Below are 72,089 nucleotides of genomic sequence, written 5' to 3'. Positions count from 1 at the left end.
CCCTAGGATAGCCAAGAGAGTTAGGACCAGAAGGGAGAAAAAGGCAGTGGAGCTGAAGTCCCCCTCCAAGGAAGTCGGTGAAACAAATCCTCACAAGCAACCAGAGTCAGAAAGTGCACAAAAGAGGAAAAGCTATGGACCTACGAAAGCTTGGAGCAAAGAGGTGCCTAAGAAGTTGAAGACCAAAGCGGTGGTGGTTGAGTCTGAATCTGATGCCCCATGTGATGTCACAACATCCATGTCCAGGAAGAAGCCCTCTTCCAGTAGGTTGGCAACCAGTGTCCCAGAAGTTCCCATTGACAATGTGTCCTTCCACTTTGCCTCCAGTGTTAACAGGTGGAAGTATGTATACCACAAGAGGCTGGCATTGGAAAGAGAACTGGCACAGAATGCATTGGACTGTAAAGAGATTGTGGATCTCATCAAAGAGGCAGGGTTGATAAGAACTGTGTCTCAACTTCCTAAGTGCTATGAGACCTTAGTGAAGGAGTTTATTGTGAATCTGTCAGAGGAGTGTGTTGATGGGAGATCCAAGGAATTTCGAAAGGTCTATGTGCGTGGAAAATGTGTGACCTTTTCCCCCTCTGTGATAAATCAGTATCTGGGAAGAGCGGATGAAGAGCAACCTGAGCTTGAAGTGACTGACAATACAGTCTGTCAAGTCATCACAGCCAAGCAAGTCCGAATATGGCCTCTCAAAGGGAAGCTAGTAGCCAGCCAACTAAGTGTTAAGTATGCAATGCTACACAAAGTTGGAGCAGCCAACTGGGTCCCCACTAACCACAAGTCAACTGTGTCTGTGGCATTAGGGAAGTTCATCTATGCAGTGGGAACCAAGGCAAGGGTGAACTATGGTGCTTACATATTTGATCAGACAATGAAGCATGCTGGGAGCTTTAGTGTGAAGGGACCCATTGCCTTTCCATCTCTCATATGTGGAATTGTGCTGAATCAATTTCCACACATCCTGACAGATAATGACTTCGTGAAAAGAAGAGAGAGTCCATTGGCCTTCAGCTACAAACTGTTCCTGGGCAAGCATGTCCCTGACATTGTCTTGACATCGGGAGAGACTTCCAAAGCTGGCAACCAACCAGACAAAGCTGATGTTATTACAGTTCTCAAAGAGACCTGCAAAGAGCTGGGAGCTAGAAAGCATGCACTGGAACAGCTCATCTTGCAGCTGGAGTCTACTGCTGAGGACACGGATGGAGCTGAAGGGCAAATGGCTGAGGAGGAGGAAGAGGCCAGCTCTGAAGAGCAGGATGATGAGGAGGCTGATGATGAGGCTGAGGATTAATCACTTCTTTTGTGTTTTTCTGTCATGTGTGTAATTCAAATTACTATTTGTGGATCTGTAAATTAAAGTGTTGCTTTGGCAACATTTTTGACAAAAAGGGGGAGTGACAAGTGATACCCCAGGACAACAGAAGTTTACATTGTTAAACTTTATTAAAACAGGTTCCCATTCATGACAGATTGAAGTTTTCCCTCCCTACTACAGTTGCTGTGTGATGAAGTGTGTATTTAGCTTCTGTGTGTATGCTGTTGTATGCCTCTGTGTGTATGCTGATATGTGTGTGAAGTTTTTATTTAACTTCCCCCCCCCCCCCCTGCAGCTGATGTTGAAGTTTAGGTGCAACTTCTAATATGTGTGTGCTGCTATGCGAAGTTTTTATTTAACTTCCATGTGTGTGAGTGTGCTGCCACTCTGAGTGTATTAGCTAGTAGTATTCCGCTGCCATGAACTCTGTTATGGGGATCAAAGTGTTTTAGCCAAAAATTTGCCAAAGGGGGAGTTTGTAGGTGTTTAATTGGCTGCATTATATGGTAAAACACTAATGTCTTGACTGATGTCATGACATGTATATGTGACTACATTGTAGTTACTGCAGGACTAGCTAACACAGGATTATTGAATGCTGTGACATTCATACCTGTCAACAGATACTAAGGAACAGAAGTTCTATTAGAACTTAGTATTCATTTGCAGTCTGGTTATCAAGGAAGAACTAGACCTGGCATAAGGCCTACTGACTGAATGTCAAACTGGATGTTGTGACATTCATCATTGACAGCAGCTACTGAAGATTAGGCAGAGTGGTGTTCTGCTATACTTCAGCATAAAACTTAGTTTGTTCTTCAAGAGAATAACAGAACTAACTTAAGGCCAAATGTATAAATGTTAAGTTGGACACTTTGACATTTATTAATGTAAGCTGTTACTGTAGTATGGTCATTTTGATCATGTACAGGTCAGCAAATTGTACAGTCTGTTTTCTGGAAAAACAGACTCAGCATATGGACCTTGATGTCAAGCTGAATGTCGTGACATTCGTGCCTGACAGCATATGCTAAATTGTAGGTTGTTCAGTTTTCTGTTTCAGCTTTTTCTCAGGCTATTCTTTAGGGATTCAACAGCTGAGAGAAAATCCAGGAAATCAACAACCAAGCTACATTCAATGAACCTAACAAATAGCCTATTTGTTAGCAACCTAAATGTTGAATTTGAGGGAACTTGTGTGACCTAAAATTCAGGAAAATACAGGTGCAAAAGCCCAGGTGCTGCAATATAAAAAGGAAGGCATTCCTTCATTCAGTTTCGGGGATTTTGAAGCGTGAAGAGTCAGTGTGTCCATCATACTTCACTGCTGTATTTTGTGAGTCTTGTATTAGACGTATCTTGTAAGCCAAGCCATTATCAAGTAGATGATTGCTTTGGCATAGGGTGTTCATTGAGTTGTAAGTGTTGTGTCACTCAAAGCTTTTAAGCGTGAGTGCTGTGTATCTTGATTTAAGCTGTGAAGCATAATCAAGAGTTGTTTTTGAAGTGTGACTTCAAAGTGTCTTTAATATCACTGAGGTGATTGAGGGGGAGTGAGTAGGAACTCTGATCTTAGGTTAAGATTGAAATTGCATTGGGTAGGGATTAAGTGATAAGTTGTAAACGGGTGAGTTTAGCTTTGAATTGATACTACTAATAGTGGATTTCCTCCCTGGCTTGGTAGCCCCCAGATGTAGGTCATGTTGGACTGAACTGGGTGAACAATTACTTGTGTTATTTACTGCACTTACTGTTAAGTTCTGCATAATCCCTGTCTGTGCAGAATTGGATGTCATAACAACCAGTGTGACATCCAAAGTCTGATAACTAGAATTTCAGATTTGATTAACAACCAAAGTTGAATCTCCATAGACGTCTAAGTACTTGATTCTGAGATCGATGGTCTCTTCAAGCCCCATAATGCAAGCTTCATACTAGGCCATATTGTTTATACACTTGAAATTCAACCTAGCTATAAACAGAAAATGCATGCCTTGAGGAGTAATAATCACTGCCCCAATGCCATTACCATACTGATTAGCAGCTCCATGAAACACCATGCCCCAACGAAAACCAGGTTTTGGCCCTTCTTCAAGCGATGGTTCATCACAATCTTTCATTTTCAAGTATAAGATATCTTCATCTAGAAAATCATACTGCACTGACTGGTAATCTTCAATCGGTTGGTGAGCCAAATCGTCAGCCAAGACACTACCTTTGAGCGCTTTCTAAGATCGGTATTCAATATCATACTCTGATAACAACCAAACCAACCCAGTTAAAGCAGGCTTCTCAAAAATATATTTGATTGGATCCATTTTGGATATCAACCAAGTGGTATGATTTAACATATATTGACGCAGACGCTTAGCAGCCCAAGCCAATGCGCAACAAGTCTTCTCAAGAATAGAATACCGAGTCTCACAATCGGTGAACTTCTTACTAAGGTAGTAAATTTCAAATTCTTTCTTTCCAGTCTCATCTTGTTGACCAAGAACACAACCCATACTTTCTTCAAGCATAGTCAAATACATGATTAACGGTCGTCCTTCAACAGGCGGAGACAAAATCGAAGGTTCAAGCAGATTCTCTTTGATACTGTCAAAAGCTTTCTGGCAATCTTTGGTCCAATCACAAGACTGATCTTTCCGAAGAAGCTTGAATATAGGCACACATGTGGCAGTCATGTGTGAAATGAATCTCGAGATATAATTCAAGCGGCCGAGAAAACCTTTGAGTTGCTTCTCAGTTTTGGGCGCAGGCATCTCTTGTATTGCTTTTACCTTGGCGGGATCAACTTTAATACCCTTCTCGCTGACAATAAAGCCTAACAACTTACCAGAACGAACACCAAACATACACTTATTGGGATTCAAGCGGAGTTTATACTTCCTCAAATGCTGGAATAACTTCAACAAATGCTCGACATGTTCCTCTTCATCAATATATTTAGCAATCATATCATTAACGTAGACTTCGATCTCTTTATGCATCATATCATGAAAAAGAGTAGTCATTGCTCTCTGGTAAGTTGCACCAGCATTCTTCAAACCGAAAGGCATCACTCTATAACAGAATGTTCCCCAGGGTGTAATGAATGTGGTCTTCTCCATATCCTCGGGTGCCATCTTGATCTGATTATATCCGTAAAATCCTTCCATAAACGAAAAGACTTTGAATTTAGTTGTATTGTCTACCAACATATCAATGTGTGGTAGAGGAAAATCATCTTTCAGACTGGATTTATTCAAATCTCTATAATCAACACACATACGGACTTTTCCATCCTTCTTCGAAACAGACACAATATTGACCACCCATTGCGGATACTCAACAGTAACAAGGAAACAGACATCAATCTTCTTTTGCACTTCTTCTTTGATCTTCACTGCCATATCAGGATAAGTTCTCCTCAGTTTCTGCTTGACTGGCGGGCATTCTGGCTTCAATGGCAATCTATGCTCCACAATCTCAGAATCTAAACCAGGCATGTCTTGATAGGACCAGGCAAACACATTTGAATACTCTCGGAAAAGATCAATCAACCCTTTCACTTCTGGACACAGTCGAGACCCAATCTTGACTTCCTTCACATGATCTTCGGAACCCAAGTTGACTAACTCAATTTACTTTTCGAACGGCTGAATGGCTTTTTCCTTGTGCTCAAGTAGACGAGACAATTCATCATACACTTCTTCATCCCTTCCCTCCTCAGCCTCAAACACGGGGAATTCAAAATTTGGCGAAGGAGTAAGATCATTGTATTCAATGGGTTTAGAAACCAACTTAGATCGATGCACAATAATGGGAACATCAACAGCAGTCCAATTGTTGCAAGCTTTTCCATGCATCATAAAATTAGTGGAGTCTTCATCTTAATGACCCTCGATTACAGTGGCTAAGTGTTGTTCATTGCCATGAATGAACCCTCCGCTATGGAAACTGGGTTGCACATCTTCAGCTCTAACCACAAATGAACCTCGTTGGAAACCCAAACCAGCTCTGCTCTTGTTATTGGCGACCTCTACCATCCGGCCCCACTGATCAGAACTACCATGTTGACATAAGGGTTACCATGAGCAGGTACTGGATTAGCTTTGACATTAGGCACACGATCCTCAAAGGACACCATCCCACTCTTTACCAGCTTTTGGACTTCATACTTCAGAGGGTAGCAATTCTCGATATCATGGCCAGGAGCCACTTGGTGAAAGGCACATTGAAGCTTTGGCTTGTACCAGCATGGAAGTGGTTCAGGAATCTGTGGAGGATTTCTTGGTTGCAAAAGGTTCTTGAGAACCAATGATGGATACAGTTCAGCATAAGACATAGGAATCGGGTCGAAAGAGACCTTCTTCCTCTCAAAGTTTTATGGTTGTTGATGACTGTTGGTATTGTTGTTGTTGTAGGTGTTTGTTCTTTGCGGTGGTTGTTGTTGACATTGTTGTAGAATTGGTGTTAATTGATTGTTAGAAAATACCGGAATAACAGATGATACTTAATGATGGTGTTGACGGGGTTGTGGATTCCTTATTGCATGAGGCCTCCTCTGCCTCCCAACAGATACTGCATTGGTCTCGTTCTCTTTCTTTCTGGAAAATCCACTACCATACTTCTTGCTAGACGAAACCTCCTCTTTAGACAACTGTCCCTCTCGGACACCTTCTTCTAACCTCATCCTCATGTTTACCATTTCAGTAAAATCACTAGGGGCACTGGCAATCATGCGTTCATAGTAAAATGAGCTCAGGGTCTTGAGAAAAATCTTAGTTATCTCCTTTTCTTCCAAAGGAGGGTTGATCTGAGCGGCAAGTTCTCTCCATCGCTGAGCATATTCTTTAAACGTTTCCTTATCCTTCTTAGACAATGATCTTAACTGATCTCTATTCGGCTCCATATCCACATTATACTTGTAATGCTTTACAAATGCTTCACCCAAATCATTGAACGTGCAGACACTCGCACTATCCAAACCCATGTACCACCTCAGAGTGGCACCAATCAGGTTGTCTTGAAAATAATGAATCAATAACTGATCATTATCAGTTTGCGTCGACATATTTCTAGCATACATGACGAGATGATTGAGTGGACAAGTATTCCCCTTATACTTTTCAAAGTCTGGGACTTAGAACTTTATCTGGATTTTCATATTAGGAACCAAGCAAAGTTCAGCAGCACTCTTACCGAACAAATTTTTTCCCCTCAAGGTCTTTAACTCCTTTCGCAGCTCGAGGAATTGGTCTTTCATTTCGTCCATCTTTTCATAAACAGCAGGGCCTTCAGACGGCTCGGAATGATAGATGGTGTACTTAACAGGAGGCAGAGTGTGAACAATCGGTGGTGGCACAGACATGATCGGGCTAGATGTCGGCATGGAAGCGAAAGTAGGTGCAAAACCTTCAGGCATGAAATTGGGCGGCATTCCCCATGGGAATCTGGCAGGTGCGAATTGAGCAGCAGTAACAGGAATGGTAGAGGTAGCAACCTCTGGAATGACTTCCCTCTGTGGAGGAGGAGTTGCAGGCGTTGGAGACGATTGATTCTGAGCAGCTAACACTGACTCCATCATGGCAGTCATATGGGCAATCTCGTCCTTCAAGTCTCTGTTCTCTTGCTCTATATGTTCCATAATTCTTGAGTGATTGGCGCGGGTATTATATCGATAAGTCATCTTGGCTGAAGCACAGAAGAAATACCAATAAGACATCTGGCGAAAGAGAAGCCTGTATGCAAATGATGCATGAAATACAATGTTTTGATTGTTTTTATGTTCAAGGAACTTACTGTTTCATTTGCAAATATATAATAATAACAATTGCACAATTTGATTGACCATAAAATCTCTTTTATTTATATAATTGGAAGGATTACACTGAGTACAATTTCAGAGATCAAAATACACAATACAAGAGAAAAGGATACTAGTCATCCTAAGGATCCCTAACAACAATATTAGAAGATCTGGCTGCAGGCGCGTACTTCCTTCGGATGCGTCGAATCTCGGACTCAAAAGAAGTCTTCATCTGCGTCTTCTCGAGGACAAGCTGATAAACAATCTTCTTCCAAGCAAGGAAAGGATGAGGCATACTAGAGGAAGATGAAACCTCTGGTTCTCTATGTCTCTTCACTACTCGGTCTTCAATAAGCTCAATAAGTGCATCTTTGTCCTTAGACTCAAACTGCAACTCCTCATGCTTTCTGCTCAAAGCATGGAAACGCTCTTCCCACATATCCTTCTCTTGCTTCATCTTGGCGAGTGCAACTTCCGACTCCTCTACATCTTGGTTAGGGAGATTTAATGGCTCAACCACAACCATAGACATAGGTCTCTCACAAGCATAAGGCATCTTCAATTTTAAAGCTCTCTTCTTCACCCAAATAGTGTAAGCTTCCAAAGCTACACAGTTGCACGGACCAAGCTCGGATATTCCTTTCCTATGCACATTATGCCAAGCATGCACCATCTTCTGCTTCAAATGTTGGAGATCTTTACCCTCTTGATAGAAAAGACCTTCTAACAAAGTGTTATTAGGTTTGTCTCTCAAGGGGAACCCAAGTTGACGACGGGCCAAAGCAGGGTTATAGTCGATTCCTCCTTGTGTACCAATGAGAGGCACATTAGAGAATTCACAACAACTATCAATAATCTCCAAATTGCTTAAAGACGGATCATACCAAACTATATCATCATTAGTGGGAGACATAAGTCTCTGAGACCACCTTAGACATTGTTTGTTCTCCACAAAAGTAGGCGTTTGAGGCAAGTGCGAAATAAACCACTTGTACAGAAGAGGAACACAACAGACAATAGTTTCACCACCCTTAGAATTCCTTAGATGCAAATAAAAGTACATATCACCCAACAAAGTAGGCACAGGATTCCCAATCAAGAAGATTCTGATGGCATTAACATCAACAAAACCATCAATGTTAGGGAACAAAGTTAAACCATAGATGAGAAACACAAAGATGGATTCAAAAGCATCAACACTACCGGCTTGAGCAAAGGCAGTAGTTTCCTTGATGAGGAACTCAGAAGTCAATCCAAACAATCCTCCTTTTTTCACCCAATGAGCCTCTATATCAGACTTCTTCAGATGAAGAGCTTCAGCTATAATATGAGATCTGGGAATCTCTTCCAATCCACTAAAAGGCACTTTGCTAGAAACATGTATTCCTAAGATATGGGCATACTCCTCCAACGTAGGCACAAGCTGATAATCCGGAAAAGTGAAGCAACGGTAGAGAGGATCATAAAACTGAACCAACACACTCAAGAGTCCTTCAACCACATCAGTAGACAAGTAGATAGAAGCTTCCCATGACGTTGCTTGAAGTCCAAGGGATCTAATACAAAAGATGATAGCTTCCTTAACTCTTTCAAGTCCGGACATTTGAAAATGTACTTCTTAGTGTTCCTTCGTCCATAATCCATGGTCTGAAAATATTTTCAAATCAGACCTCAGTTCCTTGAAATTTTTTTCTGGTGTGATGAATGTTATGATGCGCGTGAATGCATGAATGAAACAATCACAAATAAGGGATCACACATAAGGAAAACAAACAAAGGTCAAGGGATGAATCAAGTCATTGTCAAGATCAATCATCCATTTTGGTGGATTATGGCTTTCACCTTATCAACACCCAAGTTCCATTGATATTGACAAGACTTGATCGGATCAACCAAGAATCAAGGGTTTGTTGTGAGTCATGAGCATGGAGTTTGGGTAAGAACCATCCCAAAGGAGTGAACTAAGGATAAAAACCTGTAGATCATGTTCTAAAAAGTTCCCAGAGTCTTAATTCCATCTATCGGATATTATAGGTTAGGATGACTAACTCATCAACCCATAATATTCTCAAGAGAAACTCGTCTAAGTGTAGTATCGCGTAACAACTGTTATCAATTCTACACTTGAACAGTCTCCGCACTACATCCTAAATAGGCCGAGAGAGATTAAATGTTCTACGATCCTCAGCTTCTCAGACCCCAAATCAGAGATAGTAATGCCTAACCACAAATAACTTGTGGGATATTCACAACTCCAAAAGGGTCTCCACTGAGTAGATGGGTCTCAAGTCAACTTGTTAAGGACTACTCCACACAAGTCGAAAATTACTATACCATCCTCATATCTTAATTGCACTCAAGTTTGAGTTAGAACTTATCTCACCACTCAGAGATCACCAAGCACAACAAGCAGATTATATCATACAAACAAATATACATACATCAAATATACAAATATATACACATAAAAAGTAGGCTAAACCCACTGGAGACTACTCCCCAGCAGAGTCGCCACTTAATTTCTGTAGCGGTAAATTCATGACCATCAAGCTATGGATAAGCTAGACGTCAATAAAAATCAGAGTCTCCACCGCGCTTTTATTATTTCCAAGGGAAAAGGGAAAAGTACGAATAAAACCCAAAAGATAAGAAGATTTCAAATCAAAACTAATAAAATGCTAGAGATTATAGGTAAGGGGGTTGGTTACACAGAGGGAAGGTGTTACGCACCCAAAGTGTCCTAGGTACTCCTAGGGAGGCCTTTTGTGTGCATATGTATTTTTGTACAAAAGATGTTTGCAATAAACAGAGTGGAGGTATGAGAAAAGAATTCATTAATTATATTTTTGTGTTTGACAAGACCTTTGTACTTGTGCCTACGTACCAACATAAAATGAGGGATCAAAACCTCGTAGTTTATGGTAACAATTTCAAAGTGAGTGCATTGCTTTTAACAAAAATTTAAACTTGACAAAGGCACAAGAGGCCTAAAAATGGTTTGAATGAGTGTTAGTTCTTTTTGGATTTTGAAATTTTAAGTCAAGTATAGTTAAGTTCATTTACAAGTTTAATTAAGAAAAGAGTTTAAAAATGCAATGGCATAAGGCCAAAGTTTCTAAATTGCAATAGATCTAAGTTTAGAAAAACACAAACAAAGAAGATTTTAAAAGGGGGGAGAGATTTGAAATTAAAGAAGTGGGGAGGAGAAGAGACTAATCCTAAGCAAAAATTTAAAACTTAAGAGTTGAAAAGATCTGACCAATAGGCTGCAATCCAATAGACAAGAATGTCATATAGAAACCCAAATTTCCCCTGGACTTTAGAATCAAGCAAAATCAATACACAAATAGTAAGATGAGGATCAAGGAATCAAATAAAGATAGCCACATCCAAGCTTAGCAACTTCATGATCTTCTTCATAATTTCACATGCATCAGATGAACTCAAAGATAGGCATTAGGCACGGGTTCAAAGTAACAGCTCCAAAAGACCATGTAGGAGATGAACTCAAATGGGATCACAATACTTGCTTCAGATGAAGTTCAAATCACAAGCATTTGGTTCCATGAAAGTTGGCATTGGCCAAGTCCTTTTTCATAGTGAATGTTGCCTAATTCTAAATCCAAAGTCTCATAGCAAACAAATAGTCCACACAAAACGTCTTTTAGGGTTTTTGTTGTTATTATGTTCATTAAGGTCAAAAGACCATAAACACAAACAAGTATATACAAACACAAAATAATCACAAGATATGGCTCAAATGAGCAAAGTGAATATGACATTAAAGTAAATAAGTTAAATGGTATGGATAATGGCAAATGAATAAAAGCTCAAAATTAAAGTGCATAAAAGTAAATGGCTTGAAATTAAATGTTAGTTGTTAGTTGATTAGAAGTTGGTATTGCTCTTGAGTTTGTTTTGTTTAAGTCATTGTTTGGAGAACACTCAACCCACTTGTCACAAGCATGGATCCTTAAACCAAGACATCTTCCAAAGGAAGGAAAAAAGGCCAAGTTTCCACACAATACCATGAAAGAGGGGAGACTTACAATCTCACTTACTAGAATGCTATGCCTTTTTGTGTCACAAATTTAGCGCTATGTTAAGAAATCGTAATTGGATTTATGTAGAAGTCACAACTATTTGAGGCCGGGAAATAGAGATTTTAATGTTAATGCATGTTAGAGACATGGTATTATGAACCATGTTCCTAAAACATACCACACTTAAAAAGAATATGCAAAAGAAGGTGAACCTAATCTCATCCATACTTATGTTGATTTTCCAATCAACTAGCCTTATGATATAGAGATATCATAGGTCTATGAAATGAATGAGAAAAGAATGGGATTGATATGAAGAGGGAGGGGGAAATGTAATCAACACAAATTGGTCAAAGGAGGACTTTTACCAAATTAAAATCATTCATTCATTTTGGGAGATGAAATGTACATTTCATCAATCCCCTAAATCCAATGATTTTAACTCAACAAAGTCAAATCATCCTTGACCAAGGCCCAACAACATAAGTCAAACTCAACAAGTCAATATCAAATGCTCAACATAATTTATTTTGCAATTAAACAATCAAAATCAATTAAATAATGCATTAAATTAAATTATGCTTTGTCAAATTCCTAAAACCTCATCAAAACACCAAAGAAATGACCATGAGATTTATAATAGGTCAAACAAGGTCAAAGGACCTTGGAGAAAAAACTTCATCATTTTTGGAAACTTAAAAGTATTTTTAAACGATTAAAAATATTCAAAAAATCAATTAAATCATGAAAAATATTAATAATGATCCAAAAAATAATTTTAATTCAATAAATGAAAGAGGAGTTTATTTAAATTTTTTTGGTGAAACTCTCATATTTTTTTGGATCAATATTAAAATTAATATGAATTAATGAAAATAAACCAAATAAAAGGAAAATTAAGAAAATAGAAAAAACGTATACCACTTGATCTCCCTCATTAATTGAGGTGGCAGATCAAGTGGTTGCTAGTGCGCTTTCCACCATAGTCACGAGTCAATGCATAACACAAGTGGTAATTAAAACCAACGCACGACATTAGTTCAATTCAAATGGATCATGTGGCTCTGATGACAGTCAACTCACCACCAGAGCCAAAGCTCCGGTTTCCTTCTCCGATGAGCTTCACCGAACTGGTTCAATCACAACCATCACCAAAATGAAAAATAAGGACATGAATTTAAAGTAAAAATGCCACTGAGCTCGAATCTGGACTCAATTTATCCTAACTCCAAGCATATTGAGAGATACAAGGAGTTGAAATTTAAGGTGCACGATCTGAGTTGTTTCGTTTTGACCTCAAAGAAACTCAATCTTGTTGCCTACATTGGTAGGACTTCAGACAACCAAGGATCCAAGCGAATTATGGAGAATTTAGTGAGAATCGAAGAGATGAAAATTTCTGGAAAATACCTTCAATGCAGGTCTGAATTCGATTGATCTTGCTCTTGCTTGTGCTTGATCTTGCTCAGGACACTTGGAGGAGTAGAATTGAATGATCAAAATGTTTAGGATCCTTGGAGATTTGAATCTCAAAACAGTGAGATTCAAACTCAATTTCCTATGGAAATTATCAAGATTATCCTCTGAAGTGAAAGGGTTTGAAGGTTTGGAAGCAAAGCTGGCGCGCAGGGTCTTTATTTTTGAGCATAGAGGGCTCTATTTATAGACAAATGGTTTGATATTTGCACACTTAAAATAGAATCCAAAAATAGCAATGTGTATTTGCATGGGTGCATGTGCATGTACAGGCCCATGAAATCACTTCTTCTGATCCATTATTGAGTAAAAGCAATGCTGAGATCATGTTGGAATGCTAGGCAATGGTGTATGGAAGTTTCAAGTTCAACCTTGCCAAATGATGATCCAATGTTCAAGCCATGCACAGCCAATTCAAATCTTGTCCAAAATGGATGAATTTGGACTTTTTGGAAAGGTTAGATCAAGAGGAACAACTTTCATATTAGACACATTTTGAATTTGATTTTTGCAACTTCGAAATCTTTAATCTCATAACAATTGAGCAAGTTATGACCTTGGGAAGTTGATCTCCAAATTAGGGTTTAGCCAAAATGACCTATAATCTTGCACCATAAAAAATGACTTTCCAAGCAACACTAACTCTAGACCTAAACATGAAAGTTGTTTGGAATGTCATTTATAGTAACTTTTCTCTTGGAATCATTTTCATATGACAAAAATTGTAGGATATAGGGTCTAGGGAACCTCACTTTGATCAGATGAATTCCTCTGGTCAACCACCATCAACCAACTTGCTAACTTGCAATTATCTTGACCTTTGGAATTCATGGGAGATCACATATGCATAATATAATGAAATTTGAAGTATCCCTTGAATTATTTGATCAATTTTTTAAGAAGATTGTTGAAGAAGTTACACAAGATACCCAGATGAACTAGGGTTTCCAAGTCAAACCAATTCCAAACTCTTGATGATTTCCTGATCAAAATAACATGTTAAGCTAATGAGAATTCATATATGATGTCTAGAGCCATAGTAAATCACTTCTTGATTGAGTTCCTTGCAATGAGGGTCTTAAACCCTAGATGTGAGCTTGATGAATCAAAGGTGACCACATGCCCTACCTACAAAAGAGTTAGCGCATACAAAGACATATTTTTGGTATTTTGGTTAGTAAAGATGATAAAATACAAAGTATGATATAATCAAATGGTGCTTGGTGATCTCTCCCAATGCAAACCCAATGCATGCGGGGTAAGGAGGATGCCAAGATGTGATCCCAATGCCAATGCATATGATGAGATAGCATGAGGGATCTTAGAGTCAAAATTGAGATCTTATAATAACAATCTAACCGATTAACACTTATTTCTAATTTATTAGAAGATGAAAATAACCATTTTTAAGTTCCATAAAAGGAATAAATTTGTATATGGCCGTTGCACGTCATTAAGGCATTGCCTAAATTTCTTGGGGCGTAAGTTTGAACTAATATATCGATTAGGCAAAAGACAACTAGCTATTTTAATAACTTCTATGTTATCTGGCACAACTTCAAGACATTTTAAATATTTTATTTGATAAAACAAATTGAAAAATGTTTTATTTGTGTGTGTGCTTTTTGCCATGCGTTTTTACGATAAAGTCCTTTCGCCTTACAATCGTTCACTCATTACTAAAACAGAAGATCACCATATATTGCTTCAAGCCTTTGTTGAATATTATTCTTTATTTTGACACATGCTTGAGTGGATTAATATGGGGCTTTAGTTGTATTCTTTGTTTTCCATCATCAAGTCGTCTAGTTTATCAAACCCTAAAGATATGTTTTCACCTTTATCCATTTTATCGTTTATGCTTGACTTATCGTAATTCTTTAGTTGTCATCACCAAAAGTTGATATCCTTGTTTAAGGCATATCACCTGCAAAACATGGTTCCACACTTAGAACCTTGATCTTCTTTTCACTCTGGTTTTTGACAAGTATTTTGAATCTCTTAAAGATTGCAAATACTTCATCTTTGCGCTTAATCACATGGATCCATAGTTTTTGACTATACTCATCAACAAATTAGACAAAGTATTTATTTCCACCAAACGTATGATCCTCAAACGAAACACATACATTTGAATGCACTACTTCTAATATGCAAGGGGACCTCATTGGCATAGTCGAAAGGAAAGACTTTATGGATTGCTTCCCTAACAAGCAACCTTCATAAAGCTTGTCAATCATGATAAGACTTGGTATACTAGTTGCAATATCTTGAGTAATATGTTAATGTAGTGACATACAATTCAAATAGCCAAACCTCAAGTGCCACAACCAACTATGCTTGTGGTCAAAAATTGTTTGCAGGAATTGTACCTCAGTCGAACAAAGCATGGTCTTAAATGTCATATTCTTTGACTAAGGAGATTTAAATACCAAATTGTTATGAGTGTCGAATAATTCGAAAGATTCATCTTTCCTAACCACAGATAAACCTTTTTCGACCAGTCATCCAACACTTAGCAAATTGCAATCTTTCTTCGTTTCTTCTTTGAATAACTATGTTTCCTACACCTTCTACTTGCAACGAGATACTATTTGAAATCTCGGCCTTGTTCTTTTTTGAATCATCGTTATCTGCTAACCAAACTTTTCAACCAGTCACGTGTTTCAAGCAGCCTGTGTCGAGGAACCAGATTTTAGAGTTGACGTGCTCATCTAAAATTGCAGCCATAAGCATCATGGTTTCAGAATCATCTAAATCTTAAAGTGAAAAGTTTCCTCCTTCGACATTCTTATCCTTTTAAGAACCTTTTATTCCTTTCTTATAACAGAAATTCTTGGCTAAATGACCCCACTTTTCACAGTTGTAACACTGCACACTCTTCTTCTTGAGTTTTACTTTATTACCAGAGGTTCCTTCTCCTCCTTTGGAGGATTCATGAGTCCTATCATAATTATTTTTCTTGTGATAATCTAGCCAAGAACCTTTATTTCTTAGGGACTTATCACCTTTTCCTTTAAATTTGGAACATCCATGTTTCTTCTTGGTCCTGCACTACTTGTATTGAATCTTGAACCCCTCTCAACTATCTTTAACTCACGAGTCTCTAGCGAACCAACCAAATCTTTCAATTTCAAGGTTCCAATATTGTTGGAATCTTGAATGGCCATGATAACATGATCAAAGTGAGAGGTCAAGGTTCTCATTGCCTTCTCAACTATCATCTTATCAGTTAGGATTTCACCATAACCTTTCATGAGATGAACAATATTTTTCCCCTTCGAGACATAACCTGCAATCTTTTCATCTTCTCCCATATGCAGTAACTCATACTACCTTCATAGTGTCTATAACTTGACATCATTAACCTTCTCACCACCTTCGTAATACTTGATAAGAATATCAAATGCCTCATTTGCATATTCATCATGAGAGATTCTATTGAAATTCCCAACATCCACTGCAGATTGAATACAAAACACAACCTTGCTATCTTTTTTTTTGGCATCCTTGTGATTGATCCTCTGAGCATCATTTGCATTGTGAGAAATTTTAGGGACACCATTAGTGACCACTTCAAGGGTTTCTTGGAAACCAAACAAGGATTTCATTTGCTTACTCCATCGGTTCCAATTTTTTTCATCAACAATTGGAAGAAAATTGGGAATACCATTTCCACCATTCATCTTAGCATCAAATACGAATAATAATCCCTAGAAACAGGACCACCAACATGAAAATATTGAATCAATATCAAAAAGAACTAACTGAAGCTCTAGATACTAATTTGTTAGTGCTAAAGCACTTAGGTGAGGAAGAAATGAGAGTGTTAGAGAGAATGTTTAGAATTCACTACTATAAAAACTATATACCATAACCACCAAGTTACCATGGTCCTTTGAAGGACTGTGGTGATATCTCTAAACTCAGGTGTCAATATATTTTTTAATTAAAATTTGTTAACATATTACCACAGTTGGTTAGACCAACCATGGTGATATCTTTAACCTTTCATGGGTTCGAATCTCAATGCCGACAAATTCGTGATTTCTTCAAGATTTTAGTTGCACCTTTTTTTTTTTTTTTAAATAAAAATAAAAGTGATATTACTAGGGTTATTTAACCCATCTACTGTGATATATTTTTCATTTAAAAAAAAATTAAATGCTTAAAAACTAGCGCTTTTTAAAAAAAATCCATTAAGTGAACCATATATCACCACGGTTGCTTTAGATGACGGTGGTGGAATGACTTGCTCATTGAAAAGAAACACAACTATCTAGCTTGTCTCATCATTTTCATTTTTTTCATTTCCATTAGCGAAACCATTTTCTACCCTAACGAAACAACACCATTTTCAATCAATTGCGTCTTCGTCGTTCATTAACAAAACCAAACCCTTTTCAACCAACGACATCTTCATATTCATCGTTCAACCAACTGCATTTTCATCATTCATTAATGAAACCAAACCCTTTTCTACCATCGTCATATTCATCGCTCTTGGGTTAAGTACCACCGAGGAGGAAGACGACACCAAATTCATCTTTCTTTGCTTAACAAGCATCTATGAGGAAGACAAATACATTTATTTATCCTTTTTAGTTATTCATCATGTTTCCAGTATGTAAATGGCTTTCCACATGCATCTACAATAAACTTCAGTTGCCATTGTGTTGAAGTTTATATTTATGTTGTTTATGTTGTTGAATGTTCATGGTTATATGTGGAAATAATAGGGTTATATGAAAGAGTTATTTGTTTATGTAGTTATTGGTATTGTTGTTTATGTAGTTGTTGGTGTTTTCACGCCTTTTCTTGCATTTCCTTCTCCCATTCCATTAGTTTTGCAATAGAAAGGAAAGCCAAATGTATTATATCTATTTCAATTGTTACTTCATTGTTAGATAGTCATCATAACCATAAGCTTTACTGATAGTTTTCTTCTTCTTTCATATGTCTTGATGTTGTGTGTTTTATGTCATGATAAATGGCATCTTCTTCATATAGTAACGACGAAACTTATACAAATGAAACTCATACAAATCATTCTCAATCTTTAGAAGGAAAATAGAAAGAAAAAAAATAAAGAGGTGTCACAATGATGTCTAAATTAACAAAAGTCCACACCTCGGGTATCAAATTTTTGATCGAGTTTAATGTCATATATTCAATATTTGATGTCATTTAGTAATGCTTACATCAAAATAAAACCATTGTTGTTAGTAAAAAAATGTCTTACAATTAATTTGGGGACTAGTTGATGTTATAACAGATGAATCCTTCTCAAGTACAAAGAAGCTCATGGAGGTTTAAGGAGTATTAGAATTAATCAAACAGGCTCATCTAACCATATTGCCTTAGGGAATTATAGTCCCATCAAACATGCTTATCTAACCGCCTTGCCTTAGGGAATTAGAGTCTCCTCAGACAAGGAGTAGCCTAAGGTCTCACCTAAGGAACTCAACCAAAGTATGACCCAAGAGACTTAACTTAAAATTATTGTTCGAGGGTCTCAAACAAAGTTTGACCCGAGAGACTCAACGCTTCACCGGATGGACTTGGAGTCTCATTAAGCAAGCTCATGTAACTGCCTCGCCTAAGGAACTTAGAGTCTCTTTAGACAAGGAATAGCCTAAGAGACTCGACTAAACTAATGCTCGAGAGAACATAACTTAAAAGTCTTTCCTGAAGGTATCGATTGAAGTCTTGGCTGAGCGGCTCAACGTTTCACCTATGGGACTTGGACACGAATCATAAAGGCTTATCCTATAATCTCGCATGAAGAATTTAGAGTACTACCAAACATGTTTATCTAACTATCTCACCTACTGGAATTATAGTCTCCTTAGATAAAGACTAGCCTAAGATCTCACCTAAGGGACTCGACCAAAGCTTGGCCCGAGAGGCTTAACTTAAATTTGCTGCCTGGGGGTCTCGACCAAAGTATGACCCAAAAGACATTAAAAATATTTTCGGAGAGTCTTGACCGAAGTCTCGTCTGAGAGGCTGAAATATTCTCCTGAGGGACTTATTGACCCATCAGACAAGCTCGACGTATTACCCTGCCTACCCATGAGCATTTAAAGCATTTCACCCTTTATCAAGCCTATGTGCTTAAGGGATTGTTTAGTGATATATTTGTAAAGACCTATCAAGGGAGAGGATGTTGTGGTCATCCGTAAGGGGAGACACCTTTTTACCGCCCACAATTGAGGGTGATGTCGCCTTTAACACACCCCTCTCTCCTCATAGTTGGAAACATGGTAAAAGACATGCCTCGATTAGAGGGAATTCATAGTCAATCGACTAAACTGAGTCTCCCAAGTAAGTACGGATTTAACGGTCCACTATTATGACTAAGTGGGCGGTTATCATTCCCGAGATACCTTAAATACAGGCCTATAAGCCTATATAAATACTTCATCCCTAGAACAAGGAAGAAAAATTCATTATGTATACCAAATTCCTAGGGAATACATTACGTTTCTCCTCACGTGTTCTTCCTCTCTCCATAGGGAAAAACACCATCGAATAAGGTTTCTCACCATCGTGAGCAAGCCCTAATCCACATAAAACCACTAAGGTCTATGGTCACCCCTACCAGCATATGGGTTCCACGTATTTTGAATTTTTTTACAAGTACATGTTGTGAGATATTATCTTTATAGGCACGTTAATTATTTAATGCAGGGGGAGCTTAAGAGCTTAAGAACAATATCAAGTTCCAAGTGTTGTATCATTTGTTGTGTGCTTATCAATAAACTCGAAATAAAATTGAACTAGAATACAAATTAAAACTTTCAAATTATCTTCTCAAAACAAATTGAATCAACAATATCTTAAATTTGTCAAACATCAAAAAAAAGGGAGAATGAAATTGCATTGTAGTCGAATCGTTTTATTTTGATGTTATGTCTAAATTTGATATTGTGCATGTGTGTGTGTGCGCATGTGTGTAATTTGATTTATCTCATATTTGTAAGTTGTTTGTAATTCGTTTGAAATTTGATCATTTCAATTATTTGTTTAGATATGTACCATGAGATACCCTTACATTTAATGTATTAGGTTTGGAATCATGATAATGTATTTTTTAGCATTTACAACTTGATGTAAGTCAAAATATTGAGTGTAACTTGAATCACAAGTTAGAATACTTAAATCAAGATTTTTGTGAAGATTAATTTGAATCAGACATGTTATAATTCGAATCAAACTCTCTTTGGAAGTTTATAATTTAGTTCTGCCACCCTAATTCGAATCACGAAAGTGTGTGATTCGAATCACAACATCTCTTGACTCGAATCATAAGGTATTTTATTCGAATAATCGAAATCAAAATGCTATTCATAATGAACTAGGATTTGAATCATGCTTTAATGTGACTCAAATCGCAAACACAAAACATGATTCAAATTAAAATAACAAACTCTTCACTTTACTGCCTTTGATTCAAATCATTCTTTCTTTGATTTAAATCATCACCTCATGATTCGAATCGAATCATCTTGTGTTATTCTTTATTTTTGTGTGTCTAATGTCTAGCACCTATTTAAACCTTTATCTTTGTCTCTTTCAAAAGAGAGAGGGGTTGTAATTAACAATTGATTGATGATGTGAGTCGGTCAATGCAGTTAGATTGATTAATCCAGGATATTCACCAAGAATCAAATATTTTTTATATCAAGAATCTTGAGAGAAACCATGAGAGTTTTCATCTTCACAAACACACTATCTCCTTGATTCAACCTTGTGAAAAACTTCCTAAAATGTTGATGTTGTGAGAATTTGTAGCTGTGTTGTGTGATATACTTTAGATATTATTCATCATCTACACCCTTATACCAAAAACTATTGTTGTGGTGCTCAACTCTAAAGTTTGAGTGTGAGAGGTAGATTCAGGGTACATTAGAGAATCTAATATTTTTTGTGTGAAGTTTATTGTGTGTATCAAGAGAGAGGATTTCTTCTTGTTCAAAGTATTTGATGATTCTTATCATGCAAAAAAAGAGTTTCCCTATACTCCAAGGATGACTTTGGTGGAATTGAGTAAAGGTTGCCACGGAACAAAGTTGAGAGTTGTCCAATCATTCTTAGTTAGCTCAATCGTTCATACAAGTCTTCGTCAGATCCGAGTAAAGGGTGTTGCATAATTGAAGCTTAGAGCAAGATTATTATGTCTAACAAGTTTGTTGGATCGAGATCATTAAAGATCTTGAGTATTAGTAGTTGAGTAATCTGCATCAATAGAAGATAATATCATTTTAGTTATATGTTAACTAAAGCCTTGAGATATTAGTGTTTAGGTCGATGATTATCCGTTGTATCAAAATACATATATCTTTTACTTTAAAATAGTGGAAGACGTTACTATTTTCAATGATTAAAACCATTGAAGGGTGAAGTAGGCATAGCGAAAGACAAATTACCGAACCACTATATATCTGGTGTACATTTTTTTTTCATATCTCTCAATTTCTCCATAATATCATATTTGCTAGATTTTGTTCGTGTCTAGGATGTCATCTAGATTTAGAACTTGTTTTTAGTATTTTATCTTATAAGTTTGGGTTTACGATACATCTAATTCGTTGAACATTCATCACTCACGATTAAGATTGTGTTAACTCTGTTTTGAATTTAATTGCTTGTTAAGACAACTTTTGTTTTACTTCGATTGTTTCCAGTATTGATTGAATCATTTTTATCAGGATGACAATAAAATATATATTTCTCGAATCCATCGGTTGTACTTTTACTTCTACTATCCCCATTTTGCTTTCCCGCTTTAAACTTTAACTTTACAAAAGAAAATATTTTTAAAAATGTTATAAAAAAACCGTTCTATTCAACCTCTCTTTTAAAACTATTTCATTCTCATATTCTCGCTCAACCATCCATCGATAAACATAAATAAGATTTAGCAAGTCACTGATATATGTCAATTCCACTACTCAATAAGTCTACTTAGAACAGGTCAAAGTTCAAACAAACTCCTTCAAGTGAGGCCATTACCAATGATGTATTCTTCACAGTATTTATTGCAAGCCTTACCCTGACCCATAGAAACTTTGCTGTGTCAATGCTGCATGCAGAAAACAGTATATAAATTGACCATTGGATTTTAATGCCCATACTCCTTTAGACAATAATTGAGTCCTTTAAATAGTATAGTGATACGAATCTTGACCTTTATGCTCATTACTCACGGGCCATATTTAGTAGATGTGTGTTTTAATTATGCATACGTTGTTTTTTTTTGTTTGTTAAATTATGGTATATATATAATCAATTGAAGAATCTAATTACATGAAATAATTATGATTTATTTTAGAGGCTAGCATCTATCAACCTATATTGTTTATACACACCGATCATGACTTATCACATTCTACAAATACTTATAAGACTGGCCAGCTTTTTCTGTGCTACAAACCACATCACGTGAACTTAATTATAAACATGAATACAATATTAACCTATTTTAAGTTTATTCTACGAATCCGTCAAAAAGAAAAAACTTTATTCTACGAATGAACTATTTTACTATTTTAAACTTAAGTGTGCTTTTGCCACTTCAAATATATTGATTGTGGAATTTTGACTTTTCAATTTTTTATTTTGAAATTTTAATCACATATGTTCTATTTATAATTCAGCATTTTCCACCAAATTTATTCCATTTACATTGGAGTGACACTCAAATTTTATAATCAATGTGATTTTTTTTAAAAGTTACAGTTAAAAAGCACCATAAATCAACCGTACACAATACACATGCAATAGAAAAGGTTTCAAAATTTGTGTTATTGCATACTCAAGGGTCGCTTGAAAATAATAAAATTGCACTAATTTTTCTTTTATAAATTACTAATACATTAATTTAAAATAAACGATATTTAATATTGAAAGGGTAAAAATAATAATAACAGTCTAAAAGAAAGGAGTAAAACTATTACTACTATTGAAATATTATGTTTAAATATTATTTAATTATTATATTTTAATTATTATTATGGGAGTATGTATATTTATATTAATTATAATAATTACTTATTAAATTAAGAGTTTTAATTGATTAAAATATCAAATAAAATTAAAAAGACTAATTAAATTTATATTTAATACTTCTTCTGTCCAAAATAAGTAGTAACTTTCTAGTAAAAAACATTTGTCCTAAAATAAGAATGTTTTACTTTTTCATTATTAACATTTACTATTTTCAAATTATTAGATTATATTATATATTTATGAGAATGTATAACAATCAATAGTAATTAAGGGTAAAATTATTATATTTATTGATTTATTCATTATTTTTGTTAATTTGTGTAAAAAAATTAAAATATTTTTATTTTGAGATGAAAAGAGTAATTAATAAATTAATTAATTAGTTAGATATGAGTTCAGATAAAATAGAATACTAGGATAACTTTTTTTTTCATTATTATTGTTGTCAATGTCAAAAAAAAAATCTGGAATCTGTCAAAATATTCTTATGATCCTTAATACTTAGAATCTAAAATTGTTTGCATGCATACTCATGTTTGATTCGTCTTCACTTTAAATTACGATTATCTTATATAAATTAATTACTAAATTAATTCTAACAAGTGGTATTATATATATATATATATATATATATATATATATATATATATATATATATATATATTTTGTTAGGATATCTCAATTATTTTTTTTAATAATTTAGTGGATTTGAAATTGCGTCCCTACGTTTTATGCATCAGCACAACTATCAGCAAAGGTGACTTAATGGGATCCCACTTGTTTTTATAGAGGAGTCTTTTAACAAGCTTTAATTAAAAAATTGTTTAATGCACCCTAAGGTGCATCCACTTAATATAAACCTAAGGTTGTCATTAGGGCAACTCTAGATAAATCTCTAGCTCTGGACTGACGTGTCACTTTGATAGTGTAACACCCACATATAATTTAATCTAGAAATATATTATTATATATAGTGTAAACTTGTACCGATACACATAAGTGCCTATCGGCATCATTGTGTATATATATGTCCAAAAAATTAGAATACAACTATGACACATGATATACAAGAGTTCCTAATCAAAAACTAAGATATGTATGATATCTATATATGCACATAATCCACATCGGAAGATCACGATAACAAAAATCTATGAAACACCATCAGACAAGCTTATCCTCGCTTTTAACCTACAAAGAACCGACTTAAAAACAACAATGATAATGGGGTGAGATAATAATCTCAATGAGTTCCCTATCTTATGGGTCCACTTGACTCTAAAGGGATCTCTTATCAATTCTTAGCTTAAGCGTTTCATTTTATTTGACTTGTGTATTACTCACAATGCAACAAGGATTTGCGCAAGAAGCGTTAGGCAACCCCTGTGATAATTAGTCACTAGGAATCCTAAACATCCATTTGACTCTAATAGACTAATCTTTACGGGATCCCACAATCCATGGGTACCATGTAATAAACCCCGTCTCATAAGAGAATGTTATAACGATTACCACCTATTACGACCAATGTACACCATTTATAATGACTAAGGCTTGTGGTTAGATTTACGGGTTAAGCGTGTAATCAACCATTCTTTACGCCCATTATATCCGAATTAATCTAGCCTCGAGTTAGATATTAATCCTATAGTATCCTCACATCATCATGTTTTATCCATACAACACATACGACTTAATTAATTGGCATATTAAATCAAGTTACAACTTTTCAGATACTCTTAATAGTATCAATATATCTTCACGACTCCGAATAAAAGCAAGATACACATATCATTTACAATGCTTATGATAGGAACTTAATATCACAACTAATTACGAACCTGTTCGGTTGGATTTAGTAAATGACCTATCACTACTAATTACGACCCTTCCGATTGGAATTTAGTAGGTGTAGCTAGTACACTCCTAATTACGACCCGCACGATTGGATTTAGTAGATGACCTACCATTACTAATTACGATCCATTCCGATTATAATTTAGTGTGTATAACTAATTATGACTCCATTCGGTTGAACTAATATGTCACTAGGCTTGTACTAATATGTCAAGTATGGCTTCTATTTATCAAATGGTAAGACATTGGACTAGTCTTTCAATGTATCCGACCTCATGTTAATCGTAGCTATGATCCCCATTTTATGGTGAAAACAGAGAAACAAAATAACTTTCTCAAAACAAGGTATTCTCGCTTAGCGAGACTCAGCGAGCCTCAGCGAGCTCTCTCGCCCAACGAGCTTCAAGAGAGCCCCCATCGAGACTAAAGGAATGCCATCATTTCTCCAAAACAAATTCCTCGCCTAGCGAGGATGATAGAAAAACAATGTCATTGAAATTTCTATGCTCGCTTAGCGAGCAATTCTCTCGCCTACCAAGGAACATATGACTCATCCATCCTAGAAACGTAACATGAAAGGGAAAACAAGAAACAAGTCATCATGTATCATCATATTGCAACCAATAACACCAATTACCATGGTTTAACACAACAAGGCATGCAAAACAATTAAGATGAAACATGTATAAACATAATCACACACATATAACAAGTTTTCACACAAAACCTAATTCTGAAATCATGAATTTTCCCCACCCAAAGCTAGGTGTAACTAGGAATCCACCTTAAGAGATGAAGATGATGAAATATTGAAGATGATCCTTGATGAAGCAAGCTTGATCTTCTCTTATCCAAGTTTCCTCTTTTCCTTCTCTCTCTCTCTCTCTCTCTCTCTCTCTCTCTCTCTCTCTCTCTCTCTCTCTCTCTCTCTCTCTCTCTCTCTCTCTCTCTCTCTCTCTCTCTCTCTCTCTCTCTCTCTCTCTCTCATCTTACCAACAAATGAAGAAATGATAAGCATAAGAGAGGGTGAGAGAAAATATCTAGGGAGAGCTTTGTCCCCTAATAAACCAATTTACCATTTCAAAATGTTACTAAAATTTCATTTCTTTTACCAATTAGTAGAGATCACCCAATTTGAGTAAGAAATAGCCTCTTATGATTCACTAATTACTATATTAACCTCAATTTACAACAATTGACAACGAATAGAGCATTTAGGAAGTCAATATGTCTCAACTAGCAAAGAATAAAACACTTAAGAGGATATGAGATATTAAATATAAAAACTCTAGCCACAACCCTAATTCTATTTTTTCTCTTTTTTTTGCATTTATTTTACGAATTTCTAAACTAAAATATAATAATGTAATTTTTAAAAAGTCATTTTCATTAACTTGTATTATTTTAAATAATAAAAATGAATAAAGTGTCTTTATAAAATCTTAACTAGAAAAAATTGTTCATATAAAAAATAATTTACTTATTTATTTATAAAAATGAACAAAGTGTCCTTATAAAATCTTAGATAAAAAATATTCTTATGAAAGGTATTTTATTTATTTATATATATATATAAATGATTTTGTTTACATAAACAAACTCATCATTTTATTAATCAACTGATGTTTAATACAAGGGGGAATCAAATGAAAACTACCACGCCTAGCCCAAGAATTCACCGCTTTTGCTAACAAGTGAGCAATCAAATTCACTTGGCGTTTAATAGAATTTACCTCAAAGTCAGAATGGACTGCTAATAACGGCTTAATACTAGAAATAATCAAACTAAATACAAAGTTACCATTATGGTTTGCGTGGATAGCCTGCACAATCATTTGAGAGGCGCTCTCAAATGTAATAAACTTCATTTGTAATTGAATGGATCTATAATGACCTCTTTTAGTGCCAATGCCTCAACTTCAATAAGAGAATAACAACCTATATCTGAGGCTAATCTCGCCATGATAAACCCTCTATTGCAATCTCTATAGTACCACACTTTGTTCGTTGTGCCCATTTGGATGTTAAACCTAATATCAACATTACACTTGACCCACCATAATTTAGGTAGCTACCACAAGATATGCTCCTGGGTTTGTTGCTCATTATTATTATTAGGTTGGAAGTTTTGACCCATGAACCAATCCTTCCAACTATGGGATGAATGCATCCCTAATTTATTTGCTTCATCCTTATCTTTGTTCCACACCTACACATTTATATTATCCCAGAGCACCCATAACATAACTTCTACTCTACTTGTGACCATCTTATCCTCCATACTACAAATATCCTGAATGATCGTCCTTGCCTCATTGGAGACTTTTAACTGAGGAAGGATGATGTCGCCCAAACCCGTCATATTCCAACATTGTGATGATGATGCATAACCAAAGAATACACGCCACTCATCTTCCACCTTAACTTCACATAACTGACATATTGTAAGACACAAAACATAGCGTTGTCTCTGACGATCTCGAGTAGGAAGTCAACCCCTACAAATTCTCCATTGTAAAAGTTTATCTTCTGGTGGGGATTTTACCCTCCACAAACTGCCCCAGTCTCCATCGACACTTCCTCCTCTCAAGCCACTTTGATTACTCATCCACAACTTGTACACTATTTTTACACTATAGATACCAGAATACTCTTCTTTCCATATCAAACCATTCTCACTAACATCTTAATATAAGAGCACTTTCTTAATTTCCATCACTATTTCATGAGTAAACAATTTCTTTATTTTCTAAATATCCCATTATTTACTATTCATAAGCATAAGATTAGCAACCTCCATATTATACACTTCTTGGCCTTGTGGTGCACTCACCCAAACTCTACCTTCACTTCTCAACCATGGCTTAGACATAACATTAATTTTACTCCCATCCCATATCCTCCATCTACACCCCTAGATAAGAACCTCCCTCACTTTCCATACACTCCTAGATAATAGCATGCCAAAACTAGACCGAAGCCTGTACAACACGATGCATGACTCTCAATGACATGCATTATCTCGACAAGGTTCACCAAAAGGATCCCTATACACATCTCACCATTTATGCATCACATAATTCATCATGTGCAACAATCAATTCATGTTACGTCAATAAAATCAAAAAACAAAAGCAACTCATCAACACCTTAACAACATTATCATAACATCATCGACATAACAACATTATCACACACCGGTATTATAATAATGCAAAGATTCATCAACCAGACATATAAATCAATACATTTATTGACACGGTATGCACATGAATAATATCTAAACATTTCACCAATCACTACCATGTTATATATCTCAGCATTGGCTTTCCAACACTTCAAACGACATGTCATTCAAATATACAGATCAAAAGTTATGGTTAAAATCGTCAAACAATGCAAAACAAACATTTTGGCAATTATGTGTTGACGCATGACTCGTATGAGTCGACGCATAACATGTACAGGTCGGCGCATATACCTCATTTTTAAAGCCTGTAGCATTCTGTTTGATACACTGACTGCATGTATCGACTCATGACCTATATAGGTTAACTCATGACTTATACAGGTCGACGCATGGATTGAACAAGTCGACACATGCATCGAATAGGTGGACACATGACCTTCATAGGTCAACGCATACTGCTATTTTTTGTCTAAAAATCAGTTTTTGATCATCCAAACACTACCTTATATAACAACAACTTATTTTACGAAAATCTATCATGTTAATCTCAATTTATACTGCTATCACACCCTAAACTCATCTATTATTTCATGGATTTATGGATCAACAACACATTACAACAATATCATCATATTCATCATATCTAAATCATCAATTTTCCATCAAATCTAACACGATTAATTTGATTCAAGCGCATCATAACAACAACATATCAATATACATGGTTAAAATTCACAACAGCAACATATCAATACACATGGTTATAATTTATATCATTGCATATAAAGACAATATTATCATCACCAATCAAAAGAATAACAAACCCTATGGAAGATTATGAATATCTCCACTCTACCCTTCCATCATACCCCTTATTATTGACACCATTTCCCATCCTTACCTGATTTCCATCAAAAGCACTTTTCATCCTTAGAGTTCTTCCTCAACCTTAAGCTTTTTCTCTCCATCTTTGTCTCTTTCCTCCAATTTCACGTACTGACAATTCTTCCAAAAACCTAGCTTCTCTTCCAACTTTTAAAATATATAGTAACCTTCTTAGTTTTAGTTAATTATTATTTTTGCCCAATTTAACTTTAGCTTTCGTCCTCTTACCACACACTCTCCTCAAATCCCACAATTGACCCATACTCCTATTTTCTACAATTTCTTATTTTATCAATAATAATAAATAAAATTATAATTATTATGATCATTTTCTAATTTACTCTACCATCTCACACACCCTACTATTTCTACCACACTCCAACAACACATTCAAATCATTTATTTTAAATCACACCAACATCCAATAATTAAATAGAATAAACCGAAATAATTCAATTATATAATTTAATCAAATTTGGGATGTTACATTCGCTGTCCATCAAACAAATTCCATAAACACCTTGAATGAAAAAGGAACATTGGAGTCTCGCATTCCATGGCTCACGTCTCGTTCTCACCGAGCATTCGTCATATACCTAAAAAACATTCAAAGAATTAAATCTATCTTTTTCTCACCCCGTGCAACTAAAAAACCTTTTACAAAAGAACGTTGTTTTGTACATTCTAACACAAATACAAATAAGAACTTAAGCCTCCCCCGCGAGCATACAAGCCAATGTTTAACCGTTATAGTGCGATCTAAACACTTGTTCAATAAAACAAACTATCATACCCCAAAATTTACCTTCCCCTTTTCACCTTTTCAACCAATCTTTGACTTGAGATTCATCTGTACACACTCATATTTCATTCATATGTATCATTCATTCATGTTGACACTTACTAAGTGATCACCATGGATTCAAAGTTTCTGGCTTGCAAATCTAGTGTTTGCTTGTGGATCAAAGTCCAAGAACGTGACATGGCTCTTCATTTGGTCACAATGGGAATGAAACCCCAATTTCTTGATCTTTGAGGCATGAATTCAAGGAGACTTCACCGTGGCATTCCTCTGGGGAGCAAAACACTAATTCTTGATGATGTGTCTATGGGACTTTGTGGATTCTCTTTGGGCCTTATCTTGACTATCTAAACCCTAATTCGGGGGCCCATGCATTGGGAACTTGTTTGTGGAGCATCATGCCTAATTCAGAAACCTTGATTAGAGGATGTGCATCATGAAACCCTAATCATGGAGATTTGATCCTATTGTACCTTGTGGCTTGAATTTTCAACTTGTGTTTTTTTGAAATCCTAATTCATTAGGAGGAGGTGTTTGACCATCTTATCATGCATCATCCAGTTAACCTACATGCCTACATGGTTGAGATTTCATTTGATTCAAGGCTTGAGTCAAGCATCCACATATGCATCCTACTTAACATTTCCTAGGCCATTGACTTAGGTCTCTTGGTGCTTTCAAATGCATAGGTCCATGGTCATTGATTCATGATTCATAATTGCATTAAGGCATTGATCTTTTGGTCTTTTTGTTTGTCATTAATCCATTGTGATTCACAAGGCTTCTAATTCTTGATTCATTCATGCATCTTAATTCATTTCATTCATGTGATTCATATGATCAAAGATGATTGATTCATTAATATATCAAGTTTGGTTCTAAATGAGATTCATTCAAAAAGTCAAATTTGATTGACTCATACATCATGGACATTTCATTCACAATTGGTTATTCATTCATTCATTAAACATGTATAATGTTCATTACAAAAGAAATATCAAAATTTTACATTTTTACAAAAGTTAACTTTTGGTCAATTATTGACTTTTTGGTCAACCAGTTGACCAAAGTCAACCATCACTTTTTTCATCCTAAAATCTAATATTCATCACATCTTCATCAAATGCATCATTCCTAGATCTTCCATGGCCACCATTTCCTCCATTAATCAAGCCTTGCAAAATTTGGTCAAGCCTTTGTTCTTGTGCCTTACATGAGGACTTGTAAACTTAGCCTTTCAAGCTTCATAATCCTGCATATAAACACCAGCCAACCAGCTAACATGATGCATATGAACATTTCATAAATTTCATGACATAGACAAGTATACCACCAAACTATTTAACCTATCCTAATCACACATATATGAACAATAATTGCAATAATCACACATACATTAACTATAATTACCTTGTTTCTGCATTAACATACCAAGCATTGAAACCTTTGCATCAAGGTTTCAAAAAGCAGTCCATCAAAGTCATGAGCTGGACATGAGCAAATAACCATGAATTTCAGCACATTTTAGCAAGCCCTCATTGATCAACAATGCCTTCAGCAGCAAATCCGGGCAACCTCGATCCAAACTCCTGTAACAACTTCACAAATTAATCCACAACCATTTCAGAAAAATAAGCAAGCCAACCCAATATGCAATGGGACAAGTTCATAGGCAGGCATCAACATGATTTGTCATAGCTATACAATTCAGTTAACATTTTCACATCAACAGAAGGTATCATGAATCATGATAATTCACACAACCAACAAGGAAGCAGAGTATTACTGGACCATCTAATAAGAAAATTGATATTTCACATTAATTGAACCAGCACAGCATTACAACTCAGTGGTTCCAAATGTCAATTACAAGGCAACTAATTCATTTCACTCGAGTCTCCAGGTCTGCTTCACTCACTCCACCTGAATTATTCCCTCCAATTAATCCATTTCATCTCACTAAACTTTTCACTCTAACAGAACATTAATTGAATCTAACTGAAACAAATATAATTGACTCTCATTTCAAACTAAAATTGAACTGGTGCTAACAGAATGTGGCATTTTTAACTGACCTTTGCATTTCAAGGAATTTGGTTGTGCATTTAAAGTAAATTTCATATCAGAAATCAGTTCTATAAATTGAGTTCACTCTCATTCATTCAACATGATTTTTCTCTATACTCAAACTCTCAAATTTTTCTTCCTCTCAAATCTCTCGATTCTTCACACTGAAACACTTTCAATCAATCCAAAATCTCAATTTCCATTGCTGAATCTCAAAGCTCGCTTTACTCTACCTATCATCCTGTCCAATGCGTTTTCAGTTACAGAAGAGGATTTAGAAGAAGGAGAAACCAAGGAAAGGAAGTACGAGAAGTTGCAGAAGGATTACCTGACATTTCCGGTACGGTGCTCCGGTGAGTTTATGTTCAATACTCATCGTTTCACTTCAATTAAGTTACCTCCATATAGGAGACTCTCAGAAGAGTTAAAGTCCTAAAATCGAGGGCTCTAAATCTCAATAGGCATCATTTAATTTTTTATTAGAGTTTTTTATTAGAGGATCTAGTGTTCTTCTTTTCGCCGCTTCGATTTGCACGATGGAGGTTAAATTAGGTTTCAGCATGGTGATTTTTGGACTTAGGATGCAAAGGAGAAAGGACTGATGTTAATCTTTTAAGATATCAAGCCTCCGTCGCCGCCAGAGGCAACCTCTGGCGCGGCAGAGGAGGCTGATCTTGATGGAGGGAAGTCAGGGTGTTTTTGAACACGTGATGTTGAGAGGAAGCCTCATGCGGTCTCTCTCCAATTCAAATGCTATAGATCTTGGGCTCCAAGGCCCAAATCACTTGCTACTTGCACCATCTGCGAGTGTGCACCCCCTATCCACAATTGCATCTAGCGTGGGCCAATGGACCTGGGCCTCAGCGCCCAGAATTGCTTGTTGCACCCTATCTTGGACCATGCACCCCTGTCCCATAGTTCTATATTGTTTTCTTTTTCCTTCTATTTTTTAATTCTTTTTAATTGATTTTTGACATGATTTAATTGCCGATTTTATATTTTTGGCATGAAAATCAATATGTAGGATTAATGATTGATTTGTTTAGATTAGTTTTAATATTTTAATCATCATGTAAATAGGACGTAATTAGGATTTAATTAGAATTTAGTTAGATTTTAATTTGAATTTGTAATTATAATTCGATTTAGGAAATTAATCAATATCCATGTATATTGACATATTTACCCCTTGGTCTTAGAAAAATCATGGATATTTCATGTTCCCTTAGATTAGGATTTGGATTTTGATTTAATTGATCATTTTAATCAATTGTGTTCCATGTAAATATTTGATGTTTGATTCTTTTGATTAATTTCATCCTAACCTTTGTATGACCCCCTAGTTAGGACTTGTGAATCATCTTATTAATTGATTAACCTTTAGATAGGTTGTACATAATTACCAACTAATTCAATCTCTTTGATTAAGCTGATCAAAAGAGATTTTGATTAACTAAATCCTTTGATTGTGTATAATCCCTCAGTCTATTCAAGTGATCAAAAGTCCCTTGATCACTTGGTAAGACTAGTTCATGTAATGATGTGGATCTCAAGGCCTCAAGTTCAGACTTCCAGTCAAGGTATCCCAGACAAATCAAGCAGTTGACTATTATGAAAAGCACATCAAAGGTGTTTCTTCAATAGCTTGTCAATCAAGATTCAAATTGTGTGACATGAGCTTTAAGCAGTAGAGAAGGACTGAGAGTGGAGAATTCTTTAACTCATTTTGAATATCTTTGGGTACGGGATAAATGACCCAGTTGCTCATCGTATTCACCTCTATTCATGGACTTTAGCATGGTTTGAATCAAATGACTGTTAAGTCTCCCTTCACAAAGCAATAGTGCAACAATCAGAAGCCTTTATCAGCAACTTATCAATCATGATTCAAGTTGTAGGCAATGAGACCTAAGTAACAAAGAATGATGAGAGTGGAGCATTCCTATCCTTGTCTAGGGTATCCTTGGGTATGGGACGAATGACCCAAATGCTCAAGGTATTCTCCTTTGTTCATAGACTTTAGTGCGATTCTAATCAAATGATTGACAAGTCTTCATCATCATAAGGAGCAATAAGGACTCTTCCTCAACAACTTGAAAGTTATGATGAAAATCACGTGTCAGGAGCCTTAAGTAGTAAAGAATGAATGAGAGTGGATAATTCTTTAACTCATTCTAAATATCTTTGGGTACGGGATGAATGACCCAATTGCTCATCGTATTCACCTTTACTTATAGACTTTAGTGTGGTTCATATCCATTGGCTGCCAAGTCTTCTTCATCTTTCATTATCATTTATCTTGCTTTAGCAATCTCTTGTTGTCTTTGTTTGTGGTTTGTCGAACTATAGAGCTCTAACTTTCTCATTGCATGATGAGAATATTTAAGCACGAGGATTCAGATTCTCCGTGAGCACAATTATTTATTCTTCCCCATTCATCAATATATACAATCCTTTGGAACCAAATACCTTACCTTTGGTTCCATGTATACCTTTGGGCCAATAACCAATGCCCACCTTTGAACCAAAGAGTTGTTTGTCTCGTCTACAAACACTTAATTCTTTTTGTTTTTGGCCATTCCAATATAGTGATACCATGCCTTAGGCCCCTCACCTGTTACTTAATGTATGTTTTCTCTTCGGTTCAAAGTTTATTCCTTCATGGATTCAATATACCATCCTCTTTTGGTTTCGGACTGCTTGTTCCCTACAGTGATATATTGTTTCCTTGGACCAAATATCATTTTCCTTTGGGTACCATACATATACTTTTAGGACGATTCAATCGGAGTCCACCTTGTGAACCAAGATATGTTTTTCTTAATGCCAAACACCTAATTCTCCTTGTTTTCTGCTATACCATATAGTGGTTAATGCTTCAGCCGTACCACATACCGGTTAATGCTACCTTTACTCTTTGGTTCAAAGTTCATTTACCTTTATGGTTTCCCATGCTATCGTTGTCTTTTGGTTCAAGTAATATTCTACATCACTTCAAATCTATCTTTCCTTTGTTTTCGTAGTTCTAGGAACTATGGAGCTCTGACTTTCTCATTGCGCAATGAGAATACATAGGCACAAAGCTTCGAACCCTTGGCGAGCATACTTATTCTTTTTATGCCTTAGGAAACCATTCATATCTTTCATGATCCATCATTTATATTCAATCATTAAATCACTCATCCCAGTGGCATACTACCTTCCTTTGAAACCAAATACAATTTTCCTTGGGTCTCATACATACCCTTTTAAGACGATTTAATCGGAGTCCGCCTTTGTATCTAGAGATGTTTGTCTTGATGCCAAACACTTAATTCTCTTTGTTTTCAGCCATACCATATAGCGGTTAATGCTTTGGCTATACCACATATTGGTTAACTCTAGTTTTAATCTTGGGTTCTGATTTCATCCCTTGTTGGAGTCAAACAATATTATCCTTTGGTTCAGACCATATTGGTTATCACTCTTCTTTTCACTTCCAACCATTAATTCTATGAACTACGGAGCTCTGAATTCCTTATTGCACTATAAGGATACGTAGGCATGAGGGACCTAATCTTCTCCGAGCACTCTATCTGTTCTTTCCTTTTCCCCTTATTCTTTCGTGAGTAATCCTAATATATAACATCCATTCGAGCTTAGAACAATCAAAATAGTTCCTATTGAGTACAACATATATGAGGGGTGCTAATACATTCCCCTTTTATAACCGACTTCCTCTCCCATTATCTCTTCCCCCATATTTTGTCGATGTTTTCCCTTCCTTTGGGAATAAAAAAAAGATCGATGAAGACTTTGTTGTATGTTCGAGCGTGTGATGCCTTCGGGTAATTTTTTGCTAGCTTCAATTGGCGACTTTGCTGGGGATTCTCGCTGCTTGGGATAATTCCTAGCCGCTAAAAAGAGTTGATCTTATTTTTGTTCATTTTAGTTAGTTGAGGTGTTTATCTTCATGCTTTACTCTCTTTATTTTATTTATCACTTTCTTTACTGCTTCGTATTTGCATGCTCTATTATTCTGAATATCTATATATATATGTTGATGTTGGGTTGGGGTGATGTTACATGAGAGAAGCTCTACACCCGAGCTTGAGTATATACATAGGATATACTCATGGATAATCGTGTGAACTTGCGCTTCATGCGTTGGGTTGTCACGAGAACCATAGCCAGACTAGATTCACTTGGAAGTACTTTTGTCCTGGGAGAATTCGCTGCGGCAGGGTATTTTCATTTTGAGTCGATGACTCTGGGAGACCTCTTAAGGACTACCTTTGGAGCATAGTGCATACCTGTGAGGGGATATTGGTTTTTCTGCAGGAAACAATAGACTCTACATACCCTGTTTTTCATGCTACGTTGAGCCTTTGAACTTACAACAAACAGAATATACAGATCATCCAGAATATGTCAGAGCTTTGAATCTATGTTGATGCATATTAAAGCTAGCGGAAATATACTTGAATGTATCGCACGCTCGAACATACAATAAAGTCGCCATAAAACTTTACTTATTCCCAAAGGAAAGGGAAAACATCCATAAAACCCGGAGAAAAGAGATATGATGGGTAAGGAAGTCGGTTATGCAAGGGGAAGGTATTATCACCCCAAACATCCATGGTACTCCATGGGAACCGTTTTGATTGTTCTCACTCGAATAGGTGTGATATCTAAAGATTACTCGCAAAATAATGGGAAAAGGAAAGAAATAGATATAGTGATCGATGAGGATTAGGGCCCTCATGCCTACATATCCTCATAGTGCAATGAGGAATTCAGAGCTCCGTGTAACACCTCAAAATTTGCCCTCCTCTCTTGGGACTAGCTTAGCATATTGCATTTCATTTTGTAGGACATTAGGCATTTGCATATTGCATATCATGTGAGAATAAACAAGTCATCCTCCTTAGTCTTGATCAGAAGATAGAGAAGTCAAGGGATTCATGCCTGAGGGTCTTGTTGAATTGATCACTAGCCATCTGAGGGTTTGTGCTTCAATTAGGGTTTCTTGGTCCTTCAAGGAGGTTGAGAATTATCTTGGTTGCAAGGATACATCATCATCATTATGGCTATGTCATCCTCCATGGATTCATTGTTCATGCTCAGATTCCTTGGGATTAGGGTTTTGACCTCTGGTCAACCCTAATCAGTTACATTCTACCAGTCAGGGTTCATCAAGGAGATGGGGTTTATTTGCTTGGATGAGGATCATATGATTATTATGTGGAGCTTACAAGAGCTAGGGGGTCATTTTGGGGCCATTTCCTCAAGTGGTTGAGGCTCAGGCTGATCAGAGCACTTCTAAGTCATCTGTCAACCATAAAAAGTCAACTGCAAGTCAACTGAGGGCTAGGAGGGGGAGAAATGAGTTTCAACATCTCATTCATGTTCAAAAGAGGCTTATTCATCATTACAAATGCATATCTTGAAGAATTTGAGGTCAGATCAAAAGTTGCCAGAAATGGAAAGTGACCTGTAATTGAAAGTTTCCAAAAATGGAAGGTTTTTGGTCCAAATTCAACTTGATCTTGCATCATTAAAGAAGCTTCAAATCAATTTTTGTCCAACATGAAAGTTGAATATCTCTCTCTCCCATTTCCAAAAAGTCTAAGATCATGAATTTATGATGTGTGGTTGAGGAGATATGATCCAATCATTGCCAAGTGTGCATGGGACTTCAAATGAGCATAACTTTTGATTCATAGCTCCAAATTGAGTGGTTATTTTTGCAATATTCTTCTCTTGACATGAAGTTTCCAAATCATGCATCACATTACATAAAATGTTATCACATAATCATTTGATTTTTCAAGTCAATTTTGGAGGGAAAATGGCCAATTCAAGAATGGTGCATCATGAGAACTTTCTACCATTGCCAATGTGTTTAAAAGATGATTTTGAGTGAAAATGATGAGCCTCTTGGTACTGTTCACGCATGCATTAGCCATGCACCACCAATTTTCAAGTTTTGGTCATAACACCTTATTTTCATTAATTTCAACTAAACATGACTAATTTTTAATTAAATTGAGATTAGGACATCATATAAATAGAAACCCTAACAGAATTTGAGATTAACTTGATCATTTCACCATTTTTCTAGATCTAGAATTTTTGCCTCCAAAATTTTCTTCTAATAAAAAATTCAAAAATCTTCAAAGAACCTTGCAATTTTATTTCATATTCTGGTTCTCTGGTGTGAATTAAGTGTAGATCAAGCCTTGAATTGTGGAATTCGTGTGAAAATCAAGTGTGCAAGTTCAAGAACTCAAAGATGGAAGTTGATTATTAAGCTAGATCTACACGTTCTCAAGCTTCCTTTTCTTCATCAGACATCATCACAAGCATTGTGGAATGGATTTGGATCATCTGGAGCTTTGAATCGCGCAAAACAAGGAACTGTTCTTCAAGAGGTGAGTTTTTCGAGCTTCATAATTTCACAATCCATGTAGATATTCTTGTAGATCTTACTTTGCTGATCGTTTTGATATAAATTTCGTGCGATTTGGATAAAAATTGAGAGAGATATGCTTGATTGAAGTTTCACATGTCAAACTTTATTTGAGTCGTTTTGCATGATTAATGATGAATTAGCATGAAATGATAATGGATCTACAACATACATTGCATGAGAATTTGATTGATATATTTTTTTTTGGATTCTGAGCATTTCTGGAAATTTCTGGAAATTTGGATGAGGTTCATATGAACATTCATCTTCTTCCTCATGAAGAAGATGAAGATGCATGCATTCTGGAAAATTGCGTCAGTTTCTGGAGAATAACGACGGTTTGAACCGTCCAAATCTGCAACTTAGGGTTCATATTGAAACGGTGGCATTTTGGTAATTAGCGTGCGCTCCATTTCAAATATCAACATGGTTCGATTCTCACCGAGTGCAGTTTTCAAATGTTCAGCTTTTTTTTCACATTTCCCTCCATTTGCCATGCCATGTTCATATTTGAATTTCATTTTTTCTTCCAACTTGTAAAATCCATAACAAATTGAAAAATGCACCAAATCACTCCTAATGTTTTGCAAAAGGTTCCTGGTTCTGTCTAGTTTTTTATGATCATGAGTTTGAAAGTTGTGCATGGCTGGAATTTTATTTGTGCTAGGTTGATTGAACACATGTGCATTTGTGACATTGCTTTACTCTTTCTATCATGAAATGCTTGTTTTTAATCCAATGGACATGAAATTTTACATGCTGATTCTAGACACATTGATGGATGTGTTAGGCTTGGTTTGGTATTTTTCTCATGTACCAATTCTATTTTATGCTTGTGTTTTCATGGTGTGACAATTTGTGTCACACCTTTGGTTGTCTAACTTGTGCAATTTGATTTCCATGCCAAATGACCTCTAATGCTTATGATTTTTTGCATGATGAATGTTTTGGATGTGTTGAATGCTCATGAATGTTTCCAGAATTATTTGAATCATTTCTGTTTTGATTGGGATTTTTCATTCTTAATGTTCAAATGTGTGCCTTGAATTGGTCATTGACTTCTCTTGCCTATTACATGAACTTGCATGATGATTTTGGTTTGGTCCTTTTTAGGACTTGTTCTTGATTGGTTAAATATGATCCATGTTGAATATCAAGTTCTATTTTGGCTTTTTGATTCACTTTTGACCCTAGGCTTTGACCTAGTGGTTTGTTATTTACATTTGAGTTGTGATTTTAGGTTCAAGTGTACATCTCCATGGTTGATGTTGCTCCTCCATTTGAGCTTGATCATTTGTTGTTGTTGGCTAACATTTTCTTGTTTTGTAGGCTTTGAGAACAACTCACGTGTGTTTATGGTTTATGTATTGCATATTGGGTTGTCTGTTTGATATTGACTGTTGATTGTTTGTTTGGATTTTGTACTGATTGGTTTAGTTGTTTCCACAAGTACCTAAGTTGCTTTAAGTTCATTTGAACTTTGCTTTGCTATTGCTTGTGGTTGGTATACCACTGAGGTATAATTCCTTGATTTTCATGTAGTCTGGAAGACCTGCTTTACTGGCAGACACCTGTCTGAAGCCCTCCTTAAGAGGCCATGTTTTTGTTTGTTTAACTTTGTGCCAAGCAGGTTAAGTCCTCTTAAGAGGCAACTGGCAGATAAAAGGGATGTGTAATCCACCCCCTGCTATTCTGTTGTGTCATTCATTTTGCTCACACCATGTGTTGATGCACTTTGAATAAAAACCAAAAATCTTGTAGTGTCAGTCATGTGGAGAAGAGTTCCTTCATTCTGGACTCCCACACTTTCTATTGATTAAAGCTCTCCCAGGCCAGGGATAAGAGCTATGAGGCACACCCCTCATTCCCATTTCATCTGCTTCACCCTAACTCTCAATGTTAGGGTTAAGAGCTCAAAACACCCATTTCCAGTTGGTTTGTTTGTCAAGGTCGATATGACCCCTTGACTAAAACCTAACCTTGCTTGAGCCCCTTGGTTGTGTATAGTGTGTGCTATTTGCTTTGATGTTTATCCGCTTAGCTTATCATCTCCTTTCTGTAGGAGTCGTATGATCAACTTTTGAGGAAGTTTATGTACGTAGGGATAGACTTGAGTTGACTCACTGCCTGTGTGAGTCAAACTCTTGTTAGAAACCTCAACCTAGGACTATTGTGGATTACGTGATAACTATTAGGCTCGAGTCAGTCTCCCTTCTAGTCTGTCATTTCCCAGTCTCTGGTTAGGATAGAAATTTCTCCCCTGTTCAGGGGAATTACGTTGCCCTGATCCTCATACCAGATGAGGTACGTAGGCAGGAGATCGTGCGAGATCTCTCCGGGCACCCTTTTCCTCTTTTTGTGTGTGTTTGCTTGACAGCTAGCAGGCTCGAGTACCAGACACCCTGTTAGCTTGTTTGTTCAACTTTTTTGTTGCTTTTGACGACTCAGCGTTCGGTTAACCTCTTGTTTGCTTGGAGTCTGACGTAAGTCCAGCGATTGGCATTCGGTTTCCTGTTTGTGTTTGTGTGTGGAGTCTGATGTAAGTCCAACGATTGGCATTCGGTTTCCTTGTTTGTGTTTGTTGTTTGGAGTCGGACGTAAGACCAGCCATTGGCAGTCTGTTTCTATTTGTGTGTTTCTTTTGATGTCTCAGCGTCTGGGCGTGTGTTTTGTTTTGGCGTGCGTTAGCTGAACTACGGTAGCTCTGATTCTCATTCCAGATGAGATACGTAGGCATAAGATGCGATATCCTAGCGAGCTCGTTCCCCCTTTCTTCCATCTGCGTTTATTCCAGTGTGTGTGCATTCTTTTGAGCAGTTATTCAGCAACCTTATTCTATTCTTCTGGGTGTGGATCCCGTCGAGTACGACGGACGTGAGGGGTGCTAATACCTTCCCCTTGCGTAACCGACTCCCGATCCTTGTAATATCCGGTCGTAAGACCATTTCCTTTCCAGGTTTACTTCGAGCGTTTCCTTTCCCTCTTTTGGGATAAATAACGCACGGTGGCGGCTCTGTTTGTTTTAGCTTTTCCCACCGGTTGTTTTTCGCGTTGCGACAGCTGGCGACTCCACTGGGGACATAGAAGTTGACCTCTTGCTGGTCCATCTTCCATAAGCGAGTCAATCCTAGCGCTCTCTAGGGTAGTTTTGGTTGCTTTTATTACTCTATTTATCGCATTTATGATTATTATACTGTGTTTATTTGCATATATGTTTGCATGCATCATATTATCATTGTGCTGAATCTGGACAGGTTGGTTCCTCTGATTTGGGGTGGGTGTTCTGAGTGGGGCTAAAACCCAGGCCCGAGTATACACCTAGGATTAGTGTGGTCTCACGTTCCTCACATGTTGGTTGGGCATGTTGTTGCGACGTGACATACCACAAGCCGGACGAGGTTCATCTGAGAGAGTCCTTCCATAGTGGGGTTTCCACTTTGGTTGGGTTACCTCTTTTGAGCTATTGACTTCGGTGACTGTTCTTTCCCGGATCTCTGGTTTAGACGATCTCATGAGAGCTGCAGCGGCACACCCGAAAGGGCAAACCCGTTGAGTATCTTTGCCCGATTGTCGAGACCATTATCCGCCTTAGGATGACCTGATTAGAGTTTACTTGTGAGGGGAGGGTTGATTCTTACAGCACAGATTCTGCAGATGCATGTTCTGATGGTGACTATGGTTCAGATGGTTTTTGGATATTTATTCCTGAGACGTCGGAGTTCTGTCCGTAGTATTTATCAGTGGGGATCCGTTTATTTCAGGATTCCCTGGGTTGATTCAGATGGTGTCGTGGTTATCAGATCAGTGATTTCTCTGGTGATGATGGTGATATATTATTCGGTTCCGTTTATTTCGGAACCCCGAGTTGGATTTAGGGTTATTCAGTACCTCAGATGGTTGTGATCAGTTCAGAGGCCGTGATCCAGTGCAGTTGATGTTCAGATGACTTGGAGGATGGCACAGTGCATTGCATTCATACATCAGCATCATTCACATTCTGCATTTATCCGCATCTAACTCATGTTTATCCATATGCAGGGGACATTCTTGATTGAGATCCTGGTTGAGAGACTTCTTTGCTCAAATATGAGGCCTGGTTTGAAGGACGATGTTGTCTACAGTTTCTTTGATCCAGAGATCAGTGTGCTGAAGGAGATGATAGCATTGATTGCGCCTGACCATGTGGGGATGTTTCGTGAGACTTATGGAGGTATTCTGAAGATGGTTTTCAGGCTCACCGACAGGGATAGGAGCGCCATCCATACTCTTCTCCAGTTTTATGACCCTGGTTTGAGGTGTTTCGTCTTCCCGGATTACTTATCGGGGCCTTTGATGGAGGACTACGCTAGTATCTTGGGTATTCAGATCAGAAATCAGGTTCCTTTCTATGTTACTAAGGAAGAACCTGATGTTGGTGGGATCTCCCATGCTCTTTATTTGAGCCCTGAGGTTACTCAAGGAGGTCTGAAGGAGAAGGGAAAGTTGCCTGGTTTTCATCTGAGTTTCCTAGAGGCTAAAGCCAAGGAGCATGCTGATTTGGGTGATTGGAAAGCTGTCTGTGCTTTGATTGCTATGAGCATTTATGGAATCATCCTATTCCCTAACCAGAAGAACTTCGTGGATATTAATGCCATTCGGTTCTTTGCTCAGAAGAATCCTATTCCTACCCTGGTTGGGGATGTCTATTACTCGGTCCATAACAGGAATGAGAAGAGGCGTTGGGGATTGATTAGGTGTTGTGCTCAGCTGCTATACAAATGGTTCATGGGATATTTGCCTTCCAGGGGTGCTTTTGTTCTTCTTGACCATACTGTAAATTGGGCGACCAAGTTGATGGGTTTGCGAGCCAAAGACATAGCTTGGACTCACAGTAGTGGGGTTGGACAAGATTTCATTTGCAGTTGTGGGGGTTTTCCCAATGTGCCTCTTATAGGAGTTCAGGGTTGCATTAATTATAACCCGACACTTCTTAAGAGACAAATGGGATTCGCTATGGAGGTTCCTCCTCTCAAGAGTGAGATTCAGGAAACTTTCTACTTCCCGGTTGAGGGTAACCAGTCACGGTTGAGGCAAGTGTCTGATGCATGGCGCAACATTCAAAGGAAAGGCAAGTTTTCTTGGGGTAGAGCTAATAACAGGTCTTTTCCTCCGTTTGATGATTGGCTCAGCAAGAGAGTGGAGCTCACTCGTCTACCATTTCCTGTGGGTGATCCTTGGTATCCGTTGATTGAGGAATCTCATTCTTCTGTCAGCATGGAAGAGTTCCTGGAGATAAAGAGGGAGAGAGATCAGTTACATGCAGAGAACACTGAGTTGGAGATGAGTGTTGCTAGAATCCAGATGGCTAATCAGGAAATCAAAGGGAAAATGGAAGATCAGGATAAGAGACATGCTCTTGTGGTGAAGCGCTTTGAGATAGACACCGCTTATTATGGCAAGGTCAGCCAAGCTTTGGAGTCATCCACAAGGGAGCACGACATCACCAAGGAGAGGTTGGCTAAAGCTTTGAGGGTCATTGAGGATGAGAAGAGGAGGCAAATCCTTGTGAAGAATCAGAGGGAAGCCAGAGATAAAGTCCTTACTACAGAATGGGAAGCGGAAAAAGCAAGGATTAGGGCTGAGAGAGATCATTATCTTGCTGAGAGGGATCATTATTTCCGACAGATGAAGATTCACCAGAAGGAGGTGGGGAGACTGCAGCAGGAGAACACCGAGCTCAGGTTCGCCGTGAAGTTTACCAGAATGGTAGATGATGCAGATCCTTCTGTGGGGCCTTCTTCAGTGTAGCCTTTTGTTATCATTTGTGTTGGATTACCGTCAGACATGTTGACGGAATTCACCTGCTTGTATTTCCTTTCTGTTTCTGGAGAATTGTAATTTGATTTGTATCAGACTTGATGTATGACTCTCGCACATATAGTGCACTTTTGATATACAGTGGTTATTTTCATTCAGTGATTGATCTTCAAGCTTTATTTGCTTTGCCACGCTTCACTCCCATAACACACACATGGTTGGGTGATATGTTTGCTAAATCATAATTTTCTGCTCTGTATGATGAAAACAAATGATGAATGTCAGAATATTGATGCCGGATTATTATCTGTCTCGACGAAACCAGAATCGAAAGACGGAGTGTTCCTCATATGGATAGACATTGCATTCATTCATGAATCATAATAACTTGTCTTCTATTTTGCAGGTGTCAGTTTCTAACGTGCTTGATTGTTTCGGGAATCATTTATCGCGCACGTAGAATCATTCCTTTGCACGCAGCACGTCCGCACAGATATCCTACTAGACGCAACACATCCAGGCTGATGGATCTACCCAACGCAGACTTTCTCGAGCTGAAGGAGAAAATGAACAAACTAATCAATGTCATGCAAGGGTTTGCCGTGGGGCAGAAAGCACTTGCTGATAAAATGGAGAAGCTCGAGCGAGCTTCAGCTGCTAATAGTGGTATTAATTTAGAGGGTGTCTCCAACCATGGCCTTGGTGGTTCCAGGGATGGAGGAGATCTTGGAAAGAAGACAAATGCTGGTGTGGTGGTTAATAATGGTGGGGGTTTTGGTGTTGCCACAGGCGGTGGACCGGGTCCGATGGGTAACAATTTGAAGGACAGTCTGTTTCCTCCTTTCTTCGGGGCCGAGGAAGATAGAGAAGAAGACCAGTTCTCCGTGCTTAATGAACAATTTGGTCAATATGGTGTCCAACCACCCAACAAAGAAATTCAGGTGTTGGCTGAGAAAATCCGGGCTCTTGAAAGTCATGCTACTCCGAGGATTGTTAACATGTCGAATATGGGGCTTGTTGAGGGAATTGTGATTCCACAAAAGTTCAAAGCGCCCGCGTTTGACAGGTATAATGGGAGTTCTTGCCCGGAAACTCATCTCCAGGCTTTTGTCCGTAAGATTTCTGCTTATACCATGGACCAGAAGCTTTGGATGTACTTCTTCCAGGACAGTCTGTCTGGAGGATCTTTGGAATGGTACACCAAATTGAAATCTTTTGACATTAAAAGCTGGCAGGATCTTGGTGATGCGTTCTTTAAACAATATCAATTTAATGCTGACATGGCTCCTAGTCGTACCCAGCTGCAGGGTATGTCTCAGAAGCCTAACGAGGGGTTTAAATAATATGCCCAGAGATGGAGGGAGCTGGCAGCCAGGGTCCAACCTCCGTTGGTGGATAGAGAAATGTCAGACCTGTTTATGGGTACCCTTCAGGGGACATTTGCAGAGAGGATGGTTGGATGCCCGGTTACCAACTTTGCTGATATTGTGGTGGCCGGAGAGAGAATAGAAAGCTGGTTAAAAATGGGGAAGATACAGGGTAGCGCTTCACCGTCTAGATCAAAAAAGCCCTTTGGGAATGGTCAAAGGAAGAAGGAGGGTGATACAAGTGCTGTGTATACCCAGAGGGGACTGAGTAGGGATCGTTACTACCAGCACACTGCTGCAGTAACTATTCCTGCTGATAATCAACAACAGCAACAACAACAACCGCAACAACAACGACAGCCGTTTCAACAGAGACCGCAGAGGGCCGGGTATCAAGTAAGAGGACGAATGAATGATCGTCAATTTGATAGGCCACCTGTGACCTATTCATTCTTGCTGAAGAAGTTGAAGGACTTGGGGTTGGTTCAGCTGAGAACTTTGGCTCCAGTGAGACCCGATCAGAGGCCTCCCAGCTATGACGAGAACGCCAAGTGCGAATTCCACTCAGGTGCCCCTGGACACAATGTAGAAAATTGTAAAGCTTTTAAGCATGTGGTCCAGGACTTGGTGGATTCTAAAGCTATCAATTTTGCTCCGTCTCCAAATGTTAATGCTAATCCCATGCCCGCGCATGGTTAAATGGGGGTGAATGCAATTTCTGAAGATGGTAGAACGGTCGGGCTGGTAAAGGTGGATCAGTTGAAGACTCCCTTGGCTGAGGTCAAGAGGCAATTGTTGAGGAATGGGGTCTTCCCGGGCTGTGATGACTGTTGTGCTGCGTGCACCATTGTTCCTGATGGGTGTGTATTATTGAGGGAGGTTGTCCAGAGGCTGATGGATGAGGGAAGCCTCAGATTTGAAAAAATTGATTCGGGGAAGGAAGATATCTCCACCATAACCATCTACTTCGATCCGGTTGATTTGTCAACGCTGCCAGATGCGGCTTCAGTTACCATTACGGTACCTGGGCCTATTCCTTATGACAAAGATGACGCCGTGTCGTGGCACTATGGTGGGGAAGTTTACTGTAATGGGGAGAAGCAGGAAGATCAGGCTGTAGGTGAAACCACCGTTTCAAAGGTGGATAATGCCGGATATAGTGGTTTCACTCGCAGTGGAAGGTTGTTTGCACCGGACACTTTGAGGAATGGTGGTGGAGAGAAAGAAAAGAAAGATAAGGCCGAGGCTTTAGCCAGGGCAAGAGGGAAACATGTGGTGAGCGAGAGTACTCCTGTGGTGACACCGGTGCCTGGTGGGTCGGAGAGAGAACTTGATGATGAAGCTGAAGAATTTCTGAGGATCATCAAGAAGTCAGAGTACAAACTTGTTGACCATCTGCAGCAGACCCCATCCAAGATTTCAATCCTGTCATTGTTGCTGAGCTCAGAGGGGCATAGGGAGGCTTTGCTGAAGATACTGAAGAGAGCCTATGTTCCTCAGGAAATAACAATCAATCAGTTGGAGACGGTGGTATCAAATGTCAATGCCAGCCATGGGCTGGCTTTCACTGATCTTGATCTAACTGTGGATGGGCGGAATCGTAATCGGGCGTTACACATTGCCATGGAATGTAAAGGAGCCGTGCTCTCGCACGTGTTGGTTGATACCGGCGCCTCTTTGAATGTGTTGCCAAAGAAAGCCCTGGCGAAGCTGGATTGTGATGGTTTAGTGCTGAGGCCCACGGACCTGGTGGTTAGAGCCTTTGATGGTTCTAAAAGGGCTGTTATTGGGGAAGTGGAGCGCCCAGTGAAGATTGGGCCCGAGGTGTTTAAGTCCGTACTTTATGTCATGGATATTCAGCCGGCATACAGTTGCCTGTTGGGTCGCCCATGGATTCATGCTGCTGGAGCAGTGACTTCGACTTTGCACCAGAAGCTGAAGTATATCTGGGACGGGCAGGTCGTCACCGTTTGTGGAGAGGAAGACATATTCGTCAGCCACCTGTCATCGTTCAAGTATGTTGAAATGGACGGTGAAATTGTTGAAACACCAAGTCAAGCATTTGAAACCGTCAAGGTGGAGAATGCTATTTTTGCTAAAGAGGAAAAGCCGTCCATTTCTTCGTATAAGCAGGCTGCTGAGGTGGTGAAGAATGGAGAAGCTCCAGGTTGGGGGAAGATGATGGACATCGCCGCCAAGAAAGACAGATTCGGAGTGGGTTATCAGCCGGGCAGAGGCTCGTCTGGTCAGAGCCAGGGACGTCGTACGTCATTCACGTTCACCAGTGCTGGAATGCTGGATCCAGATCACATCTGTATGGTGGGTGAAGAGGTCGACAGTGACTGTGAGCTTGATCAATGGATAAAGCCGTGCGTACCAGGGATGGAAGTCCAGAACTGGAAGGCCGAGAAGATCATCACTGTCACTCTACGTGAAGAGTAATATTTCCTGGTTTTCAATTTTATTTGCATGGAAGTCATACGTTTTGCCCGAAACGTAATGGTTCATTGTAAGGGCCACCTCATGTTTCATTTTGCAAAATTTGCATCAGTAATAAATGGGTGTTTTTCAATTAAAAGCGGTGTTCCCTGTTTTTCATTTATTTTTGCAGTTTAAAACAAAAATAAAAATGGCAATGTTTATTTTCATTTTCCTTTTAATCTGCTTCGCTCCGGTTCTAAAGCAATGCATGAATCAACATTCATGCAGATGCGATCATTCTCCGGATCTCATTGATAACAATCCTGTTACACCCTCATATGACTTCGACAATCCGATCTATCATGCCGAAGAAGAAGGCGAAGAAGATTGTGAACTGCCGGATGAATTAGCCAGGTTGTTGAAACAAGAGGAGAAGGTGATCCAGCCGCACGAGGAGCAGGTTGAGGTTGTGAATCTGGGTACCGACGAGGTCAGGAAAGAAGTGAAGGTTGGGAGTGCTTTAGAGGCGAGTGTTAAGAGCAGAATGGTAGACTTGTTGAAAGAGTATGTTGATATCTTCGCCTGGTCTTATCAAGATATGCCAGGGTTGGATACCGATATCGTTGTGTACAAGCTACCATTGAGAGCAGATTGTCCTCCAGTGAAGCAGAAGTTGCACAGAACTCGACCTGAGATGGCTATGAAAATTAAAGAGGAGGTGCAGAAGCAGTTGGATGCTGGTTTCCTCGTTGTTACCAATTATCCGCCCTGGGTCGCAAACATTGTGCCGGTGCCGAAGAAGGATGGGAAGGTGAGAATGTGTGTGGACTACCGGGATCTGAACAGGGCTAGCCCGAAAGATGATTTCCCATTACCTCACATTGATGTATTGGTAGATAATACGGCTCAGTTCTCGGTGTTTTCCTTCATGGATGACTTTTCTGGCTATAATCAAATCAAAATGTCGCCATATGATATGGAGAAAACAACATTCATCACACCATGGGGCACTTTTTGTTATAAGGTGATGCCATTTGGTCTCAAGAATGCCGGTGCTACTTATCAGAGAGCCATGGTAACTTTGTTTCATGATATGATTCATCATGAAATCGAATGCTATGTTGATGACATGATAGCAAAGTCCCAAACAGAAGAGGGACATTTGGTAGATCTGGCCAAGCTGTTTGACCGGTTGAGACAGTTCAGACTGAGGTTGAATCCGAACAAGTGCACTTTCGGAGTGCGGTCTGGTAAGTTGCTGGGGTTTATTGTAAGCGAAAGAGGAATCGAGGTTGATCCTGCTAAAGTAAAAGCAATAAGAGAAATGCCTGAACCGAGAACAGAGAAGGAGGTCCGTGGTTTCTTAGGTAGATTGAACTATATTTCACGGTTCATATCTCATCTAACAGCCACGTGTGAACCTATATTCAAGTTGTTAAGAAAAGGTCAAACGGTCAGGTGGAATAATGATTGCCAAGCGGCATTTGAAAAGATAAAAGAATATTTGCAGGAGCCTACGATTCTGATGCCTCCTGTGGAGGGACAACCGTTAATTCTGTACTTGACAGTCCTTGAGGGGTCTATGGGGTGTGTACTGGGGCAGCATGACGAGTCTGGTCGAAAAGAGCATGCCATATACTACCTTAGCAAAAAGTTTACCGACTGTGAAACAAGATATTCACTGCTCGAGAAAACTTGTTGTGCTTTGCCCTGGGCTGCTCACCGACTGAGACAGTATATGTTGGTTCATACCACTTTGTTGATTTCCAAGATGGATCCAATCAAGTATATTTTTGAGAAGCCAGCATTGACCGGACGGGTTGCGAGATGGCAGATGATTTTGACCGAATATGATATTCAGTATACCTCGCAGAAGGCAATCAAGGGGAGTGTATTGTCTGATTACCTCGCCCAGCAACCCATTGAGGATTATCAACCGATGAAGTTTGAATTCCCTGATGAGGACATCATGTTTCTCAAATCGAAAGACTGTGAGGAACCGATCCCGGAGGAGGGGCCTGACCCTGAATCCGAATGGATTCTGATGTTTGATGGGGCCGTTAACGTGAATGGTAGTGGTGTTGGTGCTGTTTTGGTTACGCTGAAAGGATCCCACATTCCTTTTGCTGCCCGGCTAACATTTGAGTGCACCAATAACGTGGCTGAATATGAAGCTTGTATCCTGGGGATTGCAGAGGCGATTGATTTGAGGATCAAGAACCTAGTTATATATGGAGATTCAGCTTTGGTTGTGAACCAGGTTAACGGAAAATGGTATACGCATCAATCTCATTTGGTTCCATACCGGGATTATACGAGGATATTGTTGACGTTCTTCACTAAGGTGAAATTGCATCATGTGCCGAGAGAGGAGAACCCTTTGGCGGACGCTTTGGCTACTCTGGCTGCCTTGATTAAGGTGCAGTGGTGGAATCAGTTCCCCAGTGTTGAGGTGGGACGTCTGGATAGACCGGCTTATGTGTTTGCTGTTGACACAACGCCTGATGATGAGAAGCCGTGGTACTATGATATTAAGCGGTATCTGGAAACCCAAGAATATCCTGAGGGAGCATCCAAGAAGGACCGAAAGACTCTGAGGAGGTTGGCCATGGTGTTCTATCTGAACAAGGATGGGGTTTTGTACAAGCGGAATTTTGATTGGGTTTTGCTTAGATGTGTTGATGACAGAGAAGCAAGCCATTTGATGAAAGAGGTTCACGAGGGGTCGTTCGGTACCCATGCCAGTGGGAATGCAATGGTGAAGAAGTTGTTGAGGGCTGGATATTATTGGATGACGATGGAGGCCCAATGTTTCAATTTCGTGCGGAAGTGTTATAAATGCCAGATTTATGCTGATAAGGTGCACGTGCCTCCAAATCCGTTGAGTTTAATGTCGTCTCCGTGGCCGTTTGCTATGTGGGGCATTGATATGATCGGGAAGATTGAGCCTACGGCTTCGAATGGGCACCGGTTCATATTAGTGGCAATTGATTACTTCACCAAGTGGGTGGAAGCAGTCTCTTATGCAAATGTGACGAAGTAGGTCGTCGCCAGATTTCTGAAGAGAGACATCATTTGCAGATATGGGGTTCCCGAGAGAATCATTATTGATAATGGTTCTAATTTGAATAATAAGATGATGGCAGAACTGTGTCGGGAATTCAAGATTGAGCATCACAATTCTTCTCCTTATCGTCCGAAGATGAATGGGGCGGTTGAGGAAGCCAATAAGAATATCAAGAAGATTGTGCAGAAGATGGTCGTAACCTATAAGGATTGGCATGAGATGTTGCCGTTTGCATTGCATGGGTATCGAACCTCGGTGCGTACGTCTACTGGGGCAACGCCTTTCTCGCTTGTGTATGGAATGGAAGCCGTGCTACCGATTGAGGTTCAGATTCCCTCTTTGAGAGTCCTGATGGACGTGAAATTGCGAGAGGCTGAATGGGTAAGGACTCGGTACGAAGAGTTGAGCCTGATTGAGGAAAAGAGGCTGGCGGCCATTTGTCATGGGCAGTTATACCAGCAGCGGATGAAGCATGCTTTTGACCGAAAGGTGCGACCTCGTGTGTATCACGCAGGCGATATGGTCTTGAAAAGGATCCTTCCTCCTCAAAACGATCGAAGGGGCAAGTGGGCACCCAATTATGAAGGTCTATTCGTGGTCAAGAAGGTTTTCTCTGGCGGAGCCTTGTTGTTGACGACCATGGATGGTGAGGATTTTCCTTCCCCTGTGAATGCGGACGCAGTTAAAAAATACTTCGTATAAGAGACCCGCTGGACGAAAAGAATAAAATAGTCCAGGCAAAAATGGGCATCCCGGCGAACCAAGAAAAAAAAGAGAAAAAAGGTTCGGGCAAAAATTAGGGATAAAATGAAAAAAATTGTACACCCGGCAAGTCAAAAACCTGAAAAGGCGACTTGGGCAAAAAAGGGTATCCCGGTGGACTGAAAACTCGAAAGGGCGGTCCAGGAAAAAGAGGGATTGAAACGAACAACTGCGTCTGGCATGATCGTTTTCGCTTTGGTTAAGGCACGTGGATAATTCCCGACAGGGATCGGTCGGAATCGTCTTGTTCAGAAGGCAGAAAGCACGGAGAGTCTGAGGACATATGGGGTGTAACCGAGTTGGAACTCGATGAGATCACGGGTTCACATTGCCATTAGGATAGATTTTTCCTTTTGTGCGCAATTACCTCTTTTCAGGAATTGCTTCTTTTGTATTGCTCATTCACGAGCCACACCTTTGTCAATCAATAAAATGCATATTCAATCAAATAACTTTGTTTTTGTTTTCATTACCGCTTTGATTGCAAAAACATCTAGTTATTTTTGATAAAGAATCTTTGCATTTCAAGACATACAGGTCCCTTCCAATGCATGTTTATAAGATTGAAAACTTGAAATCTTATTCGGAAGGTGGAGTGACCCAATTGTTGAAATTTTGGCACGCCTGGGGCACGTTTTTATCTAACGATCTCTTTTGCAGGTGTTGTTAGATATTTTCACTCACTTGCAGGTTGTGATGTGAAGCTTTTGACAAAAGATCCCCGTGGAGTCCAATCGGGGACAAGGGATTGAAGAACGGTGAAAAGACGGCGAGAACGTGCGACGATCTTGGAAGATTAATCAAGAAGACTCTTCAAAGTCTGGGGATTGGAGAATTGATACCAATCTAAGGAGTTCGATATCCGTGGAATCCGGAGAAGGCAAGAATACAAGGTGATGAATCAGAAAAGTCCAGACGAGTCTGGGAGCTCTCAAAAGTGGAAAGCTGACACTGGATTTGGATGTTGAATACCAGGGTTTGACGAGTCGACGGGTGTTCTGTGCCAGACTTTCCTTGTTTCCCCAAGCAGAGTTGGGAATTTTACCTCCCCAGCAGATTCAAGGTTTGTGTCTTCCCTAGCAGTGTCGGGATTGTTGCATCCCCAGCAAGTCGAAGATTGCTGTTTTCCCTGCAGAGTGTGGTGGTGGTTTCTTCCCCAGCGAAGTCCCCAAACGGATCAGGGTTCAGCGGAGGTCATCCCTGGTGAGGGTGGTCCTTTCCCCAGCAGCAGTGCTATTCCTCGGCAGGGGGAGATTGGAGCGTTAACGAGTTCCTCAGCAGAGTGCTTCGAGCTCCCCAGAAGAGTCCCTTGAGGGGGATGCTTTTTATGCATTCATCATGTAGATAAGCACAACATATTGCATAATTCATTGCGTAGCATTTCCATAGTCATGGAGCATTACGCTAAAAAAAAATCATCATGCATCATCATTGCAAGCATAAGCTAGTCTCAAGCTGTGGTTACCACTTGAGGATTGGTTTCGCCAGGCGGTGAAAATGTTACTCTGAGAAGTTTGGCATCATGACGTTGAATCGACAGTATTCCCCAGTAGTGCGATATTGGAGGAAGAGTTTTTGTCGGGCGGAGATGGAAATAATAAAAAATCAAGAGAAGTGGAAATAATAAAAAATTAAGAGAAGTTAACGAGTTCCTCAGCAGAGTGCTTCAAGCTCCCCAGAAGAGTCCCTTGAGGGGGATGCTTTTTATGCATTCATCATGTAGATAAGCACAACATATTGCATAATTCATTGCGTAGCATTTCCATAGTTATGGAGCATTACGCTAAAAAAATCATCATGCATCATCATTGCAAGCATAAGCTAGTCTCAAGCTGTGGTTACCACTTGAGGATTGGTTTCGCCAGGTGGTGAAAATGTTACTCTGAGGAGTTTGGCATCATGACGTTGAATTGACAGTATTCCCCAGTAGTGCGATATTGGAGGAAGAGTTTTTGTCGGGCGGAGATGGAAATAATAAAAAATTAAGAGAAGTTTCGGGGTCCAAAAAGTAAAGTAAAGAGAGAATAATCCCCAGCTGAGCGCAAATTATTCGTTTACTAGGGTTGAATAGAGGACAACATGCTCGTGGCTTGTTATCCCCAGCATAAGTCGTTGGCTCACGTGCCGCCTCATTTATCACCGTCCCTTATTTCTGCCGATGCTGACAGGCATGACAAGTTTCGGGTATTCAGACCGATGTGGCGTTCAGGCCAGTTTTTGGGTACTCAGACCGTTGTGGCATTTAGGCCAGATTTCCGATTTTCAGATCGAAGAGGTTTCCGACATTCAGGTCGACGCACTTGTGGCACTCAGGCCAGTTTCCGATTTTCAAATCGAAGACGTTTCCGACGATCAGGTCGAAGTACTTGTGGCATTCAGGCCAATTTCCGATTTTCAGATCGAAGAAGTTTCCGATGTTCAGGTCGACGCACTTGTGGCATTCAGGCCAGTTTCCGATTTTCAGATCGAAGAAGTTTCCGACGTTCAGGTCGACGCACTTGTGGCACTCAGGCCAGGTTTCCGGTATCCAGACCGAAGTGGTATTCATACCGAAGTGGTATTCAGACCGAAGTGGTATTCAGACCGAAGCGGCATTCAGGCCAATCTCTCGGTGATCAGACCAACATTAATACTCTCATATTTCGATGCTCAGTATTCAGACTGACGAGCGGCGTTCAGGCCATGGTGGTTCCTGTGTTACCATTTATTTTGGTATCCAGGTCAACGTTTCTTTTCGGTGTTCAAGTCGATTCTCACTGTACCAGACGGATTTTTCTTTTAAGATCACTTCTTTGCCGATTCTGACAGGCATTGTTAATTATTTCCCAGCGGAGTGCAAATTGTTCGTTTGTTCTTGGTATTCAATCACTCTTCACCCTGGTCATCTGAAAGCCGAGGCTGTTCATATCGACAGGTTCACAGTGGATTGAATAGAGGCAGCTGTAAACCCTCAAAATTTGCACTCCTCTCTTGGGACTAGCTTAGCATATTGCATTTCATTTTGTAGGACATTAGGCATTTGCATATTGCATATCATGTGAGAATAAACAAGTCATCCTCCTTAGTCTTGATCAGAAGATAGAGAAGTCAAGGGATTCATGCCTGAGGGTCTTGTTGAATTGATCACTAGCCATCTGAGGGTTTGTGCTTCAATTAGGGTTTCTTGGTCCTTCAAGGAGGTTGAGCATTATCTTGGTTGCAAGGATACATCATCATCATTATGGCTATGTCATCCTCCATGGATTCATTGTTCATGCTCAGATTCCTTGGGATTAGGGTTTTGACCTCTGGTCAACCCTAATCAGTTACATTCTACCAATCAGGGTTCATCAAGGAGATGGGGTTTATTTTCTTGGATGAGGATCATATGACTATTATGTGGAGCTTACAAGAGCTAGGGGGTCATTTTGGGGCCATTTCCTCAAGTGGTTGAGGCTCAGGCTGATCAGAGCACTTCTAAGTCATCTGTCAACCATAAAAAGTCAACTGCAAGTCAACTGAGGGCTAGGAGGGGGAGAAATGAGTTTCAACATCTCATTCATGTTCAAAAGAGGCTTATTCATCATTACAAATGCATATCTTGAAGAATTTGAGGTCAGATCAAAAGTTGCCAGAAATGGAAAGTGACCTGTAATTGAAAGTTTCCAAAAATGGAAGGTTTTTGGTCCAAATTCAACTTGATCTTGCATCATCAAATAAGCTTCAAATGAATTTTTGTCCAACATGAAAGTTGAAGATCTCTCTCTCCCATTTCCAAAAAGTCCAAGATCATGAATTTATGATGTGTGGTTGAGGAGATATGATCCAATCATTGCCAAGTGTGCATGGGACTTCAAATGAGCATAACTTTTGATTCATAGCTCCAAATTGTGTGGTTCTTTTTGCAATATTCTTCTCTTGACATGAAGTTTCCAAATCATGCATCACATTACATAAAATGTTATCACATAATCATTTGATTTTTCAAGTCAATTTTGGAGGGAAAATGGCCAATTCAAAAATTGTGCATCATGAGAACTTTCTACCATTGCTAATGTGTTTAAAAGATGATTTTGAGTGAAAATGATGAGCCTCTTGGTACTGTTCACGCATGCATTAGCCATGCACCACCAATTTTCAAGTTTTGGTCATAACACCTTATTTTCATTAATTTCAACTAAACATGATTAATTTTTAATTAAATTGAGATTAGGACATCATATAAATAGAAACCCTAACAGAATTTGAGATTAACTTGATCATTTCACCATTTTTCTAGATCTAGAATTTTTGCCTCCAAAATTTTCTTCTAATCAAAAATTCAAAAATCTTCAAAGAACCTTGCAATTTTATTTCATATTCTGGTTCTCTGGTGTGAATTAAGTGCAGATCAAGCCTTGAATTGTGGAATTCGTGTGAAAATCAAGTGTGCAAGTTCAAGAACTCAAAGATGGAAGTTGATTATTAAGCTAGATCTACATGTTCTCAAGCTTCCTTTTCTTCATCAGACATCATCACAAACATTGTGGAGTGGATTTGGATCATCTGGAGCTTTGAATCGCGCAAAACAAGGAACTATTCTTCAAGAGGTGAGTTTTTCGAGCTTCATAATTTCACAATCCATGTAGATATTCTTGTAGATCTTGCTTTGCTGATCGTTTTGATATAAATTTCGTGCGATTTGGATAAAAATTGAGAGAGATATGCTTGATTGAAGTTTCACATGTCAAACTTTATTTGAGTCGTTTTGCATGATTAATGATGAATTAGCATGAAATGATAATTGATCTACAACATACATTGCATGAGAATTTGATTGATATAATTTTTTTTGGATTCTGAGCATTTCTGGAAATTTCTGGAAATTTGGATGAGGTTCATATGAACATTCATCTTCTTCCTCATGAAGAAGATGAAGATGCATGCATTCTGGAAAATTGCGTCAGTTTCTGGAGAATAACGACGGTTTGAACCGTCCAAATCTGCAGCTTGGGGTTCATATTGAAACGGTGGCGTTTTGGTAATTAGCGCGCGCTCCATTTCAAATATCAACATGGTTCGATTTTCACCGAGTGCAGTTTTCAAATGTTCAGGTTTTTTTTCACATTTCCCTCCATTTGCCATGCCATGTTCATATTTGAATTTCATTTTTTCTTCCAACTTGTAAAATCCATAACAAATTGAAAAATGCACCAAATCACTCCCAATTTTTTGCAAAAGGTTCCTGGTTCTGTCTAGTTTTTTATGATCATGAGTTTGAAAGTTGTGCATGGCTGGAATTATATTTGTGCTAGGTTGATTGAACACATGTGCATTTGTGACATTGCTTTACTCTTTCTATCATGAAATGCTTGTTTTTGATCCAATGGACATGAAATTTTACATGCTGATTCTAGACACATTTATGGATGTGTTAGGCTTGGTTTGGTATTTTTCTAATGTACCAATTCTGTTTTATGCTTGTGTTTTCATGGTGTGACAATTTGTGTCACACCTTTGGTTGTCTAACTTGTGCAATTTAATTTCCATGCCAAATGACCTCTAACGCTTCTGATTTTTTGTATGATGAATGTTTTGGATGTGTTGAATGCTCATGAAAATTTCCAGAATTATTTGAATCATTTCTGTTTTGATTGGGATTTTTCATTCTTAATGTTCAAATGTGTGCCTTGAATTGGTCATTGACTTCTCTTGCCTATTACATGAACTTGCATGATGATTTTGGTTTGGTCCTTTTTAGGACTTGTTCTTGATTGGTTAAATATGATCCATGTTGAATATCAAGTTTTGTTTTGGCTTTTTGATTCACTTTTGACCCTAGGCTTTGACCTAGTGGTTTGTTATTTACATTTGAGTTGTGATTTCAGGTTCAAGTGTACATCTCCATGGTTGATGTTGCTCCTTCATTTGAGCTTGATCATTTGTTGTTGTTGGCTAACATTTGCTTGTTTTGCAGGCTTTGAGAACAACTCACGTGTGTTTATGGTTTATGTATTGCATATTGGGTTGTCTGTTTGATATTGACTGTTGATTGTTTGTCTGGATTTTGTACTGATTGGTTTAGTTGTTTCCACAGGTACCTAAGTTGCTTTAAGTTCATTTGAACTTTGCTTTGCTATTGCTTGTGGTTGGCATACCACTGAGGTATAATTCATTGATCTTCATGTAGTCTGGAAGACCTGCTGTTACTGGCAGGCACCTGTCTGAAGCCCTCCTTAAGAGGCCATGTTTTTGTTTGTTTAACTTTGTGCCAAGCAGGTTAAGTCCTCTTAAGAGGCAACTGGCAGATAAAAAGGATGTGTAATCCACCCCCTGCTATTCTGTTGTGTCATTCATTTTGCTCACACCATGTGTTGATGCACTTTGAATAAAAACCAAAAATCTTGTAGTGTCAGTCATGTGGAGAAGAGTTCCTTCATTCTGGACTCCCACACTTTCTATTGATTAAAGCTCTCCCAGGCCAGGGATAAGAGCTATGAGGCACACCCCTCATTCTCATTTCATCTGCTTCACCCTAACTCTCAATGTTAGGGTTAAGAGCTCAAAACACCCATTTCCATTTGGTTTGTTTGTCAAGGTCGATATGACCCCTTGACTAAAACCTAACCTTGCTTGAGCCCCTTGGTTGTGTATAGTGTGTGTTATTTGCTTTGATGTTTATCTGCTTAGCTAATCATCTCCTTTCTGTAGGAGTCGTATGATCAACTTTTGAGGAAGTTTATGTACGTAGGGATAGACTTGAGTTGACTCACTGCCTGTGTGAGTCAAACTCTTGTTAGAAACCTCAACCTAGGACTATTGTGGATTACATGATAACTATTAGGCTCGAGTCAGTCTCCCTTCTAGTCTGTCATTTCCCAGTCTCTAGTTAAGATAGAAATTTCTCCCCTGTTCAGGGGAACTACGTTGCCCTGATCCTCATACCAGATGAGGTACGTAGGCAGGAGATCGTGCGAGATCTCTCCGGGCACCCTTTTCCTTTTTTTTGTGTGTGTTTGCTTGACAACTAGCAGGCTCGAGTACCAGACTCCCTGTTAGCTTGTTTGTTCAACTTTTTTGTTGCTTTTGATGACTCAGCGTCCGGTTAACCTCTTGTTTGCTTGGAGTCTGACGTAAGTCCAGCGATTGGCATTCGGTTTCCTGTTTGTGTTTGTGTGTGGAGTCTGATGTAAGTCCAGCGATTGGCATTCGGTTTCCTTGTTTGTGTTTGTTGTTTGGAGTCGGACGTAAGACCAACCATTGGCAGTCTGTTTCTATTTGTGTGTTTCTTTTGATGTCTCAGCGTCTGGGCGTGTGTTTTATTTCGGCGTGCGTTAGCCGAACTACGGTAGCTCTGGTTCTCATTCCAGATGAGATACGTAGGCATAGGATGCGATATCCTAGCGAGCCCGTTCCCCCTTTCTTCCATCTGTGTTTATTCCAGTGTGTGTGCATTCTTTTGAGCAGTTATTCAGCAACCTTATTCTATTCTTCTGGGCGTGGATCCCGTCGAGTACGACGGACGTGAGGGGTGCTAATACCTTCCCCTTGCGTAATCGACTCCCGATCCTTGTAATCTCCGGTCGTAAGACCATTTCCTTTCCAAGTTTACTTCGAGCGTTTCCTTTCCCTCTTTTGGGATAAATAACGCACGGTGGCGGCTCTATTTGTTTTAGCTTTTCCCGCCGGTTGTTTTTCGCGTTGCGACACTCCGTAGTTCAAAGAACTAGTGAAGGGAGATGAAAAGAAGTTGTGATAACAAATATGGTCTAAACCAAAGGATTGTGTTTTGAACTCCAACAAGGGTGAAAACATGAACCCAAGAGTAAAACTGGATTTTACCAGTACATGGGCTAGCATGGCTGCCTCTATAGGGTAAGGCGAAAAATACGTAGAATTAAGTGTTTGGGAATGATCCAAATAGCTCTTGGTTCATAAGGTGACGCAGGACGGAGCACAAAGAGGTAGTGTATTTGGCTCAAAGATAACTGGTATATCACATGAAGTGAATGACGGTAGAATATGAATGCATCATGGAAATGAATGAAGAAATGCCCTAAGGCAGGAATAATAAATAAGTATGCTCGTAGAGGATTCGAAACCCCGTGCATACGTATTCTCATCGTGCAATGAGAAAATTAGAGCAATCGTAGTTCAGCCTACTACAGTAGAAACAAAAGGGAACAAGATTGATTTTCCAAGTTACACTATCATTCAAGGCTGAAAAAGGAGTGTCAAGGTTCATGACCTTCAAGGTAAGGTATCAATACCATAGTTTGAAACTGATGATGTCAAGGAACTGAATTGCTAAGGTTTATCATCTTACATGGCGAAGAAGATCAAGTGCCAGAGTCTAGGACTCACAGGGACGAGAATTGAATTGAATAACCAAGGTTTAACACCTCACAAGGTAAAGAGAGTTAGATGCAAGAGTCTATGACTCTAAAGGAAAAGACCAAAATCAAATAGCCAAGGTTTAACACCTTATATGGCAAAGAAAGTGTCAAGGTTTAACACCTTACAAGGCAAAGAATATATTGGAAGAGGGTGTACAACAACAAGTTTCTAATAGCAAAAGATACTCCACTATTAAAGTGTTGAAAGATTAGTACTTTCTTGAAGAATAAGACTTGTCGATTGTATGATTCAAATTGCACTAAAGTCTATGAACAAAGGCGAATACCTTGAGCAACTGGGTCATTCGTCCCGTACCCAAGGATATTCTAGACAAGGATAGGAATTCTCCACTCTCATCATTCTTTGTTTCTTAAGGCTCATAGTGTGCAACTCGAATCAAAATTAACAAGTTGCCGATAGGAGGTCCTTTGTATTGATCCTATTGATGTTATGCCATTTGTTGTGGAAGAAGACTTGACAATTGTGTAATTCAAATTATGCTAAAGTCTATGAATAAAGATGAATGCGATGAGCCACAAGCCAAACGTCACGCACCCAAAGATATCCAGAATGAGTGTAGGAAAGCTCTAGTCTCATCCCTTCTCTATTTCTTACTGCAATCGACATTCGTCTTCATGTTCCTCACGGCTTGCCACGACGTTGCAGAGATTCCTCAAAGATCAACATGGCTTCCGTTTTGGTGTACGCGTCTTCAATTTCTCCGGTTCGCTTGCTCGTACGAAAATGGAAAATTAATTGAGATTGAATCGAATAAGCTTACCGGATCGTTATGCGAACATGTGCGAATTACAATTCCAATTCTCTTATTCTCTTCACTGCGCTATGTGTTTGCAAGTTCGATCTTGTTGTTATTGAGGCGTCGCATATTTGTGATGAAGGTTATGAATGGTGAAGCAATTGATTTCCAGTTTGTTTTGCAGAGGTGAAATGGAGGATGAAAAGAGAGAAAATACTCAGGTTGGAGAACTGGAATTTTAGGTTCGAGACTGAAACTCAGATTGCAGAATGAAAGAAAATCTCAAGTTGGAGATTGAAATTTCAGATTGCAAAATGAAAAGCCAAATCTCAGGTTGGAGAACTGAGTTCTATTTATAATATTCTATCCTTCCCAATTCTGTTAGAAATGAATATGAGATTCACTATTAAATCAGTAATTAGTTAGAAATTCAGTTTGAAATGTCGATTTCTGTTATTCTGTTAGCTTCTTTCTCCAATTTTGTTGCATCTATTCAATTATGTTATTGACTCATGTGACAGTTAGCTTGCTGTTAGGGAGTAAAGTCGTTAGATGAAAAGGAGGAAAATTAAACTATTAGCTATGAAATATAAGATATGAAATTCCTTTCTTGTTATGAAATGACTTCTTGATTCGATTATGGTTTGAATCTGATTATGTTATGGGGTATGCCTTGATGTTAAGATATTGTGCAGGTCTGTTTTGCAGGTCCCATGTGGAAAATAGATAGATGGATGTAACAAGGCCAATAGAAGTGTAGAAACCCCATGGAAAAGGGCTTCCCAAACTCTTTTCATATTTGATTCAAGCCATGTATTGTTATGCCTATGTATTAGTCATTAGGATGTAACATGGTGCCATAGCATTAGGATAAGACCATGTAGTATGCTTGTGCCATGTAAATGCGAGTGATGATTATGGACCATGCTTATGTAATAAACACTTACTCGATGCAATTTTTTTATTCAAGATTCAATCGAATTTTCCCTTTCTTTTCCGTATCAAATGTATGAAGTATATGTTTGAATATGGTTTGATTGTCGTGTGAACTAGGAGTTATTGGTTAAGGTCAACAATTGGAATTGAATTGGTTTGTCATGATGTCTTTTGAAATTATAATGTAAGCTTTGTAGTTATTAATTGAAGAATGTTTGCAAGCTAAAAATGAATGTTTAGGCATGAATGTTTGAAATTGAATTAATGAAAACATTAAAAGTTGATAAGATCTTGTTAATTACAAATTAATGGATTTTAATAAAGATTAATAAATTTAAATGTTTGATTTAAAATGGAACTTAAATATTAGTGAATGAACTTGAAATGGAATTGAAAATGTTAACCTTGAAATGGTTTTAAAAGTTAATCGAATGGATTTTAAAAAGGTTAATTGAAATTGTTTCTAATGTCAACTTGGAATATTTTTTTGAAATCCAAAATGTAATTGATTTAATAGAAATGTTCCAAAATGTTATTTGAAAAGTTTCAAAATTAAATTGAAAATGGGTTTGAGATGATTAATGTTCAAATACTCTTGAAAAGTCAAATGAAGTGTTTTGACAAGCTCAAAAATGTTAATTGAATGCAAAGTATAAATGGATACGAGCATGAGAATTTGAATTGAATTAACTGCTTTTGGAACCTCAGTTCTCCATGGTTTGGTTAATGCAAATGGAATGAAATCAATGGAAAGAAACAATGTAAGTGCTACCATCTACATAAAACATGATTATTGATTAATGTTAAAATGATATGGAAATGGCATGCCAACAAGACAAGTTAGGTTTAGGAAGATCATGATTGGAATGGTTGACTTTGGTCAACTGGTTGACCAAGAAATCAATAGTTGACCACAGTCACCTAAGAGACATGAATTAGGGTTTTGGTACAAATGAATGTCATGATTAAACTTTCATGAACCACAACCCTAAGCACAAGAAAATTAGGGCTTCACCCTTCTTGATTCCAAATGATAAGAATCACCACAATCCCAGGGGTTGAGCCTCAAGCCAAACCCTAGCTTTCAATAGGCATAAATAAACACCACCATTGAATCTATGAGATTGCATTATGATGCATGTGAATGAAATGTGAATGTGGGCAGATGAATCTCCAATCAAAGAAGAAAATGGGAGGGAAAATTTTGGGGTACGACACATATCATTCCATCATACATTGTCATCACATCATAATAAAATCATTTTATGCTTATGCATTTCCAGGAATCCAAGAGCCCAATTTGTTGATTGAGTACTCGAGACAAAGTATGACTTCTAACAGAAGAGGCATTCACAATTACAAGCTTGTGGAACCACAGTTGAAAGCTTTGAAATGACTAGGGGCACGTCTGATTCTTGAAAATAAAGAGGAGTTCAAGAAATATTATGGAAATCTCCTAGGAATTCTCAATACTGAAGTCAACACCACAACTCTTCACACTCTTGTGCAATTTTATGACCCTTTGCTGAGATGTTTTACCTTTCAAGATTATCAGTTAACACCGACTTTGGAAGAATACTCTCATATTTTGGGGATTGGGATTAAGAATTGAGTTCTTTTTGTTTGCACTAAAGAACTCCTAAATCTCATATTATTGTTGAAGCCTTCCATATGGAGAAGAAGGAAATGGAGCTTAACTTCAAGCTTAAAGGTGGAATTCATGGTTTTGCCTCGAAGTTTTGGTAGATAAGGCCACTACTTTTACCGACGCTGGAAGCTAGATGGATTTCAACGCTATTCTAGTTTTACTCATCTATGAGATTGTATTGTTCCCCAATATTGAGGAGTTTGTGGATCTTACTGCTATCCATATCTTTCTAACCAAGAATCCCAGTCCTACTCTTCTTGCTGATACTTACTACTCTATCCACGTGAGGACTCAGAAGAAGAAGGGGACCATTGTATGTTGTATTTTCTTGTTATGTAGATGGTTTATTTCGCATCTACCCAACAAAGGTCATTTCATTGAGAATAAAGACAATCTGATGTGGTCTCAAAGGATCATGTCCTTGAATGTTGGAGATATTTCTTGGTACTCTAGAAAATGTCAAACTCATCCTCAATTATGGCGATTTACTTAATGTATCTCTTATTGGTACAAAAGGTGGAATCAACTACAATCTGAGATTGGCACCACGTCAGTTGGGATACCCGATGGTGGACGAACCTGATTCCAAGCATGTGGAAGATTTTATCTTATAGGAAGGGGTCGACAATCCAGAGTTACTCAAGAAGATTACCAAAGCTTGAGGAGATATATGTCCTCAAGGAAGAGCTGAAATGGGTAAGAAGAACTGCATAGTCAAGGAAGATTACACCCAATAGGTTAAGGATAAGGTTAAAGAGATATTGCTTCCATTTCCACCAGAGCGGTCTATGAGCATCAAGCCTCCCGAACTCACTGTTAATCCTATCTCTGAAGTTGACATGCCGAAGAGAATTATCAAGGCATTAGAGAAAGAGAGCGTTGATCTCTGATCTAAGCTTGGTAATATTAGTTTGGAAAAGGATAATATAAGGCTCAATCTGAATCAAAAAAGGGATAAGACACTTCAGGCGGATAACAAGGTGTGACTGCTGACTTACAATTCATCGGCTCAAATCTCTTCAGCAGCTCAAGTTCATACTTCAGTTGGTGCATAATAATTCCCTTCTCATAATGAAAATTTTCCATCCCTATAAAATTTACCATATTTTCAAGGTCATTCATATCAAATGCATTCATCAACACCTTTTTGAACTTGTTTATCTCAGAAGTACAACTCCCTGTCAGAAGTATGTCATCCACATAAAAACACACCAGAATCACATTGCCTTCAGAAGTATGTTATACATACACACCATATTCCATTTCACATTTCTTGAATCCCAAATGCTTGAAAAATGAATCAATTTTCAAATTCCAAACCCTTGGAGCTTGTTTCAACCTGTACGAGGCTTTATGCAGCTTGTACACCATCCCTCATTTGTTCTCTTTCATTAAGCCAGAAGGTTGTAACATAAAAACTTCCTATTGCAATGGACCATTTAGAAAAGCTTACTTTACATCTAAATATATCAAAGGCTAATTCCTATTTGCAGCTACAAAAATAAACAACCTTATGGTTTCATGTCTAGCTACAACCACAAACACTTCAAAGTAGTCTAAACTAGACTTTTGTAGGAATCCATAGCTACTAACCTTGCTTTATACTTAGCAGCTGAACCATTTGGCTTTAACTTTATCTTGAAAACCCATCTCACACTGATGGCTTTTTGTTTTGAGATAGAACAATCAATTCCCATGTTTTGTTTCTTTCAATGGCCTCAAGCTCTTCCTTCATAGCATTTGTGAGTGAAACTTTCTATTATATGTATTTTGTATGATGTCAAAACTAGGATTCTTTAGCGTTAATGTATATTGGATGGTATCCTCTAATTCTTGATGTGCATCTTAGCATTAGGAGGCATAAAAGAATTTGGAAATAAGTTGAAAAAGGTATCATACATCAAAAATGCGTTAAAAACAATTTTTATGGGAAAATTAACCTATGTGTCGATAAATACATCTTTCAGGTCGACACATAGAAGAAATATATTTCTAGGTGTCGACACATCATTTTTCAGGTCGGCGCATGTACTGCATTTTTAAAGCCTGTAAGCTCTGTTAGACGTGTCACCTCTACAGGCCAACACATGACCTTTACAGGTCGATGCATGACCTATACAGATTGACACATGCGTCAAATAGGTCGGCTCATGGCTTTCATAGGTCGGCTCATGCAATATATTTTTCCAAACATTCACAACTTTTTCAAATCTTTTGCATTCCTTTTGCCTCCAAACATGCATGCATATAAATATTTCATACATGCATCATTTCTAGTAAGGTTTCTAGAGAGTAAAACTTATACTAAACTAGGATTTCAAAGTATTCTCATCATGTTCAACCTCATTCTATGCATACACACAAATAAACTACATATAATCATTCTTTGTTTGGATGCGATCTAGAATTAGGGTTGAAAACCTCCAATTTAGGTTGATTGTATTGTAAATTAGGTTGAGATTTTTGTGGGTTTAAAATAAGAAATTAGGGATGGGATTTTCCTTCAAGTTCGTTTAGGGTTTAAATTTTTTAGACAAGATTATGCAATTCCAATCCGATCGAGTGAAGTCTCTGAAGAACGGGAGGTTCTTGCAAAGGAGTAGCGTGGGACGGTGGATCGTATTGGTAAATCTTGGGTTACAACAATTGCGCATTTTGGATCCGATTGAGTGAAAGCTTTAAGAACAAGGAGTTTCTTATAAAGAAGTAGTGTGAGACGGTGGATCAAATTGGCATTGTTGGGTTACTTGATCAAGCTTTGATCAAGGGAAGAAAAGGTGTCAGAATTAACATCAAACATAAGGTTTGTAGGGTTGGATTGTTACATCTGTCTTGTATACATACATTTGCAAAGTAAGGTTAATTTTATTATCTCAATTCGAGTTCGGTTTAAGGGCAGGCATACCCATAGCGAGGTCGATTGTGGAACTGCCTAACCAAATCCTTATGTACTCTCTATCTATCTATCTATCTATCTATCTATCTATCTATCTTTTATTCTCGATTTGCAAATTGTTAATTTAATCGGCCGTACAATTAATTCGTTTGGAAAATATTTTTGATTATATTTTAAAATTGGTTTTTTTGAGTTGATCACAATCCTTTAGGTTGTGATTGGATTTTAAGATCAACAATACCACATAAAATTCCAAACAATATCGATGCACACTTGGTGTTTGACAAATTGTCTCAATTGATTTTTTTTGTTGTGAATTATCATTGGAAGTAGTCTATCCTTGTTTCTTTGCATTCAACTAGTTGTGATTAATTTTATTTGGTCAATTTGTGATTCATTATCATACAGTGATTATTGTTACGCATATTTGAGCTTTTTGATAGCGGGTTTGGTTAGACGATTTTGATCCGGGACACTTCTGCTTGTAATAAATTTTTCAAAACTATTTTTAGTCAAAGTTTTTAATGTGTGCTATATTCACCCCCTCTATATCTAAGCCTATCGTCTAACATTATTCACCCACACTTCTTCTTGAGATCCTCATTGATGTTGATAGGTTCAGATTCCACCATCATGGTACTATGTATGACTTCTCCTTCAGAATCAATCTCAGTATGTTGCAGTAACTCAAAATTTGAAAGTCTTCTTGGTATCTGTAAAACTCTTTGTGGCCTCTAGAACTGTCTAAGTTCACCTTCAGAAGCTCCACCTTTAGAAGTTCCATTTTTAGAAGTTCCACATTTAGAGGTTGGATCACCTTCAAAGTCTGGATTACCTTTAGACTCAAATCTACCATCAGAGTTAGACTCACCTTCAGAGTCAAAGTCTTCTTCAGAGCCATACTCACTTTCAGATTCATAGTCATCTTCAGATTCAGGCTCTCTTTCAGAGTCAGAATCACCTTCAGAGGCAGAATCTCCTTTATATGTAGAATCAGACTCTAGTTTTGACAATGCACTAGATTTGGATTGAGAGTTTATCCAATCCCATGTTTCTGATTCTTTCACTATGACATCTCTATTTACTTTAACTTTGTTGGTGACTAGGAAATAGAGCTTATAAGCACATGTACTGTGATAACTTATAAGTAACTTGACTTTGCTTATGTCATCTTATTTCCTTCTAGTAGCATCTGGTATATGTTTGTAACATACTGAACCAAATACCTTGAAATGGTTAACACTTTGCTTTCTTCTAATCCACTTCTCAATTAGAACTACTTTCTTTAACTTCTTCATTGGACATTTGTTGAGCATATATGCTGATGTGGGAATTGCTTCACCCCACAATTCCTTAGGCAAATTCTTCTCCTTTAACATGCTCCTTATCATGTCAAGAAGAGTTTTATTTCTCCTTTTATCAAGACTATCATGTTATGGGGTTTATGGAGAAGTCATCTCATGCTCAATACCATGTTCCTCACAGAACTTCTTCAACTCTATTGAGTTGGACTCACCTCCACCATCAGTTCTGAGGATCTTTAACCTTTGTCCAGTTTGATTTTCAGTCGTCACTTTGAACTTCTGGAAATTAGCAAACACCTCATGTTTGAACTTAATGAGTTTTACCCATGTCATTCTTGTGAACTCGACTACAAATGAGACAAAGTATTTGTTTCCTCCAAGTGAAGGTACCTAAAATGGACCACATTCATCTGAATGCACCACACCCAAAGCATGAGTTGCTCTTGGAGGAATTTCTGATGAGAATGGTAATCTTTGTTGTTTACCTCTCATGCATATATCACATGATTTATCTGGTGCCACAATCTTAGGAATTCCATGTACCAATTTCTTTGAACTCATATGCCATAAGCTTCTGTAGTTCATATGCCCTAATCTCTTATGCCACATATCACTTTCACCTTCAGCACTTCTTACACTAAGGCATTAAGTGTCTGTTGTTGCAACATTCACTTTGAATGTTCTGTTTCTTCCCAGTTCAAACTGCATAATCAGCTTCTGATTACATTCATCTAACTTCAAGAGATTGTCCTTCATCATAACTGAAAAAACCTTTTTCAATCAGCTGACCTACGCTCATCAGATTGTTATTCATGCCATAAACATACCTTAGATCCTTGATCAGTACAATTTTTACATTATTCAACTTAACTCTAATACTCATTCTTTTATCATTCAAATACTCATCATCAACACATCTGATTTTGGTACTTTTACCATAGTTAAAATCAACCAACCATTATCAGTTTCAAGTTAGCTGGTTTGAGCAATCAATGTCCACATACATCCAGTCTACCATTGATCCACCTACATTATCAGATTCCATCAATAGCATAGGTTCATCATCTAAATCTACTCTAGCTATGTTGGATTCTTCACCCTTACTAACCTTGCTTGATCAGCAATCAACAACAAAATGGCCAAACTTGTTGCAAATGTAGCACTAAACCTATCTCTTATCAAAATTGGGGAGTTATTAATTTTGAACACCACCATCATAATGTTTCTTTTTCTCTAGCCATTCTTTCTTATGGTTCTTATTTCTAGAAGAAGCCTTTAGAGTCTGATCTTTCAGAGCCTGTTCTAACTCTTGTTCAGAGTTTCTTTCAGTCTGACGCAACTCTTGTTCCTCTAAGCTACCATGAAGCTCTTCAAATCTAATGGTTCTAGTATCTTTAGATTATTTTATGGTTACAAATATGTAATCAAACTAAGGAGTAAGTGATCTTAGTACCTTTTCAATAATTACTTATTCAGAGAGCGTTTCTCCACAAGACTTCATCTCTTTGGTGACTATAATCACTCTGGAAATGTAATCAGACACCTTCTCATTGTTCTTCATACTAAGATTCTTATACTTCTTACATAGAGAATGTAGCTTTACCTTCTTCACTGATGTGTCACCACCATAGCACCATACCAGTGTATCCCACGCCACCTTCGTTGTCGTCGAATTAACAATTTTCTCAAACATCTTTGTATCCATACACTAATGGATATAAAACAACACCTTATGATCTTTCTTACTCATTTCTCGTTAAGCAGTTCTTTGCGCTTCTATTTCATTTTTGTGCAACCTGCATGTAACTGTCATTGACGAGATCAAGAACATCTTGAGCTCCAAACAACACACACATTTGAATCGATAATTGATTCCAATTCTTTCCATCGAATACTGGAAAAAATTTGTTCAAGCTACCCTTTCTACCGTTCATCTTCATTCTTGTTCAAATCACTCAGTTCTCACCAACACTCGTGTTTTCCAAACCCTAAGAGTCAAGATCCGTGATTCTCTCTAATTCGAATTTCAATTCAACGCGAATTTTAGAAACAAAATCAATCACACACCTCACTACATTTATGTTTCCTATGAATCAAACCGGAGCTCTAGATACCAATTGTTAGAGTTCAACATTGAATCTCCATTAACAATGCACAAGAATGAAGAAGATGAAGATATATATATATATATATATATATATATATATATATATATATATATATATATATATATATATATATATATATATATATATATATATATATATATATATATATATATATATATATATATATATATATATATATATATATATATATATATATAGAGAGAGAGAGAGAGAGAGAGAGAGAGAGAGAGAGAGAGAGAGTTTTCGAAATAACTTTCTCAATTTTGGAAATGTGTAAGACTATGTTACAAATTAACATTCATCTGAGTTTTATACAAAGATTCAAATTCAAACTAATCTCAAATTCAAATGTAATTATAAATGTAAATGCAACTGAAACTAATATTGAATGTTGAATTACTTTCAACAGTTCTGTTGACCAAGTGACTCCAAACATGATAGGGGGATTGTGACATTCGAAATAGAAAAACTAATTTATAAAATCTTTGATATTATTAAACGTTTATATTAGTTTAGATTAAAAAAAATAAGAAATTTCTACAAAAATATAGAAAGAATGACACAAAGAAGAGAGATACGCAACAAAAATAAAACAAATAATGAAAAGTAAGAAGATAATGGATATAGATATTGCACCGAATATTTATAGATGTTCAACATAACCACTTGGTCTTCTCCTATCCCCAAAATTTTCCTCTTGATAGTTCTGTTAAAATCAACTTTGAGCTTTTAAATGATCAACACAAACAACCTTTAACAATACTAGGAACTTTTACAAAAAATCAATCCACGAACCTTCTAACAACAAACATAGCTTTCACACAGGCTTAACTCAAGAACCTTCACCCAAGATTTTTATCGGGTTTAGATTGAAACCTTAAAAAACTTTAAACATATATTACATATGAGAAGCACACCTTTGAATAGAAAAATTAAGCACATCACCAGTATAACACAACTCTCAAACGTACTTTTCACTCTTTCTTCACTGTGATAACTCTAGCGAAAATAAAATTAGAAATAAAGAGAGTAGAAATTAGTATAGAGGTTTCTTATTTCAAAATTTGGTGTACAATGGAATGAGTATAAGCTTCCTTTATTTAGGAACATGGGCTAAATAAATGATTCAATGGGTTAAAACAATATTTTAATCGATTAAGTCACCTAAAAAATGACATCCTTAATCTAAAAAAGGAAACCCTAAAATTACAATATACTTTAATTGATTAATGTCCTTGGTTATTGACTAGAAGTTGTTTCTCTTTACTTTAATCAATTTAACAAAAGCCTTAATCAATTAGGAGATGAGTTAGATGTCCTAGTTGATTAGAAAGACTTCTTAATTAACTTCCATACATTTATTGAACTTGATTCATCAGGATGGTGCTGAAGGTGAGAAAAACACAAGAATAAGGGGTTGAGTTGTGTTGGCTTTTATTTAACTTTTTCTTCTTCTACTTATGATTGATCTTAATTAGAGTCTGAACCTTCGATTTATAGTCTAAATCACAATCACTCTAAGTTTGAACTCTTGTATATCTTTATCAGATTCTGAAACAGAATCTGGCTCATATGTAAACAAATGATAGCACCGGAATATAGTTCAGAAGAAAGAAAAGTAAAAGCACAAGAGACACAAGTAGTTATCCAGGTCCCTCTCACAACCTGAGAGTAATCCAATCCCCTTGTACTTATAAGGGATTTCCAATATAACCAAACTGATTATAAATGCTCAAGCATACAAGCAAGAGACTTCCTTTGCTTATACACACAAGTATAAGACTTCCTTTCTCAAACACACAAGTCTGAGACTTCCTCTCTCAAGCACATAAGCTCAAGACTTTCTTGCTCTAGCACACAGGCTAAAGACTTCCTTGCTCTAGCACACAAGCTAAATATTTTCTTTTCTCAAACACACAAGTAAGAGACTTCTAACTCTATAAGAAATTCTTAAGAGATTTGTGTGATAACTACACTTGATATACAATTAGAGGTGTAGACAAATATAATTTAGAAAGAGTCTAAGACTTAAGAACTTCTAAAATATTCACAATGTTAAGATGTTCTAAGCCTAATAAATTTTATGAAGTATCTTCTCGGCGAATGTCAATGTTCGGAGGCTATAGCAGTGTATGGAAGCTTGGTTGTCTTCTTCTTCAGCCCTGCTTCTCCTTAAATAGAGATAGAGAAAATAGACGTTGAATACTTTCACCAAAAGGTTAGGCTAGCTTTGCACTTGATTAGACATATAAAAAAAGTAACTTTCTACAAGAGGAATTATTCGTTGAGGCTCAAGCATCCAAGAAGAGGGTTTTCCTTAAGTCTTCATGTAATCAATAAGTCTTTGAGTCTGTCAGAGCTGCCTTTGTAGAATAGCTTCTGCTTCATAGGCTGACTTACCTTCAAACATCACTCTTTATAGGCTGATCATATCAAAGTCCACTTCTTGGATTTTGAAGCTTCAAAGTCTAGGTCACCAGAGGCTAACTTTCTTTAGAGTCTGGATCTCCATCAGAGGCAGTGCCTGTTGGTGTAAGCCCTAGAGGCCAATACTTTTGGTACTTGTATCGAATTATTTATTAATAATAAAAAGGCTTTTTTTTCTTTATTATGTTTGTTTGAAAGTCCTTAGAATAGCTAGTCCGTTTAATGTATCAAGTGTGACTTAATCATGAGATCCCATTAAACATAAGGACATTATTATTAAAGTATCCGTAGTCGAGCTTTGTTATGAAATGGGATAACATT

General features: G+C 37.9%; 1 protein-coding gene and 1 long non-coding RNA gene across 3 annotated transcripts; one reads left to right on the top strand and one right to left on the bottom strand.

Moving 5' to 3' along the window:
• Nucleotides 1-30,317: 30,317 nt before the first annotated feature.
• LOC127084526 (uncharacterized) lies at nucleotides 30,318-32,167 on the bottom strand. Its single transcript, XR_007788728.1, has 3 exons — nucleotides 31,781-32,167; nucleotides 30,796-30,974; nucleotides 30,318-30,637 (listed from the first exon to the last, which is right to left on the bottom strand). It is a non-coding gene; the product is annotated as an uncharacterized LOC127084526 (long non-coding RNA).
• Nucleotides 31,422-61,419, top strand: LOC127084525 (uncharacterized). Of its 2 annotated transcripts, none has more exons than XR_007788727.1 (2): nucleotides 31,422-31,805; nucleotides 61,124-61,419. XR_007788727.1 is itself a non-coding variant. In XM_051024995.1 (2 exons), exon 2 carries the CDS (start codon nucleotides 41,990-41,992, stop codon nucleotides 43,688-43,690), a length of 1,701 nt encoding a protein of 566 aa, XP_050880952.1. In that variant the 5' UTR covers nucleotides 31,422-31,805; nucleotides 41,942-41,989; the 3' UTR covers nucleotides 43,691-43,834. The 2 variants fall into 2 exon arrangements, 1 of the variants encoding a protein (XP_050880952.1); XM_051024995.1 differs by lacking the exon at nucleotides 61,124-61,419 and adding an exon at nucleotides 41,942-43,834.
• The last annotated feature ends 10,670 nt before the right edge of the window (nucleotides 61,420-72,089 follow it).

Source organism: Lathyrus oleraceus, chromosome 5 (genome assembly GCF_024323335.1).
Source record: "Lathyrus oleraceus cultivar Zhongwan6 chromosome 5, CAAS_Psat_ZW6_1.0, whole genome shotgun sequence".
Taxonomy (NCBI): Eukaryota; Viridiplantae; Streptophyta; class Magnoliopsida; order Fabales; family Fabaceae; genus Lathyrus; species Lathyrus oleraceus.
Note: the sequence above shows the minus strand (reverse complement) of the source record. Positions and strands in the feature narration are given on the sequence as shown.

Bases quoted from the DNA above. Each gene is read 5' to 3' on its own strand.
- LOC127084525 (XM_051024995.1), top strand. From the start codon at position 41,990: ATGAGGCCTGGTTTGAAGGACGATGTTGTCTACAGTTTCTTTGATCCA.